This window comes from Argentina anserina, chromosome 7 (assembly GCF_933775445.1).
Source record: "Argentina anserina chromosome 7, drPotAnse1.1, whole genome shotgun sequence".
In the NCBI taxonomy this organism is placed as follows: Eukaryota; Viridiplantae; Streptophyta; class Magnoliopsida; order Rosales; family Rosaceae; genus Argentina; species Argentina anserina.
The window spans coordinates 11,336,247-11,406,389 of NC_065878.1; the positions used below are offsets into that span (position 1 = coordinate 11,336,247).

At 37.3% G+C, this 70,143-nt stretch overlaps 8 protein-coding genes and 1 long non-coding RNA gene across 12 annotated transcripts in view; 6 read left to right on the plus strand and 3 right to left on the minus strand.

Annotated features, from left to right (window-relative positions):
* Positions 1–2,759: 2,759 nt before the first annotated feature.
* On the plus strand, positions 2,760–7,396 carry LOC126803302 (carotenoid cleavage dioxygenase 7, chloroplastic). The gene is made up of 7 exons (XM_050531085.1): positions 2,760–3,563; positions 4,282–4,410; positions 4,582–4,713; positions 6,080–6,349; positions 6,444–6,523; positions 6,685–6,999; positions 7,138–7,396. Exons 1-7 carry the CDS (start codon positions 2,780–2,782, stop codon positions 7,282–7,284), a joined length of 1,857 nt encoding a protein of 618 aa, XP_050387042.1. The 5' UTR covers positions 2,760–2,779; the 3' UTR covers positions 7,285–7,396.
* A 3,772-nt stretch (positions 7,397–11,168) lies between these two features.
* On the minus strand, positions 11,169–14,464 carry LOC126803307 (uncharacterized). 2 transcript variants are annotated; one of them, XR_007673103.1, is made up of 6 exons: positions 13,887–14,464; positions 13,480–13,697; positions 13,202–13,372; positions 12,253–12,378; positions 12,052–12,150; positions 11,169–11,396 (listed from the first exon to the last, which is right to left on the minus strand). It is a non-coding gene; the product is annotated as an uncharacterized LOC126803307 (long non-coding RNA). The 2 variants fall into 2 exon arrangements; XR_007673102.1 differs by having other exon boundaries at positions 13,480–14,464.
* A 13,529-nt stretch (positions 14,465–27,993) lies between these two features.
* LOC126803579 (nuclear pore complex protein NUP62-like) lies at positions 27,994–35,834 on the plus strand. Its single transcript, XM_050531364.1, has 12 exons — positions 27,994–28,722; positions 31,329–31,338; positions 31,427–31,792; positions 32,064–32,172; positions 32,556–32,643; positions 33,099–33,221; positions 33,540–33,617; positions 34,002–34,105; positions 34,358–34,445; positions 34,543–34,641; positions 35,075–35,219; positions 35,690–35,834. The coding sequence occupies exons 1-11, from the start codon at positions 27,994–27,996 to the stop codon at positions 35,165–35,167; spliced, it is 1,887 nt and encodes a 628-aa protein (XP_050387321.1). The 3' UTR covers positions 35,168–35,219; positions 35,690–35,834.
* On the minus strand, positions 35,720–37,137 carry LOC126803303 (uncharacterized). Of its 2 annotated transcripts, none has more exons than XM_050531087.1 (4): positions 36,741–37,137; positions 36,301–36,448; positions 36,061–36,154; positions 35,720–35,958 (listed from the first exon to the last, which is right to left on the minus strand). In XM_050531087.1, the coding sequence occupies exons 1-4, from the start codon at positions 37,046–37,048 to the stop codon at positions 35,720–35,722; spliced, it is 789 nt and encodes a 262-aa protein (XP_050387044.1). In that variant the 5' UTR covers positions 37,049–37,137. The 2 variants fall into 2 exon arrangements, with proteins under 2 accessions (XP_050387044.1, XP_050387043.1); XM_050531086.1 differs by having other exon boundaries at positions 35,720–35,982.
* A 1,198-nt stretch (positions 37,138–38,335) lies between these two features.
* Positions 38,336–40,974, plus strand: LOC126803306 (cell number regulator 6). Its single transcript, XM_050531089.1, has 5 exons — positions 38,336–38,463; positions 38,555–38,665; positions 38,941–39,055; positions 39,403–39,668; positions 40,744–40,974. Exons 2-5 carry the CDS (start codon positions 38,555–38,557, stop codon positions 40,972–40,974), a joined length of 723 nt encoding a protein of 240 aa, XP_050387046.1. The 5' UTR covers positions 38,336–38,463.
* A 771-nt stretch (positions 40,975–41,745) lies between these two features.
* Positions 41,746–48,550, plus strand: LOC126803301 (elongation factor G-1, mitochondrial-like). Its single transcript, XM_050531084.1, has 20 exons — positions 41,746–42,204; positions 43,002–43,223; positions 43,426–43,547; positions 43,629–43,779; positions 44,049–44,120; positions 44,617–44,712; positions 44,804–44,892; positions 44,990–45,056; positions 45,328–45,366; positions 45,604–45,664; positions 46,172–46,281; positions 46,362–46,436; positions 46,530–46,598; positions 46,731–46,852; positions 47,040–47,165; positions 47,301–47,421; positions 47,555–47,655; positions 47,772–47,832; positions 48,060–48,113; positions 48,198–48,550. The coding sequence occupies exons 1-20, from the start codon at positions 41,809–41,811 to the stop codon at positions 48,300–48,302; spliced, it is 2,259 nt and encodes a 752-aa protein (XP_050387041.1). The 5' UTR covers positions 41,746–41,808; the 3' UTR covers positions 48,303–48,550.
* Positions 48,551–49,282: 732 nt separating this feature from the next.
* Positions 49,283–53,517, plus strand: LOC126803300 (disease resistance protein RPV1-like). Of its 2 annotated transcripts, XM_050531081.1 has the most exons (6): positions 49,283–49,837; positions 50,013–51,123; positions 51,217–51,483; positions 51,619–52,494; positions 52,645–53,253; positions 53,345–53,517. In XM_050531081.1, the coding sequence occupies exons 1-6, from the start codon at positions 49,329–49,331 to the stop codon at positions 53,390–53,392; spliced, it is 3,420 nt and encodes a 1,139-aa protein (XP_050387038.1). In that variant the 5' UTR covers positions 49,283–49,328; the 3' UTR covers positions 53,393–53,517. The 2 variants fall into 2 exon arrangements, with proteins under 2 accessions (XP_050387038.1, XP_050387039.1); XM_050531082.1 differs by lacking the exon at positions 53,345–53,517 and having other exon boundaries at positions 52,773–53,004.
* A 10,864-nt stretch (positions 53,518–64,381) lies between these two features.
* Positions 64,382–68,828, plus strand: LOC126802350 (disease resistance protein RPV1-like). The gene is given in 7 exon segments (XM_050529967.1): positions 64,382–64,918; positions 65,094–65,728; positions 65,731–66,188; positions 66,284–66,556; positions 66,667–67,545; positions 67,663–68,299; positions 68,410–68,828. Coding segments are annotated over 7 exon segments (3,675 nt in total). The 5' UTR covers positions 64,382–64,406; the 3' UTR covers positions 68,691–68,828.
* A 999-nt stretch (positions 68,829–69,827) lies between these two features.
* The window catches only part of LOC126802053 (uncharacterized), a 2,795-nt gene continuing 2,479 nt past the window's right edge, over positions 69,828–70,143 (minus strand). Inside the window, exon 9 of the mRNA XM_050529584.1 lies at positions 69,828–70,143. This exon is cut by the window's right edge and continues 384 nt beyond it. Within this exon, the coding sequence (XP_050385541.1) occupies positions 70,025–70,143 (119 nt within the window). The 3' untranslated portion in view covers positions 69,828–70,024.

A 70,143-nucleotide genomic window follows, 5' to 3' on the forward strand; every position in this document is an offset into this window, starting at 1 on the left:
ATAAATTAATAGGTTCTGGACTGACAAAATTTATTATTTTAGTGAGAGATTAATATATATCGATAAATTAATAATCTATTAATATTAATTAATTAATAACTTATTAATTTATCAAGGTATAATAAATATTTTCTTTTATTTTTTTTTGAAAAAAACACAAGTTTTACTTTGTTCATTCACCAAATTGTTTGATTTATCACGGATAATGTTGTTCAAAATATTATGTTGCTCGATGTATTATATTATATTATTTGATTATTATTAAATCAACAAAATCCTTCAATGAAATCTTCATAAATATAAATTCATTATATAAATTAAGTCATATAAATTAATTTACATATTCGATGAGATCTATATAAATTTTAAACTTTTATTATCTTATAAATTTAGCGAATTATTAATTTAGCACGTTAACCATGAGTTAGGACCGTCAAAAAGTATTATTTTAGCGAGATTATTAATTAAACGGGTGTTAATTTAACGAGGTTCTACTGTATTGAATTCAACTTGTGGGTAAGTCTTGTTTGCAAATTTCAAATCACAAACTATGTTGTTTCCGTAGAAAATGTTTTTTTGACTACATTAAAAGATAATGAGCCATATCTTTTCGCTCCGCCTATAGCTCCGAAAATCTCAGGGTCGGCCCTAAGTGGCGGCTTTAATATTTATATGAACACGTACTGAAAAAGAGACTGAAAATGTAGGTGGAGTTACATACATCCTAGAGAACACTTGGACTCTTAGCAGCAGCCCTCTACTTGTCATTTTGTAGGTCGGCCAGCATGGAAATCGATCATGCACATTATTGCTGGTGGCTACATGAAAGTTGGTCACTATCAAACATGAAATATTTTCTTCCCCAGGTGCGTATTTGAATTCATTGAACGATGAATCTGCTTGATGGATGTTGCCAAGTTTTCTTTGCTAATTTGTAAATTTACTATTGGAAAATTTTTTAGCGCCATAATATGGCGCTAGATTTGGCGCCATAATTCTATGTGGTATGCTAAATAATCTTGCTACGTCAGTAATTAAAATAGTCATAAATGTCATTTTTAAATAAAAAGACAATCATATCCATGTTAATTCAACGGCTCTAGATTATTATAAAAATATAAATTTTTTCTTTGTCATTTATTCTTATTTTCTCATTACATTAATGCTTTCAAAATATAATTAATTTTTTTATATTTTTACAGAAATATGCTTATATATGTGTGTGTGTGCGCGCGCGGGGGCGTAAAACTTATTTTCAAAATGAAATTATTTCATTTGCGAAAAATAAAGACGTGTGTGTGCGAAAAAATATATTTTAAAATAAAATTATTTTGTCCTAAATAATTTTGTGTGAGATTTTTAAATCGATAGAGAATATATATTGTCATCTGTATGTGATCATTGTCGGCCAGTATTAATTTTCATGGAAAAATAATTTGTTATCTTACATGTCCCATAAAATCTAATAAATTATCATAAGATTATAATGTTGTTTTCATCACTTACAAGGTAATTTTTTGAACAAATTAATATCGTAAAATAATTTTCGAATAAATGGAAGAAGATAATTAAATTGTTTGGAGTTTAATTTCTATTTACAAAATATGGTATCCGAATTATGTCCATGAAAATATTTCTTTTTTTTTTAATGAAAATATTTCTTAATTTAATAATCATAATGAATAAATATTAAATAAGAATATGATTATCTTTTTGTTTAAAAATAATATTTTATGACTATTTTAATTACTGACGTGACAAGGTTATGTGTCATGCCACATATGATTGTAGTGACATACTATGGTGCGCTAGCAGTGCTCATTTACTATTTTCATTATCTTGATGTTTGTTCAATTTACATTCTCATATTTCCTATGACTTTATTAGATTTCTTTTGGATTTCTTCTAAAAACAAACTTTCTTCCTCGTTAGAGTGATGCTTATTTAGAAGCAAAGATTGGATGCTCGGTCTTCGATAATTCATGTCTCATGGGTTTCTAGCAATTACGTACTAAACACTCGATCAAGAAGATATGGTTTTAGATCGACTTACATAATTGTTCTTGTAACAATTAATTCTGTATTGTACCTGAGTTTAATTGGAGAAACTGTTAACCGTATTGTTTTGGGTAAATTGGAACGAAAATGAGATTTAAGAAACTCGATCTATTAGTAAGTTTCGTCTCTTCACTCTCTTACTCAAAAACTATCATTTATATAATTTTGAATTTTGCTCAATCGCATCCTACATTGAGTACATTCCTACATGATAATAAATCGGGACATCTCATATCATAATTGAAACTTTTGAGTTCGCCACTTTATATTTTTGTTTTCTTTCTTTTTTCCACTTGCAAGCGAAATTAATTTTAATAAATATTATTACAATGTAAGTATCTCTCGACGGATGGAAGATTTTTCTCTATATTAAATACAATTCTTGCCATAAGCAGCCCCATGACAAGATCAAAATAACAAAAAGAGGAGTAAACCAAGGCATTATGTCTGCCATTTGATCTCCAAATTCCAATCTCCATGTTCTCCATAACACAAAACTTATGCCCCACCATGCACATTCAGGCATATTGTTACAAGCAATGCTACATCATCGATGGCAAATCTGCAATTAAACCAAACCCACAATGGCAAATGGCCTGCTCACGACTCGATCACCAGCGAAGCCTCTATGGCATTATATAAGTTTGAACTTTGAAGCATGAATGATGCCATCTCCATTGATATTTGCCACCTAGCTTCCAAAACCTCCAAAACTTCAAATATGCAAACCAACAACCCTTTCCAATCTATAGTTCCGAAACCAATATGCCCCTCTCTGATAAATTCACCGGCAGTGCACCTCCCTCCTTCGTCGAAACCTCTCCTTAAACCACCACATGCAATCTCCATTTCCACACCCAACGGAAGTACAACTCCGACCACCAGAGTTTTAACCCTAGACGTTGTTGATGACTCTGTGGCCGCATTCTGGGATTATCAGTTCCTCTTCGTTTCGCAACGCTCCGAAACAACCGAACCAGTGACACTCCGTGTGGTCAAAGGCGCGGTCCCGCCGGAGTTTCCTTCCGGTACGTACTACTTGACTGGACCGGGGCTCTTCAGCGACGACCATGGCTCGACTGTGCACCCTTTGGACGGTCATGGCTACCTTAGGGCTTTTAGCTTCGAAAAGATCAATGGGGACGAGGCCAAGGTCAAGTTTATGGCCAAGTACGTGAAGACTGAGGCGCAGGTGGAAGAGCATGATCCGGTGACCGGAACCTGGAGGTTCACGCACAGGGGGCCGTTTTCGGTGTTGAAGGGAGGACAGAAAGTTGGGAACACTAAGGTGATGAAGAACGTGGCGAATACGAGTGTGGTGAGTTGGGGTGGGAAGTTGCTGTGTTTGTGGGAAGGTGGGGATCCGTATGAAATTGAACCGAAGACGTTGCATACCGTCGGGAAGGTTAAGCTGATGGAGGGTTGTGATCCAGCGGCAGAGAGTGGTGCCGATGACGGTGGTGTATGGGATGTTGCTGCAAGGTTGCTGAAGCCGATTTTGTACGGTACGAAATACTTGGTTCGTCTAAAATACTCTGAGATATAACATACCTTCAATTACTACTTTTTGAACTAAAATTTTACTTTTATTGAACTAAATTTATAATATTGAGATGTGTTTTTTTTATTTACAAATAACTAAACAAATTTAACACATTAATAACGGTTTGTTCATAATCTTATAAAATGTTATAGGTGAAGTAATTACAACTAATAGAACTAGAATTACCCAAAACATCACCTTATTTACTACAACGACAACAAATTTGTTGTGATATTAGTAAATAAGAGTATTACGTACATAAAGTTACCTGAGAAAATTCCGGTAATACTGCATCATGTACGTTATAATCGTCCAGCTAGAGAGCTAGACAAATGGTGGAGAAAAAGTGGCTAGCCTTAAAAAAAACATATATAGGGACACATGAAAACAAAAGTCTGTTGCAGAATAATGATTGTGAATTTGTGATATGTATGAAGCAGAATAATGGTAGCTGTACAAATATGGACATATGAATCCTTATGAGAAAACATTGTAATTGTATACAGTATTCTTTATTGATTGCCCTCGTCTTAGCAAGGTTATACTGAAAAATAGACTGCTAAGAATTTCTTGGGTTGCTATGAGGTCAAATATGGTGTGTTCTATCACTTCTATGTTGTTTATAGCTTTACATTTTTCGGGACACATTTGAATTTGCTTCATCTAATTTTCTAATGCAGAAGTGTTTAAAATGCCTCCTAAGCGATTATTATCTCATTACAAACTCGACGCCAGCAGAAATAGACTTCTCATGATGTCGTGCAATGCAGAAGATATGCTTTTACCCCGCAGTCATTTTACATTTTATGGTAATAATAGTGGTATACAGAATTTTTTACGTACTATGTTTGTTAATTTGCATATACCGTAATATGATCTAAGTAAAATGATAGGATAAATATACATCTTCATCAGAACTATTTTAAGCAAACAAAGAATAGAAGAGCACTGATGACATTATTCTTTTCTTTGGGTTGCAGAATTTGACTCCAGTTTTAAGGAGGTGGCTAAGCAAGAGTTTACTATCCCAGATCACTTGATGATCCATGACTGGGCTTTCACTGACACTCATTATATCTTATTTGCTAATCGCATCAAGCTCGATATTGTCGGTAATTTAATTCAGAATACAAACACTGGTCTTTATTTTTTTTAAAATGACTTAGTGATATTAGACCACATTTGAATTAGAAGTAAATTTGCCGATCATATTTTTTGACCACCGCCCACCTACCTAGATAAAAGCCATGTGTCTAGATTAATTATGGTATAACCATGGTTATCTATATAAATTAATAACACATAATAAAAATAAATCAGTAATTAATTTAAGAAATTTAATAGTTAACTATGATATAACTATAGTAAATAAAAAAGACACGTGACTTTTATCTAAGTGGGTGGGGATGAGGGTGGTCAAAAAAGCGGTTGGCGAATTTATCTCTCATTTGAATTAATTAAAAACTTACTTTTCATAAGCTCAAATTTAAAGAATAAGTAAAACAAATATGATTAATTAATTAATGCAAAAAAATTCAAAGTACCATTATTTTCGTGAAAATTAACAAATGTCATTCCTAGATCTTATAAATTTCTCTCCTCATTTTTTAGTTTTTTTTCCGGTAAATATAAGTTTTCCGACCAAACCACCGATAATTTGGAGGTGAGCCAATATATAAAGTTGTTCATTATGTCATGGACTTTCATTTAAGTGTCATATTGCATATGTTTTGAGAAATTTTGAAATTTTGAATTTTGCTCATCAAAAACCACAGTAGCCGTTAGTTTCTCAGTTGCCAGTAGCAGCTAGATTTATAGTCGACAGTAGCAGGTATCTTCTAAGTCGATAATAGCAGTTAGATTCATAGTCGACAATAGCATTTACCTTCCAAGTCAACAGTAGCAGGTGTCTTATAAGTCGACAGTAACAACTAATTTTTAAATCGAAAGTAGCAATTAGTTTTTATAATCGACAGTAGCAGATAACCTCTCCATTGATAGTAGCAAACACTATGGGTCAAAATATGGGTTAAAAAGTAAAATATTTTATGACATGTGATAACTTGTTATCATTTGGTTCTTATTTGTAAATTTTGGTCTTTATTTGCTTTATCAAATTAAGTAATGAGTTATTTGTAAACTAAATTGTTGTCTGATACTTTTGAGTAGTTTGTTATTATATTTTAGCAATACTCATGCTCGTCAATATAATATTGATTGATCCCGAAAGTTAAACGTGAATTATTTCTTTTGGATTTAAAAATTATGAACGTGAGATCTAATTGAAATTTAATAATGAGCTGGAATTTAGATTGTGGATATTTTGCATGCTGTCGAAGAAAATGATCGATCAGAGTGATATTCTATACATTATTGGATTGTCGATTGATATGGATCATTATAACTTTATAAGAGGTGATGATACTTCTCTACTAATCGGTCGGTTTAGTTTTTAACCATATTTTTATCTATGTATAGGTGCAATGACTGCAGTTTGTGGGACTACTCCGATGATAACAGCATTAGCAGTAAACCCTAGCAAGGACACTTCTCCGATATACTTGCTGCCTCGCTTTCCCGATGAAGTAAATAGTCGAGATTGGAGAGTGCCAATTGAAGCTCCTTCACAATTTTGGCTTCTACATGTTTGCAATGCCTATGAGAATTTGGATGAGAACGGGAACTCGGAGATCCAAATACGTGGCTCTGCTTGCTCCTACGAGTGGTTCAATTTCCAAAAGTTATTTGGTAATAATTTAGATTGCTAAGCAAATTAGTTTTATTTCTTTCAGAAAAACCAAATTAGATTGCTAAGAAAAGTGTATGGCTTCTGCACGGACAGGATATGATTGGCAGAGCGGTAAACTAGATCCTTCAGTTATGAACATAAATGGAAGTGAATCGTTGCCTCACCTTGTTCAGGTTAGTTTCTCTTTTAGCTATTTATGCTAACTAGAATACACAACTCCATTTTTGGAGTAAGACTAGACTCCTAGAGCTCATCAAGTACAGTCTCTAAGTCTCTATTAGTGTGTTGATACTAATGATGAGTTTCATGCATTTTTCCATTTAAAAAAATCCAGGTTTCGATCAAGTTGGATGCCTATGGGAATTGTCAAAGATGCGATGCGGAACCTTTGAACGAGTGGAACAAGTCATCAGATTTTCCAGTGATCAATCCGGCATTTTCAGGCACCGAAAACAAATACATATATGCAGCAGCTTCTTCAGGTTCTCGCAGTGCATTGCCAAGCTTTCCATTCGATATGGTGGTGAAGCTCAACGCCTCGACTAAATCTGTGCATACATGGTCTGTTGGTAGTAGAAGATTTATCGGCGAACCCACTTTCATTGCCAAAGGTTCTGACGAAGACGAGGGTTACATTCTTGTAGTCGAGGTAACTGATTCAAGTGGCAAATCATCAAAATTGAAAATTCTATTATTTCATATATTTTCTAGAACCAACTTCATTTCTAAATTATCAGCAATCAACTTACATATATATACACGCTGTCTGTGCTTGTCTCAATTGCAGTATGCAGTAGCAGTTCAAAGATGCTATCTGGTTATCTTGGACTCGAAGAAGATTGGAGCAGCTGATGCGCTTGTGGCAAGACTAGAAGTCCCCAAGCATCTAAACTTTCCTCTTGGTTTTCATGGGTTTTGGGCTAGTGACGAGTAATTTTCTTTTGCCTTTTCACAATTTAGGAAGACTAGCTGCACATAATCCAGTAATGAAATGACATCGTTGGACTAGTGCAAAGGACTTGGTGTAAATCCAGTGTATAATTCACTCATATCAGTCATATGCTTTTTGGTACTGGGTGGATGACTGGTTAGATTTCTTGCAAATAGAGAGACAACTACAGTAAAAAGTGGTCAGTGAAATGAGAAGGGACCAAAAATGAACTCGATCACCTTGTGCTCAATTCTTTTAGACCTTGCACACAAAGTAGAATAGTCGTCGATCGTCTCTAAGTATAGTAGCATTTTCATCACCTGTCAGGGCAATGAAGGATGAGAACTCTAGTGAAAACTGTTTAAAACTGATTGATCGAGAGACTAGATTACATTATACAGATGATTATTACATGTTTGTACTAATGATAGAAGGCATTGATTTTGCCATTTTCATGTATTAGTAGATTTTCACATAAATTACCAAACATTGGCATCCATGAATATGATCCAAACTTGTACTTATGTGCAACATCACCAATGATCAACGTATGAGAAAAATTGGTTAAATTAGCTTTACTACAGTTGTGAGGTAGTAAAATGTGGTAAACTGGTAATCACATAAGGATCTCTTATGTCTGTATATTTATTGACATATAAAAGGTCGAAAGAAAAACATCATTAGTGTGCATTCGTTAAAGTAAATAACGGAATGCGCTAATGACGTTTATGATTAACGGACGTATCTGGAAAATAAGCAATTATGTAGCCTTAATTATCATTGTAATTACCACTTATTTATATTGTAATCTTGACCCTTATATAAAGAAAATTATCAATGAAATGAGTATACCATTTTATTTTCCCTACAACACACACCTTGCTTTGACCTTTGAGTTTTCCGGCAAAGAGAAGAAAAATAAGGAGATATGAACCTTAGAAACAGAATTCTGTCAAAAAATGGCAAAAGAAGTAAAAAAAAATTGAAATTCAAAGAGCACCCAAAAATCTTATATGGGCACCCCTTTTTCTCCTCCGATCAGCCATGAACAGAATTCCTCCACCCGACGTCCAGCAACGCCGCCGCTGCCCATGCCAGATCTACCCGAAGGCCACACCACGAATAGACGCCGCCCCAAGTTCGGGACCTCCACCTTGTTTCTGGGTTTCGACCCAGATTATCCTAGCCACCACGACGTCGCCACATCATCGCCGCCGCCCGCACAAAGCCCGGAGGGCGGAAAAACCCATCATTAAGGCCTTGCTCGACCCAGAATCGTGGATCCGGTAGTAGCCCTAGATCGCCGCCGCCTCTCTTTCTTCCAGTTGTGGCAAGAACCCAGCAGCCTTGTGGCATCGAGGGCAATCTGGCGACTAGGGTCCTCGACGCCGTTGTTTGCATTTGAAGATCCTATGGCATGGCTTCATGCGCAAACATCGATGCTACTCGAGCCTCGCAGTTCATCCCAGATTTCGGCGACCACAAGTGATGTCATCGTCGTTGGTTTTGCAAACCTCGACCCGGATCTGACCCGACCAGCTAGGTCTTCCCAAACTTGACTTGGTCTTAGGGATTCTTACTTCTGGTAAAAGACAATTTCTTTTAATTCTTTACTGTTTTAATTTAAATTTACCACTTATTGTTATGGTAAATTAAATATATACGATTAAATGTGACCTAATCATATGATTCTAATTGTTTTGTATGTAACGTATCACTTACCTTGCGACAATTAATGCGAGAATCACGATGATCCAATCGAAAGTGAAAGAACAACTACCTTTACATGCAGTTTATTTGGCAAACTTACAAGTAGGATCAAAATTAGTGTTGCCGTTTTTATCAAATTTCATTCAGATTACATGAAATTATGCAAGTTAATTACGTGAGTAAAGTATTCTCTGAATTTTGAACATGCTATATGCTATGCTATTTTAATTATTATTAAATAAATTTGTGGTTTGTATGTAAATGAATTGTAATGCTACGTTTTGACATTATTTTTATATATCGTATTAAGCATATGTGAGCAAATTATTTTACTTAATCTTGCTAAATATGTTGTACTTGTTACACATGCTATGTCTATATAATTTTTAGAATTATTTTATTTAACATGTTATACGAAAGGAGCATTGTCATGATAATGAAATTTTATGAGCATTTTTATTTTTTACAAAGAGACAAACCTATTAATGTGATTAATTATTACACGAAGCATCGGAAAATATGACCATCACAATTCTTGGTCTTGAAATCCAATTTGTAATTCTTGGAAATTAATTACCTTGTATATCTTTATTGTGATAATGCAACTTCACAAAGCTCCAAAGTTACCCATACGTATCTTGGTATGTTTGATTTTCATGTATGTCTATTTATATTTTTAATTAGACTGCTACACAAATAAGTCTCGTACTCTATCTGTTAAACAAGCACAACATGACTTTCATATATTGAACTCTAAAGAATATGAATACCAACCTCCCCTCCAAGCCAACCCAGGCTCAACATCGGATTATGCAAACATGTTTCCTGCACGTAGCTTGGAAGCATAACTAAAATATATTGAATTACAACGTAAAGTCTTTCAAGATAAAGATATTTTCCTAACACAAAATTTGCATAATATGACAGTTTTAACCCTAAAGAAAAGGGCAATCATTATGGACATGTAGTTTCATACAAACCGATAAGTGACGATTGATAATAATGTACTGTGTAAAAAAGTCTAGGGGATATGACATGAGCAATTAAGCGCCATGTTACAACAAAAATATAGAATAATGAGAGTATGATGATTTGAAAATGCATATTCAATTTCAAACAACATGACTGAAAAAAATCTCAATCAAAACCAGTCATGACAAGAACCTAGCTTAATCAATGAAGTTTCAGGTTTTGATTATAGTCTGCCCTTTAATTTTCTAAGATATTATTGTATATGTTGTTATTCTGTAAATATAATTAGACTTTTGGTCTTAAAGTTTCTGTCTTTGGATAAAACAAGATATCGATGTAACCGTTGACATTTTAAATTTGTGAATTTTTCTCAATGAATTGAGATTATTATACATGGTTCGATTTTCAAAATTTTGGCTTTGCGAAATACTGCATAAAGTAAAGCAACTTCACAAAAGATTAGTATGATATGGATAACTAAATGCAAAGAAATGCATTATGCAATTCCCGAGCAATAGAATGTACTAAAGAATAATCGTACTAAATTCATGGATATTATTGATAATATTAATAACGATCGCTAATTTATAATCCTTCGGAATTCACAATGTACACACCTTATGGAATGGAGATATCGTTTTGTGATTCTATTACTCTAAAGAATTTGGGTTTATATTCTATTTTTATGTCTTAACTATATGTACCTCATTGACACATTACGCTAAAAATCAAGATAGACAATGATTATTGACCATTGTCTGATAAAGGGTTGTGTCATTGTCTATTGAACAATTGTTTGTTACATGATTCAGACAATGCACAAAAAGCATTGTCTAAACTCTAACTCAAACAATGCACGTAGTTAAAAGACTTATTGTCTGAACACCATAACAAACAATGTTTTTTTATGAAACATACATTGTATAAGAGTATCTTTAACAACGGTACTTTTCCAGTTTGTTATAGTTAAGAGTAATATAAGACAATGTTTTTTTCTACTTATCCATTGACCAAAGTATTATATACAATGGTTCGTTTTATGTTTGTCTATTGTATACGGTTGGTCAGACCAACGCTTTTGAATCAATGCGGATAATGAACTTTCTTGTTTTAGCTATTGTATATAATTTCTATTGGACAATGGTTTTGTTTTTCATTTAGTTGTCATTTGTTCCAAAATCAATTTTTTTTTCCAATAATTAAAACCAATTTAACCAAATTGCATTATCTTTATCGACTAATTCATTACAACTAGTTCATTACATCATCTCTATTGTATCAAATGCACTATAATAAGCTATTTCATAACTATGTTGCGCCTTTCTTAAAGAATCTATGTAGATACTCGGTCCCTCAAAGCTCTATCTATCTATCTCTACCTTTAGTTGCATTCTTGGAGAAGAGATTCAACACCTTTCCGGAACCCAAAGAACCTATAGTAAAAGATCAAAAACTAAGATCAAGTCTAATGATACACATTGAGTCAATGCAGCAAAATCAAATATGCAACAAGTGGCTAGGAAGAATCTGGTCAAGTTTCCTCATCATCCAAAATTAAAATCTGGTCAAGGAGAGCCTAATCAGATTTGAACATGATATTTACGATAGCTTCTAAACAATTAATAACCACCATATCAGATTGGATCAAAGAAAGAGAATGACTAATCATAGAAGAAATAATAGCAACACAGACCATGACTTGAGCAAAGAAAATGCATATATGAATGAACGACTTAAGCAAGGAGTAATATTGATGATTGAGAGAATACGCTGCACTCTGACCAAAATCAGTCTTGTAAGCCAACATTAATTCACCAACTAACCTAGCAATTGAATATACATAAGCAATGCCAACACAAGAACCAACATCAATTCAAAGTAGCATTAACATCCAAACCTACAACAATTACATAATCAAAGTACAGTGACAGACTACAACAACTACACAATGACTACTGAAAGAAATAACATTTGTTAAAAAAAAGGGTGAATACGTAGGGAAAAACATATCACAATAATTCCCTTTTAACTGCTAGTTTTACAAGGCCAATACAGACCAGAGAGAAGATAGACCCACGGTTGCGATACCTGCATAATTTGAACAGATACGTACTGCGAGACAACCAACAAAATTGGCAAGACAAGATATGCAAAGGTGTGTGATCACCCAAGGGGTGGCTGACCATCCTGAAAATTACAAGATAACCAAACACGATTACAAATTCCGTTTCACACTCATAAAGCTCATGCAGTATAAGTTACACATAGTTGTCAGGGAACACTACTCACAACAAAGGGGAAAAGCCACGAGACACCACTGCCACTACTTCGAGCAACAATTGTTGTAGGACCGGCCAACGAGGGTATCCAACAAAAACTTGTGGTCACATTCAGTGTTACGAGGCATCCATGTATCTAATGTAAATAAACTCACAAGTCACAGGACATAACAAAGCAAAAGCTTATAAACACTTGATTTGGAAAATAGTCATAATCAGTGTCGTTATATCTTTCATTATGCTTGAATTTTCAGTCTTCAAAAAGTGTGGAGTATTACGTGCTCTATCTAGTATCAAAAAGATAGTTTGAGAAACGAAACTCAAAGAACTCTGTAAATTCATTGCTCTACATTTAAGCACACTCCCTTGGATACTATACAGATAAGCTAATCTCAAATATAATTGTCGCCTAGCTGTCAAATAATCTCAGCAAAAAAAAAAGTACATTATTCACACAAATTAGATGAAAATATCATCACATAACAGCTTGTGGTCACAAATTTCACCCTACAAGATCATTAATCCTTTTGTACAAGGCTACAAGCAAACATGATTGACCAGAACCAGTAATAAGTTGTGGTATCTGCATTACTAGTGTTCATTGATCAAACATTGAAAGTTAGTTGTTTAATTAGAAAAAGTTCATATTATAGAGACAACAAGCAAAATGATTCAATCCCTTGTTCGATTGATAATTGCCACTTACATTGAGATTATAGTACAATGCACCAGATCAACATATATTGGTCAAGTTTTGGACGAAAAATTGTGTAGATAGTGGTTAAGGAAGTTCATAGTACAATGCACTAGATCAATTTCATTTTCCAGATAATTATCTTGGGTTTACAGAAAAGTTTGCTATGGCAAAAAACTATGGCTCCAGCGGTCCAGCTGCTATTTAAAAGAAAATAGTGCAAGATGTTGCTAGAAACTGATATGTGAGAGGCATAAAGACTTACTATTAACTACATAGTAACAAGAAGATGTATGTTAATTAACCAGCCAGTGCTACTGGTTACTTATTTTCTCTGTAGCTTTTGTTGTAGGCACTGTTTTGAAAACATTGTCCCATAAGGAGGAAGCGATCCCAAATCCCTTTGAACGCTGAAGTGATGGTTCAAGTGAGATTTCTGTCAACATAAATGCATATAATTAAATGGAGACATTGAAACAGATGCTATCATGACAAAACGAGTGCACAAGGACAGGATGTGTTTAGTAGTCTCCAAGTTGTTACCTTCAGATTTTAAGTCAATGTACATATCCCAATAAGGTTCCTCCAAGCAAAGCAGGAGCAACTGACGAGGTAATAAAAGCCTAAACATATTCCAAAACTAGCAGACATATACCAAGATATTTCAGGAAAAACATATAGTAGTAAATATAAACAAGATCAATGATAGACCAAAAATAATAGAACACCCTCAAATTGCCCGATGAAGACAAACCAGGATACTACAGGCAGCCAAACACAAATCAATTATAGAAATCTCAATTCACCCAATGAAATTAAAAACGCAATAATCGGGAAACAAGACTACTAAAATGGAAGAAACAATTTATATACAAAAACTAGCAGTAACATACTCAAAATCGTTGTGACACTATGCAAAAATTATCATCACTCAGAGAGAGATACGATACCTAATAGATTACCATCGCTCCTCAAGTCGTTGTACCTCTAAGAAAAATTTAAAATTGAAAGATTACCATCGCTTAGATGCGAAGCCTATCAATCTCAGTCGGAGTCAAAAGAAAGTATGGAGGGAGCTTGCACTTCAGGTTCCACCGAAGAATGGAGGAGGAAGGAAAACGAGGAAGACCTTGAATCTAGGTTGAGAAAGGAGCAGGTTGTGGTTGTGGTTGCGGTTGCAGTTGTGATTGCGCTTGGAGAGAGTAGGAGGTTGTAGTCGGGGTTGTGGTCAGAGGCAGAGGCTGTAGTTGCCGCTCCTTATGTCTCTGTGAGTTCCGGCGAAGGAGTGCCGCAGAGGGAGAGGCGGAGATCTAGGGTTTGGGGGATTGACAGATTTGGCGAGATCTTGGATTTGGGTGTTGGTTTTCAGGGTGTGCGAGGAGAAAGCTGCCTGCGGCGGCGTCGACGATGAAGGCTCCGATCGCAACTACCTTCTCATGACGACTGGATTTTTCCAGTGTGAGCGTGATTGAGAGAGAGGTTGATTGGGTTTTTGTGAGGGTTTTTGAGTTTTTTACGAGCCAAGTGTTTGAAAGGTAGTGTATTTTTGCTTGGGAGAGCTGACTTTGTTTGGGAGTTAATGTTTTCAGATCTGGTTAGCTAGGGTTAAGTGTTAGTGAGGGGGAAAATTGAATGGGAAAAATTAAAAGAAATCTAAACTAAGGGTGGGCATAAAAAACTGAAATTTTGATCCCGTCCTGAAATTCATAAGGACGGGACGGGATGAAGGTCTAAAAACGTTCGTCCCGTCCCAATCTCGTTCCGTTTCATAATAGTGGAACGAGACGTGGGACGAATAATTTCTATCCCGCTTCGTCCCGTCTCGTCCCACCTTTTATAAAAACTTAAAAATTCTTATATATTTGTATTAAAATGAAACTAATTTATGTTCTTAATAACTCCAAAATTATTTCAACTCAAATAATAATGCTAAATTCTAATATTTTGAACATAATATGCATTTTTTTGTTAAAATTTCATTATTAAATGTTACTTTGTTAATGGAAAAAGTAAAAATATAGGTTTTTATTTAACTTCATAGGAAGTTGGGATTTGTCCCGTCCCGATCCCGTCCCGTCCCAACCAGGAATAATCCCGAGTGGGATGCATTCTTAAAAACCCTTGTCCCGTCCCGATCCCGTCCCGATTCAAAAGAGTGGGACGGGACGTGGGATGAGCCCCGTCCCGTCTCATCCCGTCCCGTGCCCACCCCTAATCTAAACCGGAGGGAAAAATTAGGATTTCTAAGACAATGAATTTATTTTTAAAAAAAAACACATTGTTAATGATCTATGTAAACAATGAATTTAAAGACCACAACTAAATATTGTTAAACACATATTGTCCGAGACCATTAAGACAATACTCAATAAAATAAGAAAGATTATTGTCTACAATAAGCATACAGACAATAGACAGTTTTAAAAACATTGTCTTAAACAAAACTCAGAACAATGTCTTGTGCCAAGATATAAACCATTGTCTTAAACATTAAGACAATGATACTTAAAAAATCATTATCCGGCGCATTTCTTCAGACAATGGTATTTTTTTGTGCATCGTCTATCAACCATTGTCTATTCAACATTTTGGTGTAGTGACATTTTATGTAACAAGAGACAACCGAACCCTCATACGTTTTAAATATTTATGTCAATGACTTTTCATGTGAAAAGAATAAGTTAAATTACAATTAACATCATTTGCATTATCTCTAATGACTATGGATGTAACCGAGTGTTAGAGAAATTTATATGTCCATTTAGCAAGTATATATGTAACTACAACATTGAATCCCACAACGTTAAAAGAAAATGAATTTCGGAATTCAGACATATATGGACTTTCTCACGAATCATTGGGACCCTAGGTTGTGATATGTGTATCCGTATATTCAAGAAAATATATACAAACACTCATGTTTTGGATAAATAGAAGCAAGAAAAAAGAAAGAAACAAAGACCTGTAAAAATCCTTAAAATGGAATCAAAGATGTGATGTCATCCCCTATTTCATAGCCCCCCTAGGCTGAACCATGAAATATTTGATGCACAAATATATGCATTAACTCTATATTATGTTTCTTTTGTCCATTGTGATTAAGTGTTTAAAGCTTTTTTTTATCACTTAAAGAAATTAGGTTTGAGACCATCCTATGCAAAGGACTTGTAAATGTATTCTCATTGAATCCAACAAAAATTATCTGGATTAATTCAACTAACTTGCGGACATCTAAAATACTTTATGGTATTGGTTGATGTGTCAACACGCTGGTCACGTGTTATCACATCATTCACAACTAAAACTAATGATGCCTATGTTAGTTACAAACCCACTTTGGTCTCAAGAAAAAATGACTACAATAATAGTCTTAATAATGGTAATACGTACTAATATTTCTATTTAGGGTAATGTAATTTTTCCATACACAACATCTTATTCACTACTGCTCGGCCATCACCATCATCATTGTAAAATGAGTTACAATTTATGACATCGAAGGATTGAAATACTTAAGCTCGCTAGGATTGATACGAATATACAATCCTTGAGCTCAACCAGATTAACCTACGTGTCAAATTGCTATGCAACATCACATAATGGTGAAGCCAATTAATGTGAATAAGTAAAGATGAGCATCCAGATGGTCCGCTATATTGTTACCTTGACAAGCGATCTATTTTCCCTCTAGATATGCGGAATATCACTTTGATGAGACAATCTTCCCGTCGTTAAGGAGAGATAAGAAAAAAGAATGTTCAAGTGAAGACATGAATTGTCGTGGTTTGTCCCCATGGTGTCTCATCTAGATCCTCACTATTGTACAAAGTGATGAGATCAGAGATATTAACTACAAATATGCTTGCAAAGTTCAATGTCCTAAGAAGAGGACATGAGCCACCATAGAGGATGGCATGGTGACGCCATAAAGTGGCATAAATGGTGTCACATGTCGTGGCTCTCCAAGGAAAAGTGGGAGACCACCTTATGTTCGATATATACTCGATAAAAGGAAAAAAACGAGTTTGGCATAATTGGATGCATTGATCCATAGTCTCAAATCTAGCTCATGAGAATTTCTTGGGTTTTGGTTATTACTAGGGGACGCCTTAGATGTTATAACAAATCCTTGAATATATAAAGATCTCTACAAATATAAACCACATGAGGATGTAGGATATTGAGTCTTGATATCGAACAATACTTCGTTGAGAAATACCAACGTAGTAATTTTAGCCTAATGGAAAGAAGCAATCGAGCATGAACTAAGGTTCACTAATACAGAGATATGTATTTGGGCATGTGAAGCCGATACCGCAAGTGTAAACCCTATCATATATCTTTGTTAGGATGCGTATGAGAAATAAGAGTTTAAACTCACCTTATGGCGCAAGGTCTCTCATTAATGCACTAGAATCAACTACGAGGGGATATTTCTTTGTAATAGACCACAATGATGCATTATCGTAATGGATACCATTGCATTCCACTACATTAACAGTTTGGTAGTTTTCGAAAAGCTGAACTCGCAGCTTATGAATATAGTAATAGAATATATCTATGAGGATTGAAATTAAGAGATATACATGAAAGTCTTAGAATAGACTTCATTCAAGAAGTGGCTCTAGACCATGTGGCACTACAAAAGGAATTGAAACGTTCACAAAGTAAATACTTGTTTTAGAATAGGGATAAGATAAATTATGTCCTTGTGTATTTAATATAAATTTGCATAGACTTTTGATGAACTAAAAAGATGTTGCTATTGCAAATCCTAAGTCGAGAATGAAAAAGATCTTTGGGAAGACACAGTCTCAAAATGGATCTCAAGGACTGTAATATTGATGATTAACCATCAATCAGCTTTAGACACTCTAAAGATTAAAACTAAGGCTTTTATTACTCCCATGATTAATCAAAGTAAATAGATCCATCTTCGTCTAAATGGAAAATGACGAGTAAGTGTTGGGAAATGAGACTCCATATACAAGTACAAAGACATATTATTACACTTGACACAATATGCAAGACTTGACATCTCATTCGTTGTATAGCTATGCGCCAACGCAACAACAATACCTAAAGATTTAGGCTGATTTAGTCCCTATACATAAAAGAGAGAACGACATGGTGAGAATAAACACTATTCTCATCGTCGCCAAATATGCTTAAAGTAAATATGCATAAGTTATCAAAACCCTCATGATTAATGTAAAGGTCAGGAGGGGGTGCAGACATTAGAGGGAGTTTAGTACATATATGTTAATCTCAAATGTAACAGGTGTGTTGTTCTATTTTCCCCTTCGACCAAGGTTTTATTTTCTCCCATTGGGTTTTGTTACTTGGCATGGTTTTTAATGAGGCAACACCATATGCACCATTATATCTTTAACTCGGCACAAGGGGGAGTGTTGAAGGAAAAACATCATTAGTGTGCATTCGTTAAAGTAACTAACGGAATGACTCAATGACGTTTATGATCAACGAACGTAACGGACAAATCAACAATTATGTAGCCTTAATTATCATTGTAATTACCATGTACTTCTATTGTAATCTTGACCCTATATAAATTATCAATGAAATGAGTAGACAATTCCATTTTCCCTACAACAAGATCAAATTAATAGTAATGGTAGAGATATAAATAAAAGAATTGAGTGCAACAAATGCATCTCTCAAAATTTTCTGATTAATTGTTTTTCCTTACCATGTTTTCAATTCATAAGAGATTTTTGGCTTCATCCCCCTCATCTTCATTCAACTTAGAATTATCGCAGTCATTGTTTGCAAGCAATTATGTTCATTATTACATGTATATACTACCGATTAGTCCCGTTTTCACGGTCAGTAGCTGACCGTGTAATTCATGATCAACCATCATTAGATGTAAATCCAAGGGTTGAAAAGATTATGCTCACCCTTGAATTTACATCCAATGGTGGTTGAGCATGAATTCAATAGTCAGCTAATGACTGTGTGAACGAGATTGTACTACCGATACCATAACTCAAGAACTTCAAGTTGAAAGACTAATGTCACTTTACCAAATTACAAATAAGGACCACATTTTAGTTTACAAAAAACTCACTTCCCAAAAATTACAAATAAGGACCACATTAGGGCTCGTCAACGGGCCAGGCCGGGCCGGGTATTTTCACAAATCCGAAGATCCAAGCCCGCCCACCTAAGGATGGCTTTTGCGGGCCGGGCCTTGCAGGCTTTTACGGGCTGGGGCTTACGGGCTTGTAGTAGACAAATATATATAATACTCTAATTTAAGGGTTTGAAAAAATAAAAAAAAATTATTAGGAAACATCCTAAAAAAGTCACAAATAAATTATAATTTCGAAATATTGTCGATCGACACCAATAGATGTCATACATACATATATTTAGGGACATTATAACAATTTCATCCGTTTTAAACATGATTTGACCGATGTACATACGATCAACCAAAAAAGAGGCGTTTTCATATAATAAAACTTCATTGACGGGACTTTGCCAAATAGATTTCTTCAATGCGACCGCGCATGATAGGTAACAAAAATTAGGTGATTTCAGATATGCAAACGGCTTTCGGCGTTCACATATTTGTAATAGGTCATCCCTTAGGGCATATTAGTTGTGTTTTCGATTTACCAGAAATTCCAACAGTCAAACGAGGTCCGAATTGGATGAAATTTTTACAGGGTCACTAAATATATATACCGATCACAACGGCTGGTGTCCATCGATTCTGAGAAATTTCCTTCATATAGTCGCTTCATAATGTGATAGTTTTATTATAAACGTAATATAAAGGTTATGATACATTAGTGGATACTTCGGCGATCGACAACTCCAGTTCGAAATATGGTCGATCGACACCAGTAGATGTGATCGGTATATATATTTAGGGAACTCGTAAAAATTTCATCCGTTTTTGGACATGGTTTGACCGTTCGTACCAACGGTCAACTAAAAAAGAGGCGTTGTGACATATTGAAACCCCATTGACCGAGACTTTGCTAAATAGGTTTCCTCTGTGTGACCATGCACGATAGGTAACAAAAATTAGGTGATTTCAGATATGCAAACGGCTTTTGGCGTTCACATATTTGTAATCGATCCTTCCTTAAGACATATTAGTGGTGTTTTCGGTTTACCAGAAATTTCGACGGTCAAACGAGGTCCGAATTGGATGAAATTTTTACATGGTCACTAAATATATATACCGATCACATCGACTGGTGTCGATCGATCTCAAGAAGTTTCCTTCATATAGTCGCTTCATAATGCGATAGTTTTATTATAAACCTAATATAAAGGTTATGATACATTAGTGGACACTTCGGCGATCGATAACTCCAGTTCGAAATATGGTCGATCGACACCAGCAGATGTGATCAATATATATATTAGGGAACTCGTAAAAATTTCGTTCGTTTTGGATATTGTTTGACCGTCCGTACCTACGGTCAACAAAAAAACATTTTGACATCTTAAAATCCTCATTGACCGGGGCTTTGCCAAATGAGTTTTTTTGGTGCGACCGCACACAATCGGTGATAAAAATTAGGTGATTTCAGATATGCAAACGACTTTTGGTGTTCGCATTTTGGTAATGGGTCTTCCCTTATGACATATTAGTCTTGTTTTCGGTTTACCAGAAATTATGACGGTTAAACGAGGTCCGAATTGGATGAAATTTTTACATGGTCACTAAATATATATACCGATTATATCGACTGGTGTCGATCGATCCCAAGAAGTTTCCTTCATATCGTTGCTTCAAAATACGATAGTTTTATTCTAAACCTAATAAAATATGTATGTATGATATTTTATTATTTGGCGGGTTTTTACGGGCTGGGCCGGGTTTCACACCTCTAATCTAAGCCCAGCCCTCTACCCACAGAAGCGGGGTTTGGTGGGCTTTCTCGCGGACCGGGCCGGGTAAAGCCCATCGGACTTGCGGGCCTCCGCGGGCTTTTATGATCCACGGGCTAAATGATGAGGCCTAGACCACATAACGGCAAGCCACCATATGTGATATGATATTTTATTTTATTTTACCTTGTTTAGCATATCACATTTAAGAGAATTCAAATATCATTCTCATTATCACATATCACATCTACATGTATACCTACTACTGTTGACTGAGAAATTAGCTGCTATTGTCGAATGAGAAACTAGCTGGTACTGTCGACTGAGAAACTAGCTGGTATTGTCGACTAAAAAGCTACCTACTACTGTCGACTGAGACACTAGCTGCTATTGTCGATTACGAAATTAATATCTACTATCTAATTAAGCAACCTGCTACTATCGAGTATGAAACTAGCTGCTACTGCCAACTATGAATCTAGCTGCTACTGTGATTTTTGGTAAGTAAAATTCGAAATTTGAAAGTTTTTTAAAAAAATATGCAATATGATACTTAAATGAAAGCTCATGATGTAAGAAACCATTTTATATATTGGCTCACCTCCAAATTGCCGATGGTTTGGCCGCAAAAATTTTAAATTACTGGAAAAAATTTAAAAAATGAGGAGATATAAATTTGTTAAATCTGAGAGTGACAGTTTGGTAATTTTCACGAAAATAATGGTAATTCGGACATTTCAACATTAATTAATTAGTCACACACAATGGTAAAAATTTTAAATTACTGGAAAATGGTAAAAAAAATGAGAAGATATAAATTTGTTAAATCTGAGAGTGATAGTTTGGTAATTTTCACGAAAATAATGGTAGTTTGGACATTTCAACACCTAATCTATTACAGATATGCGAATCTATCTCTAACAGGAAACATAATAAGGGTAAGACACACACAATGGTAGAATAATAATTCTCATGTAACACTCCCCCTTGTGTCGCATGCCTAGGTTGCATGGTGCACATTACATTGACTCGATAAAAACCTTGTCATTCAAAATAAAAACCTCTTGGGTGAAAAACAAAAGCTTGATCGAAGAAGAAAAATAGCACAACGCACCGTCTACATTCCCGGACATGCTCTGTCGAAGTTGACTGACATGCAAATTTCCAGACAAAACTGTCATACTTTGCTAAAAGGGCCATAACTCACTCAGTACGATATCTATGAACAAATGGTTGGTGTCCTTGGAAAGAAGACACATAGACCTTTCCAACGGTACCCAATTCACCATATTTAATTGAATAAGCTGTCATGTAGCTCTTATTGAAGTTGACTTATGAAACTGGACAGATTTTGATTTGTCACATTCAATGTGTCTTTAATAAAGGAATAGAGAATGGACCAATGAAAGACTGATTTTGGTCCGAGACGGAACCGTACGCCTCTTCTACGCTGCCAGTGTCGACAGCTACACCAAGGCATACGTTGATGTTGCTGCAGCTGCTGGTAGTGTTGGTGTGGATAGGATTTGTGTTGGTACACTAAGTGTAGAACTAAACCCATGTCAAAGGAGTGATGCAAATCCAATGACGATGCATAGACACATAGTTTAATCATATCATAATGAAAGCAATAGTGTCCCAACAACACTTACATATATGAATCTATAACTCATTGAAACTCATCATCATCTTTACTTAGATGGAATAGAGAATCCAAAATTGGATTTCATATAAACACATATGGATATAAGTTTTTGCAACCGATTGTACTATGTTCTTTCAAACGTCGCATAAATATGACTACATAAGCTCTCCGTGGTCTGGAGGCATTTAATTGAGCAATTAAGGTCACTCGGACACTTTCATATATGTGTTAAGATTCCTTATAGATATGATATGACCACTATCATATGTTGCAAATCAGTTTTTATGGACACTACTACTGATCAAGTAGCTGAAAACAATTATGTCCATAACGAGAGAATATAACTCATCGTGGCCAATATTAGGATAATGAGACAATCTTTGCGCTATAAGTCTTGCAAATATCGCATGACTTCATCTTTCTCATTACGCTTACGAACAATGACTAACATAACAAGTTTAGTTCAACATGTATTGATTCTTTTCACTTCGGTCAAGTTGCTCATTGTTGATACTTTAAAACGGAATAAGAGCATAAGTGAATACATCATCAATCATGGGAGATCAATCCATTAACATAGGCGCGCACTTATACGATCAATTGAGAGATTTCTTTTATTCTCGAACATCAATAAAATGAGTCTATAGTGTTCCACAGAAACTTAGTTGATAGACATATTCAGAGAATATCTCTTGATAATGGGTGAAATACTTGTCTATGCACCTCGCTTCTTTCTGGTTTCAATTGCAGAGAATTTGATGGTCTCCCCCTCATCTAGGCAGGAGCCAAGACCGAAGCTATGACCCTTATTAGTCAATCTTTGTGTTTCCCGCCCTTGTTCTGTGGTGCAATACCACGGGCGCCGACAACACCACAACATACGATGGTGTCATCGTCAGCTTCCTTCCCACTGTCAGGGATGGTGCCAACGGTGCTAGGACCAGGTCATTTGAAATTTTCCCATATTTCGGGAGTTCAAACCTTACCGGCACATCACAACATTTATGTGCGATCTCGTCACTTTCGCAATATCGGTAAAGTCATTAAGCATCGAATTTTTGACTTTATAGAGGTCGATAATGCTTGCACTTCTTGCTTACTCAGACCAGTGCGGAATCTTAATGAGACATAGTGCCACACCACGTGAATTCCTGGTGTTAAAACCGGAATGTGAGCATTCAATATCTCCCCCTAACGACGGGAAGTATGTCTCATCCAAGTGACCATCTGCGAATATCGCAGGATAGAAATCCACGGTTGTAGATTGAAAATAGCAGACAAGTGTTGGTGATTCATAAATCATAACAACCAAAATACTTAAGCATTTCAAGTAGACCAATTGAGATTACGATAATAGAGGCACATAAACAACTTAACCAAATAGGCGTTAGTGAAAAGAACGTTTGGATCGTATCCAGTAACCATCTGATACGCACTAAACGCTTGGCAAGTTGTGGGTTTGAAACGAAATCATCAAAAGTCTTGGAGGTGAACTCCATAACGGTATCCAATCGAATAGATTTGAGTGATGGGAATGGTGGTGAGCCCTTAGTATGATGATCATAGCTAAAAACTTAGCAAATGCAGCGTTCATTGTGGAAAGTAAAGCGACTTGTGACCAAAGCGTCGATGCTCTTAACCTATACCATAAAAATACCGAAAAATGTCTGCATTCGGTTAAATATGGTCCACTAATGTCACCTTAAATACTTTGTAAGAATGGAATATGCTCAATTTGAGTCTTCACATGAGAAGATTGACAATAAGAGTCATCAATTAAGCACGTTTTGTCAGGAGGCCGTGCAGGAGGGCTTGCGGGGCAGCTGTAGGGGCTGCAGGGCAGTGCAAAGCAGCTGCAGGGTTGCGTACAACCAATTTTTAGAATTTCTGATAAAAATACTCATCTCCATTCTCAACATAAGTATTCAGATGAAAATAATTGGCATGTATGGCCTTTAAATTTAGCAAGACACGAAGGTATAAAACACAATCTTCAGCACGAGATCCGTAAAAGAACTACATGCGCCGTAGGACAATGTATGTGGTTTCGCAATAAGCAAGATACTCGATTACACTACGGGACATGCTAAAAATAAAATTAAGAGAGTCAACGACGTGGTGAACTTCTCTAGACAATATGTCATAAGATATTGTAAGAGGGGGATCGGGACAAAGTGCAATCACATCGAGTGTATCACATGACAATAATACTATATTCTTCAACTTAAAAGTTGGAAAAACAGTGTATTGGAGCAATTGAATACCAAACAACTAGGGTGGTAAAAACAATCCAATTGGTGCAGGTGGTCACCAATAATAATAAAATATTTTGATCTATGAAATAACTTGGAGAAAACCGGACAAGATAACCGGAAAATCATGTCCAAATAACTCAAAACCGAATGAAACTTTAGCAGGAAAACGGTTCAACAAAAAATGTTAGAAATATGCCGGAAAGACGAAGAGAAAATGACGAAGAATCGCCAGAAAACTTGCTAAAAACCAGTGGCACCTGTGACCGGAAAATCCGCCGCTGCTGGCCAGAATTTGGCCAGTTAGGAGGCCGGACTTCATATCTGATAGGAATCCCCGGCAGGAACCGGGCAGTGGTGCCGAAAACGCAGAAATAGGCCGAAAGGCGGCCAAAACGGCCGGAAACGTCGGTAAAACGTTCCGGAAACGTGCCGTACACATCATATATCATAACGATGTCAAATTTTGATATTCCGAGGTTCGTTTTCCAAATGTTAAGTGCCAAATTCACAATGTAGTACTATTGGGGTCCCATGTAACCCAAAAGCGGTCAATTTAAGAACCACAACGAGTTGTAAACGTTGATCATTCATGCTAGGTTCAAGAAAAATAAAATTCTCACGAGATCATCTTGTAAACAAGAAATATGAGAAATTTTATTGAATATGCCAATCTTTAATACAACAGAAACAAGCTTATAATTCCAATAGACCATTTAAGCTAAAGTCGAGTAAGAAACATGGCAATGTCAATGTCATACTTGAAAAATAGTAAGCAGAAAATATAGTCAAAATAGATTGACTAATCAAAAGTTCGTAGCAACAAAATCTTGCATATCGGATAGGGTGTAGCCTTAGCATGAGGCTCAAAATTTGCTAACTTGAGAATGTAAAAATGTTACGTTTCCAACTCAAATGTTCCCTCAATATAAATAGATACGGGTGCCAAAAAATGGTTTGTGTTTCTTGGATATGGAGCATGCATCAAGGTCAACTCTTTTAAAACAATGTCATAGACGGTTATTGAATCACTTTAAATATGTCCCATATAATTTGCTATTTTTGGGATTTATTGTCAGCAAACAATGCTGTTTCAGAGTAGTGAATTTCAACTCAAATAAATGAGTACGTAGACCTTGAAATTATCGTTTATAGACATGAGTTTTAAAAGCTCATAAATTCAAGGAACAATCGCGATGACGACGCATCCACAAGAAACGAGGGTTGTATTAGTTTCGAATAAACGAAACAATTCAAGTATGTAACCGGAATTAGAAAGGTTGTGATGTATATGGTCATAAATTAATCGATGCATATCGGCGGTTCTAATGATCACACCCAAAACAGCGATGCACTCACGCGACCACACGAAATCGATGTCTTCCATTTAAATAATAACATGACTCCCCAGGACCGTCACATGAAAAACGTCGACCAAGAGGGGAATCATATCCGTCTTTGGTCTCATTGGCGCTGTAAGAAAGGCAGGAAAAGAGACATGAAGAAGGCTAATAACGCCCGATAATTTATATATATATATATGTTCAAAAGCAACAACTTTAAGAAAAACATACTTGCTGGTCTGCCAAATGGACCACATTAAATTAAATTGTTCTGCAAATCGATCTTCATGCATAAAAGCTGCTTGATGAATTTCCTTTTCGATCTTCGTATGGATGTCATAACTTGCTCTTGAGGAATGTCCATCTCTGGCATGCGTGTCATCACAATAGTATGACGGTTGATCAATCATTTTTCCTATACGAGCATGTGAAAAAAAGTTTGAGACTAAAACATGCAAATAAATAATTAAATAATGAAATAGGAAAAAAAAACATAAAAGAAGTAGAGCCAATAAGGCTATTGTGCTCGGAAGGCCCGAGGCCCAAAATGCTATTGAGCTGGGTCGGGTTCATTCTCGGGTCTGATCCAAAAAATCTGATTAGAGGAAACGATCCGAATCAGGGTAGCGCAGACGCAGGTCTGCAGTCCCTAGGTACAGAGGTCGTCGCTTGCGTTGTCTGGTGCAATTTGATGTTGAGAAGACTAGTCAACGTCGGGGCAGAAAATTCTGAGGTGGCGCGATCGCCGATGACTTGTGATGTCGTTCTGGGTTCGGCGTCGGAGGAAACCAGATCGGTGGTTTATGGGAAATAAGGCGTTGTCTATGTCGGAGAGGCCGAGAAGAGAATCACAGCATTGGGGCTGGGCTGGGCTTCACAACAATGCAACGATGATGCTAGATGGGGTGACGAAGTCCAGCTTGTGCGCGCTTGGAGAGCGGCCAAGAAGGTGCGGGGTGACGCTGGTTGCCGGTGACGTAGGCGGAAGAAGAAGATGGGTGCCCAGATCAAAAAATCTGGGTGTCCATAGTAGATCAACAAATTGTCGGTTTTTCCGGCAATTCCAAGAAGAAAACGCTGCCGGGGGATTAGGATTGTAGGGTTATTTAATTTTCCTAGTGGTGGCCTCGTCGCTCAGACACATTAGAACAAAGTGCAGATAACACATTTGAGGATGAACAAAACGAGAATAATAACAACGAAATGAAATAGAACGTAACCCTTTATTGATTCATAATGAGGCCTATATATAGGCATTACATAACCACAATCTCGTAGGATTCAGTCATAATCTATTACAGAGATGCTAATCTATCTCTAACAGGAAATCTAATAAGGCTAAGACACACACAATAGTAGAATAGTAATATTTCCGGAAAAAGTGAGTTTTTAATTAATTCAAATATTGTCTATTACTACTAAGTAATTATTTTAATTACCTCTCTTTGCGTAAAAGAAAACAACGAAAACCCTTTTTAACCCCCAAAACCCCAAATTTGAAAAACCGAGCGACTAAGAGGGGAAAAACTTATGTACAAACTAGTATGTACGCGTGCGTCTGAACTCTCATTTATTTGCACATTTTGGAAATATAAATACATGATTTTAACCGTTCAAAAGTTTAGTTTATTACTAAAGATCATTTATGTAAAAGATCAACATAAACAAAAATCGTTTGCTTTGTCGATTGCATCAAACAAATGAACGGTTATGGTGAAAGTTAGTAGTCTCATGATCAACCGTCAATTTGTTTGATGCAATCGACTATGACGATTTTTGTCATCAATTTTTTGCAAACATGATATTTAATAATAAACTAAACTTTTGAACGGTTAAAATTATCTATTTATATTCTCAAAATGTGCAAATAAATGAGAGTTCGGACGCACGCGTACATACTAGTTTGTACGCAAGTTTTTTCCGACCGAGAGTGAGAGCGAAAATGTCGGGTTTCAATTTCGGAACCTCCTCCTCTACCGCCGCTTCACATTCCACTTCCACTTTCTCATTCGCCACCTCCCCTTTCGGATCCTCCGCCTCCGCCTCCGCCTCCGGACCCGGATCCTCCCCTTTCAGCTTCGCCTCCTCTCCCGCTTTAGGTACCTCAAACCCTAGCCCCGCCCCGAACCCGAACCCGAACCCGAGTCCTTTCCCCTCGTTCGCATCCTCCACTGCCTCTACAACCACCGCCCCCGCCTCTCCCTTCGGTTTCAACCCATCCAACGCCGCTTCAGGTTCTACTCCGGTCACATTCGGCTCGACTCTTTTTGGCGCATCCTCATCGGCACAGGCTTCGGGTTCCGCCACGCCAACATTCGGGTCAACTGCATCCGCCTCTGCTTCTTCTTCACCGTTTAGCACTACTACTGCTTTCGCTCCTCCCAGCACAGGCTTTTCTCTCTTCGGCTCATCCACTTCCTCGGCGGCGCCGCCTTCTTCCACCACTTCGAACTTGTTCGGCGGCTCCGCTCCGTCGTCTGCGGCTCCCGCCACTCCCTCATTCTCCAGCTTTCCTAGCTCTTCTTCCGCCGCAGCCTCAACCACTCCGGCTTTCGCCGCCTTTTCCAACGCTTCATCCGCAGCTCCGGTCACTTCTTCATCAAGCGGCGGCTTCAGCCTCTCATTTGGAACAACAACCTCCTCGGCTTCTCAACCTTCTTTTGCATTCACTGTAATAACCCGAATTTTTAGAAACTAAATGTCGAGTATTTTCAAAGTGTTAAACTTGTGAAATTAATTCAAGACGAAAATTGGAGGTTTGCGACATTTCGAAACGAAAACGGAAACGTTCTCGGATCGTTTAATTAGAAAACGTAACGTTACCGTAACGTATAGATCGACTTTTATTCCGTCGCTCGGTTGCGAAAACTTCCTTCACGAAAGTCGTAGAGCTCATCGATACGAGTTCGTGGACACGTCACGCGTTCGAATCGGACGTTGGACGCGAAAGTTATTAACGTTGGAAGTTCGTTTCCGATTTTGGAAATAGTATAAAAGGAAGGAAAGAAGATTAAAAATCAGATTTTTTCTAAAAATCAGCTCGGGTACTGTTCACCCGACCTAAAAACCTTCTCCAACCGATTTCTCCACCATCCGACGTCGCCTCGTGTCGTGCCACCTATCAAACTGACGGGCTCGACGATCTCCATCTTTTGGGCTACGCCTTGCACTCCGGCGACAACCACACACGGTGTAGCAACCGCCGGAAGTTACTGCTGTGTCGGCGCCGCCTCCTCCGGCCACCATAGCTCGAGATTCTTGGGGGGTTTTGCTTGTCTCAGTCCCAGCAACATTCCCACAAAAGAAATCGAGCCAAATCGAAGTGTAAGTACCCGAATCAAAATTTCGTTTTCTAGGGTTTGTGAATAGTGCCGAATTTATGTTCTTCGTTATTTGGACTGTTTAGGCTCGGATTTAGACCTTGGTGTCAACTAGAAAGTTGTTGGAAATGTTGTTTAGGTTCTGGTGGTGAAATTTGGTAATGATTGGTGGCGGTCGGTGAACAGTAACGCCGAATGAATATTAACTGTGAATAGTAACGCCGCATGAATAGTAACTGTGAATAATAACACCACATGAATAGTAACTGTGAATAGTGATCTGTAACAGTAACTGTGAATAGTGAACTGTAACAGTAAATGTGAACAGTTTCATGGTAAAACAGTGACTGTGAACAGTGTTTTGGCAAAACTGTAACTATGAACAGTGATTTAGTAAAAACAATGATTAGTAAACATGAACAGTGTTCCGTGAACAATGTTTTATGAACAACATTTAGCTGTGCTGAACTCGTCACCTGATATTTTAAGTATCATTTTCTAAGCATTTATCGTGCTATTAGGTGACTGACGAAACGAGTGAGGAAATTACTTTCAGGGTCGTGGAAGTTGCACGCAGGAAAAAAGGTGAGTAAAATCTCACATATTTACGAATCTACCCTTGCGGAGATTCAAGATTTTACAAGAGTTTTTAATATTGAATTACGACATGTATACGATATAGTGGATTACATATATATTGTATAAATGGTAATAAGTACATATATATAGTTTGCTATATTATATACTGTTATAAATTCATTGGAATTGGTCATTTCGATGACGAGAATTAAATATTGAGCATGTGATTTAATTTGTACAATATGAGGTGTGATTATTGTATGTGGTTTTAACATGGTGTTTGTTAAAACGTTTTGTCTTCGGACGAGTTTTGTTTTCGAATGAGTTTTGTCTTCGGACGAGTTTTGTCTTCGGACGTGTTTATGAAATATGACATGTATATGATATAATGGATTATATATATATTGTATAAATGGTAAATATGTACATATATATATAGTTTGCTATATAATATACTGTTATGATTTTATCGTGATTTATGTCATTTTGATGACGAGATTTATATATCGAGCATGTGATTTTGATTTGTACAATATGATGTGAGATTATTGTACGTGATTTTAACATGGAGATTGTTAAAATGTTGATTTGTCTTCGGACTTGATTTTTTGTACAATATGATGTGAGATTATTGTACGTGATTTTAACATTGAGATTGTTAAAATGTTGATTTGTCTTCGGACTTGATTTGGTACAATATGATGTGAGATTATTGTACGTGTTTGGCAAGTCGGAACCTAGCCTTTGGCCGGGCGAAAGTTACGATACAGTTAGAGTTCTAGTCTGTCTGCCAGAGTCCTGCATGTGAGGTAACGGGTGGTTATCTGCTCATGAGTACTCATATTTTTGGATATTGGGTAGCGGGTGGTTGCCCAATATCGGCGGTGTATTACGAGAGGGGTAACAGATGTGTACCAGCGTTCTTGGTATCCGTATTATAAATGCATTTGGGTAACCAGAAGGGTTACTTAATTTCTCATGAGCGCTTCTTTTCATATTTCTTTGGGACAACCAGATGGGCCGTCCATTGACTCATGAGTGCATTTATATTTGTTTGATTTGTGGATTTTCGTATATATATTAATATGCGAGTTATATTTTCATTTTACTCATACGAGCTGTAAAGCTTACCGGGTTTGTGTTTACAATCCCGGTGCACCAATTCGATGGTGTAGTGGATAACTCCGCAGGTGTGGATTAGCGGGAATTGACGGACCGCTCAGAGGACTTGAAGTTATTTATCTCCAGCTTGTGTGAGGATTTTGTGTGACTATCTTGTGAGTTTATTGTGAGGATTACGCAATTCCATTGTTATAATATTGAATTATAATTTGGGTTGTAATAATCGGTTTGACTGAGTTGTATTTTGAACTCATAGATGATCTGCTGTGGCATTTTAAATGATTTTGATTCGTTGAGATTGTTTGGTGTTTAACGATTTTGAAATTTTGAGTTTTTATACTCGAAATTTTGGAGTCGTTACATTCACCAACAGCAATGCAGCCTCATCAGCTGTGCCGGCTTCCACCTCGTTGTCATTTTCCAAGCCTTCATCGCCGTTGTTTTCGGCTGCCACCACCACAACCACCACAACTGCTTATTCAACTCTGGCGGAAAATAGCACTACACAAGCTCCTGCATTCAGCGTGACTCCTAGTGCTCCTCCTGCTGCGAGCCCCACTGCGCCACCGACTTCAGCTGCCAGTTCCTTTACCGGTTTTTCTTCAAGGCCTGCTTCTTCAGCGGCTACTGCTTCCTCTTCTGGCGCTTCATTGTTTTCCGGTGTCTCTGCGCCAGCCTTGTCATCACAAGCGCAACCAAGCACTACTGTGCCTGCATTTGGTTAATTATCTCAACCTGTTATTGCTTTGAAAATTTAATGGATTATGTAGTGATAGGCTGAATTTCATTTCTGGATTAAGTTGTGGCGGGTATTTAAGTTGGAGTACACACTTGTTTGGAGCAATTTGAGCTCCTTTGAGTAGACAAGCCAGATGAAATAAACGATGATATAACTAAAATCCATTTTGTACAATGTTTATGTGCCTAGCGCTAGTATCTTTTATTTATTAGAAAGGCTCTGACAGTGTGTGCATATAAATGTACTGTGTAGGTCTCACTACTTCAGCAGCTGCAACTACCAATGCAACTGCGGTGACAACTGGTACCAGTACCCCTGCAGCTCAGACATCAACATCACTTGCTGTGGCTTCTACTAGTGGGCGAGTGTACTTTTTGTTGATTCTGCCTATATCTTAATACTGCATCAAAGTTTTTTCTTTAGTGTTTTGCCCAACTGTTAACCACTTATGCTTTCAACTTGCTTTTGCTTTACCAATTTCGTTATTACTGTTTCAATTGCTCTTCATGTTGTGAAGATTTATGGTTGCATAAGAGTGAGCAAGGAACTTGGAAATTGCAATATGTTTTGTTATTTGTAGTTCATGTTACGGAAAGAACTTCGTACAGATGCTCAAATCTCTACTGCTTAGGGACCAGGACTACTATTTCGCATAATTAGGTGGATACACTGCACGAAAATAAAGGAAGCACTATTACATATCCTGATGAATCTCATTTGTATTCTGTTGTGCTTATGTTTTAGGACAACCTCAAATGTCAATGGCAGCACTACAGCATCTACGACAACCCCAAAATTACCTTCGGAGATCACTGGGAAGACTGTTGACGAGGTACTTCATATTTCTTTTTATATTTTGTAGTATTATTTTCAATGCTGCTTTATGACTGAGTAAGTGAATATTACCAAATTTAGTTCAAAAATGAAAGAGTATTTTAGGTAATTTTTCCATTGAGTTTTATGTGTGGTGAAGCTAGAATATGACGAGAACCTTAATTATTATAAGAAACTTTTGATTCCCCATGGTGATGATATTCATCTGAATTTGAAATACCTTCTAGAAATATGAGAATCAATTGCTTCCTTCATGCAATAGCACGTTATTTCCATTGTACTTTTGGACACACTTCTATATTCTTAATTACTTGTTTCAGAATGCCAACTGTCTATTCTACTCTTCATTATCTGTGCATCTTTTTCTGTGTTACATCTATAGTGTACTCCCTGTTTTCGTATTACGTATCCACTCTTCCTTATCAAGAAATTATTCTTTTGCTATAATTGTAGATTATCAAGGAGTGGAATGCTGAGCTTCAAGAGCGTACTGGAAAGTTCCGAAAGCAGGCTAATGCAATGGCAGACTGGGACAGGAGGATTTTGCAGAACCGTGATGTTCTTCTTATGCTTGAGGTGATCTATTTCCTAATATATCTATAATGCTGGCTGTGAAATTGTTGATGCTACTTTTTCATGTGCAAGTTCTATGATATTATGTTATGATAAGGTAGTTATCATATATTTGATCAATGAATTGTGCATATCCTTGTAACTTGGTAAGTACTGTGGGATAATCAGTTTGCATTTGTTAATTTTCTGTGTTGCAATGACGACTCATTTAAAACACTTTTGTTCAAAAGTTGTTTCCACTGAGAATATTCCATTTGTTTTGGTGTAAGCTACTTGTGGTTTCTGTTTGGACTCTAATAGATATCTCTATTAATCATTTAGATAGAAGTGGCAAATGTGGTGGATACCCAAGCTAAGGTGGAGCGGCAACTAGAGTTGATCGAGACTCATCAGCAAGAGGTAGTTGCATAAGTTTATGTTTACTGCAAGGTTACCATTGATGTCTTTTTTCTCCTATACTTAAAGCTGCTTCAATTGTTGTTTCTTTAATACATAATTTGATAAAAGTGCTTTATAGCTCTTCAGGTATTTTTTTCCTTCTCCCAAGAGGTCCTCTATTTCCCTTTAGATTGCACTTCCAGGACCATAATAATGATAAGATCAATAAGCATTGGTTGGTCATTATAAGTGAGAAAGATCGTTCTTTTACTTTTCTGTTTAGTGCTTGACTCTCTGAAGCTGATACTCAGAAATTCATTTTGGAATTGAACTGGAGCCTTCCTATTTGTTTGTAAAACCATTGCAAATGTATGTGCAGTAAGACTCTTTGGTTTCTCTTCTCAGGTCGATAAGGCTTTAGACAGCATGGAACAAGAAGCTGAGCGCATATACAACGATGAGCGTGGATTGCTTCTTGACGATGAGGCTGCATCAACAAGAGATGCAATGTGAGCTTTTGCAGTGTTCCTTAGTTTAGTTTGTAAATTTAAGCAGTGTGTTTTATGCTATCATTAGACCAAATTCACATATTAAAATTATGTTCTTGGAGCACACTCATCTGATCATATACATAGGGATACACATCTGCATGAGTGAATTGATTTAATAATGATTTATCTCTATCTCTTTCCCACATCTGCATTCAGACTCACTAAAGCCCCAATAGATTTTTTGTTAATCATATGGTGGTTTATATGCAGGTATGAGCAGGCTGAGTATATAGAGAGGGAGCTAGAGCAGGTGACTGAACAAATCAAATCAATTATTGAGACTGTAAATGCTAACCAGGTAAAGCTTTGAACTTTAGTGTTTGTACTTCTAAAATAGCTATTTCCAACATATACCAACGATGGCAATGGCGCTAATGACTTTTCATGTCATTTAGGGTGGAGAATTGGATGTAAATGATGGGACGGCTCCGCTAGATGTTGTTTTAAGAATCTTAAACAATCAGCTAAGCTCTTTGATGTGGATTGATGAAAAGGTTAGTATTCTGTTGCATAAACTTGACTTGCAGTTTGTTGTATTCATTTGTAACATGCAGCTAAGTGTAAGTGAGCTGTTCTCACCCATGTCTGGAGAATCTCAAAACCTGTGTGATATAATATAGTGTTTTCTCAATCGGAAAAAAAATATAATGGTTTCTTTTTAAATTAGAAAGTTTTGGGGTGGGGAAAAATGCACATATGATCTCAATAAAATCACAGTTCAGTCTCCAGTTTTCTGGAATCTTGTATTGGCTTTCATATCAAGAGTCCAAGACCAGTGGACTTCTCCTGTTCCAAGTGAGAAACAGCAAGATGATTAAAACAATCGAATTGGGTGGATGAACGTGTTCAAATAAAATTTGGCGCTTTCCTCGAATGTTTAGATGTGCTTTCCTTTTAAACGATACTAATCTTTGTCGATGTTTTCAGGCAGAAGAGTTCTCTTTGCGAATTCAGACTCTTGGGAATCAAGGTCCTGCTGCATATCGTGAATTGATGGCTCCAAGATACTGGATGTCATGATCTCTGGAATTGAACCATCGTTTTCTCTCCAGTTTCAAACCATATGAAAGAAGTAAATGCTCTAACCATATGTAATACATGCATTGGGTACACAAGTTGAACTTGGCTGGATCATGTGATTAGCATGTTTTTGGGAAATTTACTACTAGCCATCAATGTGTTTTGCCTTCTGTTTAATTGATTGATGTAAGAATCCGATGGCATGGGATGTCAATCTTTCTTTTTCCCCATGGTTGAATCATATTTTAACTAATATATAAGTTATCCGAGTAGTGTTGGGCCTCCATTTCGCTCACCTGTGATTATCGTGCATCTCATGTTCTTACTCTTAACTTCAGTGGAAATATGCCCCAAGTTTTCCAAATGGTTTTATAATCATAAGAAATTGTTCTGTTTGTTGCAACATTGTGATTTGCTACTGTTCAAATGCACAATTAGTTAACTGTAGTAGTCTACTAGGCCGAAATTTTTATGAACAAATGGTTGCAGTTGATCTTATTACTTAACCAATATAATGTTCAGGACAAACACTTTCAAGAATTTGTCTGCTGATCACGCCCTTTGGAGTCGAGCAACAACCACAATCAAGAGTGTCACAATTGAAAGAAGCAGCGAAGATCTAACCTTTTCTTCAAACTCATTCGTGCTCCGAACCTTTTGATCCTCCCCCTTTGTTTCTCGAGGTAGAAACACATCATACACAAGTGATTGGAAATTCTCAATGAGTTCCATAACCTTAGCTTTTGTCATCTCCATAATCCACCTGATGATGCAGGCAGTGAAGTCCGGCTCTGTGTTTGAATTATGAGGCAGGCCTTCATTTTCGACGAGTACATCAATTGGTATATTGCAAACAAACACAGCAGAAGATATCAGATGAGTTTAATACACACCTGAACCGGGAGGCTCTTGAAGCTTCTTGACCACCTCGTTGTTGGTAATAGCATCCCATAAGGCCTTATCAGAGGATAGGGAAAGCACCAATCTCTGCATTTCAATTTCCAAGCTAGATCTGTCAACTCATATTTTCGAAGAACGCTTGCTATGAAAGTTATCATTTCACTATAAATTGTTTTTAATGCAATTAACCATTTCATTTAAACTGCAGGGGTAAGATTAGCTTCTGAAGGCACCTGAATAGAAGGATCAGCTTGCAGCAACTGGAAAGCGTCATAAACTTTTCTGTGTCCATAGGACAGTAACTTTTTGGTAACACAAGAATCCAGCAATTTCTGAAGCCACTGTAACTCTGATTGAGGTGAATTTACGCCAAGTATAAAACTGGTCAAATTTGGAATATGATTAGAAACATTCAGATCTTAACAAACCAATATCAGAAAACATTTCTTGGTTGATCACTTCTAATTGAAATTCAAGTAAGTTGAAGGAAAACAATCCTAGAGATGTTGGTCGGTTTACCGATAAAATTTATTTTAGGTAGAGAAACCTTAAACATTAGAAAATTACTCAGACAAAGAAGTGAATTAAGCTAGTTACTTTGCTCTTTAATCTTTACAGTTGCATAAAAGAAAATAACTACACCAGTGGCCAGTTTTGTGGATTCAATACTTACTTCAGAAGTGAAGCAATTGCAGATTGGACTTCAAATTGGGAAGGCACAGACCCAAAAACAGAGCTGCTAATCAAAGACCCACTTGGTCTTTTCTCTTCATGTCCATAAACAAGCTCGAACTTCTTCCTGCAAATCTCATTCCCACAGTAGCACTGTGAAGCAGAACAAGAGGGTTTAACAGCTCCAACATAACTGCTTGAAACCGGAAAATTAAGATGATTAGTAATAACTTTATTATTATCAGTATTAGAAGAAGAGGATTTGATGGGGATGATGGGAAAATCAATATGCATGGTTCCTCCTCCCATGGCTCTTAGTTCTTTAGTCTCTGGCTCTCTGCTGAGCAGATTCTTTCTATCAGTTGAAACTGTAAACTCGAAAACAAAAATGGCCTTCATTATCAATGGTTACCATTTCTACACGTCAAAGCTCCGCAGCTGAAGAAGCATCTTTAGTTATAGTTAAATTTTAATTAAAATAGTTTAAAAGTTATTTTAACTAACAAATTTAAAATATTTATACATCAGTTTTCTTTATTTTAAAATTATTTAAATTCAAAATATTCATTACATGCTTAATAATTATTTAAACTTATTTATAAATTATATATAATTTCATTCAAAGAATGTTTTAAATGTAAAAGTTTTAATTTTAAACTATCTTGTTAGACAAATCTGTCAAGTGAGATAACTCAAAGTTAAAGTAAAGTTATAATAGAGAGTCTGATGCAACTACCAATTTTCATAAAAAATTAAACATATTCTCTAAAATAGTTAAAAAATTATATATAATAGAAAATCTGTTGAAAATGCTATAATAATCCAAACAAATGTTTTTTTACCAAAAAAGTTCCTGATAGATTAAAAACGTTGTAAACAAATAAAATCATAGGGACAATTCAAACAATTACAAAATATTTGTTAATTAGGAAAATAAAATAAATCATCACATAAACCCTTATTTTCTCTCTCATTATACTCTTTATAACCAACTTCTTTCTGCAACGGGCTGGTCTCTTAATGAAGTTTCTTTCATTACCAAAAAAAAACCTTTTTCTGCAAAATCAACAGTATGTTTTTCTTTAACTCTCTAAAAACAAATAATTTGCCTATGTAGAGCATGTGTGATTGGCTAGTATTTAGGAAAGGTTTGACCAAAAAGGACAAAAAAATAAGGTTGTACATGCCAAAAGATCTTCACCTTTCCAAACAAGCCCAAGTCAGTCTTTCATTGTTTTCGTTAGATCAATAGGTGCGGGGAGTCGATTGTATGTGTAATCTTATGTGTTTTTGTTACATCAATAGGTTACAGGTATGTAGGAGTTGATGGTAATCGTGTGATTCTATTTAGTTATAGATCAGTTGAACATTATACACTATGATCACCTTGATTTGAGATTAGGCGATAAATAAGTATTATTGCATTTCATTTTATAAAGAAGAAGTACTTTTGCTATTTTGGAAAGATATTATATGGAGATTGTGTCCATAATAATTATATACGCATAAACGTGTCAACCTGCTAATTTTGTTAGGATCAATGTAACATTCAATGCTGCTACTAGAGAATGTGGCGTTTGTGCCTCAATGAAGAGCCGAAGACGACGCATTACGTTGAGAAACAAAGCCACACAAAATAGTCTGTAGATTTGGAGAAGACCCTTTTTCCCAGATCGAAAATTCATCTACAATCCCACTAGCCTGAGGGTCTTTTCAATATCAAGGTATTTTTTGTCTCTGTTATTTTGATTTTGGTTCCCTTATTTTTGCTTAAAGAAAATTGTGTAATGTGGGTTTGTGTTTGTGTTGAAGCAGATGGCCGATGGGAGTGCGCAATCTAAGTACGTGAAGCTGACCAGGGAACAAGAGGCGCCAGCAGAGGATATTAACCCTGGAGAGCTCAACCAGCCCATTGAAATTCCTCAGGTCCTTCTTTCACTGCCTATTAGAATTTTGATGTTTTTGTTTTTGGGGTCCCAAATCTGAATTTTATGTGCTTCTTATATTGAGGAGATGATAATGTTAAACCGTGGTGTGCTTTGGGTGTCTTTAGATCATGAAAAGGATGGAGATTCTGATCAGTTGATGAGTTTAGTTTTTGGTGGTTAAGCATTCACCAATTTTCGATTATTTTTCATTGTGAGAGCATTGAAATGTATCTGCTTTTTTAATTAGTGTTTGTAATTATTGGTAAATCACAGTTAATTGTTGAGAGGTGTCTGGAATGTGGGCAACCTCTGCCTGAAAGATACCAGCCCCCAGCTGATGAAGATTGGACAACTGGGATATGTGGCTGCACTCAAGATCCTGAAAGTTGTAAGAGTTCATCGACTTATCCATGGATTTTAAAGTGTAATTTGGTAAATTAGGATACTGAAAGAGGTGAAGAGATAAATGCTCTATGTGGTCTAATGTTTTTGTTTTAAGAATCCATGTTTTTCATATCCTAATTATTAACTTAAGACAGTCAAGGAGATTTGTTATGGTCAAGCCAATTTACTCATCTATACTATCTGAGAAACTGTTACATGGATCATAATTTTATTCTATTACAAATTCTGTAGTCTAGTAGGATATAGACTCCTTACTTAAGGGATTTATTACCTGTTTATTGCACCATTCTTATCTTTTATAATTCCTTTGATTTTGTGTTTATGTTGTAGGCTGGACAGGACTTTTTTGCCCATGTGTGTTGTTTGGGCGTAACGTTGAAACAATACGAGAAGAAATTCCATGGAATAATGCCTGTGTTTGCCATGCCTTGTGTGTTGAAGGGGGTATTGCAGTTGCAGCTGCAACAGCATTCTTTCATGGTGTTGATCCTAAGACGTCAGTTCTCATCTGTGAGACATTGCTTTTTGCCTGGTGGATGTGTGCAATCTACACCGGTCTGTTTAGGCAGTCATTGCAAAAGAAATATCATCTCAAGGTGAATTTCAGTTTCTATTCTTCTTTACTGAAATTGGTTTACATGCAAATTACACGAGACAATGTTAACGAATAGAATGGGAAAAAAAAAACTAAAGTTTCTGAAATGTGAAAACGCATGTGTCCATTCATCTTAGATAAGCTAGAACTCATCTCTCTTCCAATCTCTTTGCAATTTTTGTCCTAGGTATTTGGTAATCTATTCCCCACCCCCCTATGAATCACCTTGTGTATACCAACGGTTTTTGGTCACTCCATTATGAAATTGAAATTTATTTTGCTTGACATATAATTTAAACCTCATCATGGAAAACTATGACGAATGTTATTTCACACAGTGGACAGTTACTCTATAGATGAAGAGTTTGATTTTTGTTTAGTTCTCTGTGTGCACTTAACTTGCTCGAGTATTTTGTGTCTCCAGTTGAAGCAGATTAACGTTCTTTGCTGTCTGCAGGTGTTCAGTAACTTTAGTTTTATTTTTTGCCTTGAGGTGATCCTGATTTCTTGATATTAGTTCGGATGTGAAACCCTGACCGCATCAATTTTGCCACATTGTTTTTTTGGTTTCCAGTAGCGTAGATCAGACTGCAGTTTCATATTGTGAAACTAGATGATTACACTGTATAATTACTATATAACTATATCCAACCAAATATATACTCAAGACTTCACTTCACCCTTTTCCCAAATCTTGGTTATCGACTTAGCATGATATGTTAGAAAGGTGCAAGTTTTCTCAAGTCTATAAGCTGTTAACTGAAAACAGATGAAATGGTTAAGACTCTAATTTTCAGATCTAATATATGATTTCCAGAAGACATAGTATGCTGTTAAAACATGTACGTAGATGCACTCTTTCCATGGCAGATGCATGTGTGTGTTTACATAAATTATTATATTGAGCTGGCCACAACTTGCTTTGAAAAACTCCAGATATTTTGAGCTTAATTTGAGTTTGTAGATTATATTTTTGTTCAACATTTGCTTTCAATAAACGCAAGTTATAGTGTTAATCTTCATTTCAGAACAATACCTATGTAACGGAACGATCCTGATGTCTTACTTCTGTGCAGGATTCACCATGTGATCCATGCATGGTGCACTGCTGCCTGCACTGGTGTGCTTTGTGTCAAGAGCACAGGGAGATGAAGGGTCACTTGTCTGATTCTTCAAGCATGGCAATGACTGTTGTTAACCCGCCTCCAGTTCAAGAGATGAACTCTGGTGAGAAGAAGGACGACACTGCTGCAGAGTCTTCCAGTGAAGAAAACACCAGTAAGGAGCTGGCGCTGCAGCCTGTGTAGGTTTAGCAATTCTGCTATGTACTAGAGCAGGACCCCTTTTTCATACAACTGGAGTTTTCAGAAGATCAACCTCTACAGAATTATGAGGAGATCTAAATCTGTTACTTTCAACACAGAACGAAACATGCAATGTGTCTTATCATTGGCATCAACTCCATTTTTCAGGAGTTTACACACCAGTTTCCTCAACCCCTGGTTTTGCCTTATAGTATAGTTGCTGTAGTAGGCTAGTAGCTATGGCAACAACAATTGGTGTTGTCACATGACTCACATCTCCACATACCCTTTATAATATCTTCTTCGACATCATATTATACTACATTCTGGATCATAAATTAAGTATTTTTTTCTTTTTCCAGTTTTCACATGGGAAACCATTTCTCATTTTAAAGGAAACCCTTTGCGTTGGAATTGATCCATATTTTCTAATCAATATATTTTCGTCTTATATTTTGTAATGCGTCTTTTTTTTTAATCGAACAAAGAACTAGAACGAGTGAAATAAACCTTTAATTCGAAAGCATATGTAGTATTTCATATGGACATTTGGATACATTATTGTAGTTGTCAAGACAGATTGATTCCTGTTATTGGGAACGTCCTCTTGAGCTGTACATTGTTTCAAAATGACCCATTTCCTCAATTTCGGTACCCAAAACCATATCCGAACCCGGCTCCTGTCAACCCGACTCATTTTTACTGCAAATTCATAAGAGCTATTTAACCTATTTTTGACTCCCAAAACCAATCAATATAGAAGAAAGAGTGTGTTCTGTGTTGTAAAGGGTTCAGGGTTTAAACCTGAGCACCACCACCACCGCCGCCGCCGCCTCCATGCCGCGCTTCCCCCGCTTCTCCACCCCGCGCCTCCTCTACTCCCTCCACACCTCCAAGTCTCCGCCGTCCCCTTCCTCCTCCCTCCTCCTCGGCTCCTCCCTCCTCCGCCACTTCTCCGCCGGGGGCAACCTCGCGCGCGCCAAGGACGACAAGGAGGTATGGTGGGCGGAGGTGATGGCCAGGCTCCGCAACATCGGAATCTCGGCACATATCGACTCCGGCAAGACGACTCTCACCGAGAGGATCCTATACTACACCGGAAAGATCCACGAGATTCACGAGGTCCGCGGCCGCGACGGCGTCGGCGCTAAAATGGACTCCATGGATTTGGAGCGGGAGAAGGGAATTACCATTCAGTCCGCCGCCACTTACTGCACTTGGAATGGTTTTCAGGTATAATCGTCATTTCACACTGCCCCTTTAGCTATTGCATTGCTCAAGTTTTGAACGAGTTCATAATGATATGGTGACCGGTTATCGAAATTCGTAGCTCATTTGATTAAGTTTAATCTCGGCGTCGAATTGGTGAGTTTAGAAGTGCCCTTTAGCTTCAGTACTGGCGATGGTTTGGTTGGCTTGTTAAAGTTTTGAACTTGTTGGAAATGAAGTGGTGGTCGCTTTGATGAATTTGTACTTATTGGGGGATAGATCATCATTTGTTTTATGTGAAAATATGGTACTGAAAAAGGCTCAGCTGTACTTGGAATTTTTGAGAGGTTTCGTTTTATATTAAATATAAAACCTATGGAATGGACTTGAATTTTGTTTTTGTGCAATTGTATTCTGAGTTGCAACGTGGGGCTATGGAAGGAGGGAGGAGCTAAGTTAGATCGTGACATGACAGTAGTTTGGGAGAGAACAGAACTGTAGTAATAGTTATGAAGTTTGAATGTGAAAGATAGTTGGTGCAGTGACTTCTGTTTATAATAAAAGAGATGTCGTTGGCAGTCACCTAAGTAAATTAAGGCTCTGTTGCTTGCTCTTCATTACTGCCTTCTCTTTTTGTATTTTTTCTTTTAATAAAAAGATAAAGCGAGATCGCTGTAGTTACTTTTACCCTGTGTTTGCACTGATAAAGTAAACTTTAGATTCTCTTTAAGGTTGAGGGGTTCCAGAATGTAAGTGAAAATATTCTTGCAGGCCTTTCATATCATGAGATACCTCTTATTCGATAAAGTTTGCTTTTGCAGATTAACATAATCGACACCCCTGGTCACGTTGATTTCACCATTGAGGTTGAGAGAGCTTTGCGTGTTCTTGATGGAGCCATCCTTGTCCTTTGTAGCGTTGGTGGTGTACAGAGTCAGTCAATTACTGTTGATCGGCAGATGAAAAGATACGAGGTCCCAAGAATAGCATTTATAAACAAACTTGATCGAATGGGAGCGGATCCCTGGAAAGTTTTGAATCAGGTGTGTTATGTCAATTTTTATTAGCTTATTTTCAAATACTAATGAATGCAGTAACTGTTACAATGAAGCATGAAACTTTCTTACTTAATTTTTTTTAAGCTAGAATGCCCTATTCAGTTAAATTGATACCCCTTTCTAAGGAATTACTGATGTATTGAACCTCCAATCGTTCTGTGACAGTATGTTTTTGGTTCTCTTGTAGATGAGGTCTAAGCTCCGGCATCATGCTGCTGCATTGCAACTTCCTATTGGGTTGGAAGATGATTTTAAGGGTCTTATTGATCTTGTGCATTTAAAAGCTATGTACTTTCATGGTTCTAGTGGGTACGTTTTTGACGCTGGTGAATTTGATGTCTCCTTTACAGTATATATTGTATTTAAGTATTTTATTTTCGCACATTTTAGTCAGGAAATTGTCATTGAAGATATTCCATCTGATATGGAGGCGTTAGTTGCAGAAAAAAGGCGTGAGCTGATTGAAATTGTTTCCGAAGTTGATGACCAACTTGCTGAAGCATTTCTCGAAGATGTGCCCATTACATCTACTGATCTAGAGGTGCATTAGACTCTGTCTCTCGTGTTTGTCGTATTTTTTCCCCAAGCATCTGTGAAAGTTAGGAGAAGAAAAGAAAAAGTATTTTGTGTTGACTTGTTGTTTGTAATTTGAGCTAAAATATTTGATTTTCTTTTCAGTTTTGATCCATTGTGTTTAATTTTGGGGTCAGACGTTAGCTGAAAGGTCAAAAAGTTATTGTTATATTTGAAGATCAGAGTTGTTCAAGAGAGCTAATTTGGGCATTTAAACTTCTATGTTTGTGTGTGTAGGAAGCTGTGCGAAGAGCTACCATTGCAAGGAAATTTATACCTGTGTTCATGGGTAGTGCATTTAAAAATAAGGTACAATTATTATTTGTCAAATTTTTGTTCATTTGGATGATAGGTGTATGATTGTCTGTTTGTTATCTTGCTCTTCAACCTTTAAATTTCTTTCATGCTCATGCATCAAATTCTCGTAAACTATGCTTATTCCTAACCAAAATATATGGTCATGTAGTTGAAACATATTGCTACCTGGAACATTTTGTACACAGGCAAATGATTAACTCTTCAGTGGGTGTACACATATTTAACCTGCACATAATATAAACTATATACTTTAGAAACTTTTTATTCTCTGTTTGATTTTGTTTATGTACAGGGCTGAGGTTTCCTTTAGCTTATTGTCTTGTGTGTTTCAGATATACTCTTTTGGCAATTCTTGTAGTTTCATATTTTCAGTTATACAGAGTAATTGCCTCCTTTATAGAAAAGATGATTTCGCATATGCTACTTGCTGTTTTTTTTAACACTGATGTCAAAAATTTCTTTATCTTCTCCCATTTATGGAGTACAGGGTGTACAACCACTTTTGAATGGCGTACTTGGTTATTTGCCTTGTCCAACTGAAGTCAGTAACTATGCTCTTGACCAGACTAAGGATGAAGAGAAGGTATTGAGCCGAGGAAATGCATCCTATATTCTATCTCTTGTTTTATTCTCCATATCCATATGGACATTTACAAACTTCAGTAATGTTACAGGTTATACTAGGTGGAACTCCTGATGGACCTCTTGTAGCACTGGCCTTTAAATTGGAGGAAGGGCATTTTGGTCAGTTAACCTTTCTAAGGTATGCTCATGTTTCCATTTTAACCTAGTGTGGCTTAATTAATTGCCTTTTATATATTATTTTATCATAACTCTGCTAACAATGTTTGTTCATGAAGAATCTATGAAGGTGTGATACGGAAGGGTGATTTCATTTTTAACATTAACACCGGCAAGAAGCTTAAGGTAAGTACGAGGAGGAATTTTATGTTTCTGTTCCAGGTTTTCAATTCAAGTTGAGTGTTGATGGCTTTATGCGTTACAAGACTTGTCCTGCAATATTAATTCAATGTTGTCAGTTCTTCGATCTAGTATTCTCAAAATTTAATTATCTTGAGCAAGTAAGCAGTGCCTTATAATTATGTGTAATGATCTAATTTTCAATCAGAATGTCCTATTTCGTAGCAATGATGAGGCTTAGATTATATTACTGAATCTTCTACCTTCTTGGAAACAGGTTCCTCGCTTGGTCCGGATGCATTCCGATGAGATGGAGGTCAGTTGTTGACTTAAATTTTGCTAATTACATTAGTGATCAATAAACACGTGAAAATAATTACTAGAATAAATTATTTTCTACAATTATATGATGGTAGTGTTGTTGTCTCTGGTAAGGGATCTGTGGAATGGTGTTTGTTTGGTCTAGATGTATGTAAAAGATTTTGGCTTTAGTAGCTAAAGCTGTGTTTACCAATACTTTACTTTTCTATTCTGTGTGGGCATTCCTTCACAGGATATTCAAGAGGCGCATGCTGGGCAAATAGTTGCTGTATTTGGTGTGGATTGTGCATCAGGTTTGGCTCCTATTTTTTGTTGTATGCTGTTTGTGCGCACATTCATAGACCAAGAGTACATGTAAATTTGTATTACCGACTTATGTTTTCCTTGTTCTACGGGCATGGAGAATAAATAAGAAGTTTGAGATTGTTGGAGTATATGAAAAGGCAAGATATACGTCAAACGATGATTGCTAGACAGTCACCGAGAGAAGTTGATATTTGTTTTCTTAGTTTTGGGCATAATAACCGGTTGGAATTATTCTCACTAGCCTCAGACCCGTGCAATGCATGTGATTGGCACTGTTCAATTACCACCCACGTCTTTACATTTTTTAAGCATGTATGTGTTATTACTGTTTTTGTTTCACTAAAGTAGCTATTTTAATTATTCATTATCAATTTTTATGTTGTAGAATAAAGAATATTTTGGGCAATTCATAATTTGTTGAAGTCTGATCACTTAATAGTGTAGTGAGATAGATAGATAGATAGATTACCTGATGAGTTTTGAGCTTTCTTCAGGAGATACATTTACTGATGGTTCAGTTAAGTATACCATGACTTCTATGAATGTCCCTGAGCCGGTGATGTCATTAGCAGTTCAGCCAGTTTCAAAAGATTCGGGTGGACAAGTAAGCATGCTGCATTTGATTTGATTTTGCAGATGTGCAGTAGCTTCCAACGGTATTGAATGTTATTTTTCGATTTGTAGTTTTCGAAGGCTTTGAATCGATTTCAGAAAGAAGATCCTACCTTCCGTGTTGGCTTGGATCCTGAGAGTGGACAGGTCTGATTAACAAATTGATCTCCTGTGTATGGTCTTTCTACATGTTGAGAAGTATTCATCTTACCGGAACATTGTTATTGTCTTCTTGACCAGACAATCATATCGGGAATGGGAGAACTACATTTGGAAGTGTATGTTGAACGCATTCGGAGAGAATATAAGGTGTCTACTCCTTCCTTCCTCCCTCTCTCTCTCTCTCTCTCTCTCTCTCTCTGTATGTGATAATTGATTGATAAGATCAGGATTTCACTGTTTATCACTATTTTACTTTATTATCACATTTTGATGCAACAGGTTGATGCAACTGTTGGGAAACCTCGCGTAAACTTCAGGGAGACAGTTACTCAACGTGCTGACTTTGATTATCTACATAAAAAGCAATCTGGAGGGCAGGGTCAGTATGGGCGTGTAACTGGGTAAGTGCAGATAATATGTATGATGCTCATATCTTCTTGTGATTGTCAGTACCCTACTTTCCTGAGTGCAGCACTTGCAGTACATCACTCTTTACAGTTACTTAGGTTGCTTGGTAATCCTCTAGGTTTTGTGAATGCAACCATGTGTTCTCTTATCTGTAATTTATTCTCTATTTGTACATTGCAGATTTATCGAGCCACTGCCTGAAGGATCAACAACAAAATTTGAATTTGAGAACAGTATTGTGGGACAAGCTATACCATCAAATTTTATCCCAGCCATTGAGAAGGGTTTCAAAGAAGCAGCGAATTCGTGAGTTCCAGTGTCCTGTTTTGAGACATGGAGATATAATGTTTTTATTGGTTTCTTATACTAAGATTTTTTTCCAACTTTGATGTCATGGTTCCCCCTGCCATTGAGTTTGATGGTAATGCTATTACTGTACAGGGGCTCATTAATTGGCCATCCAGTTGAAAATGTTCGCATTGTTTTAACTGATGGTGCTTCCCATGCTGTAGATTCTAGTGAACTTGCCTTCAAATTAGCTGCGATATATGCCTTCAGAAAGGTCTGTCCTTATCCTGGTTTGGAGTGAATACATGTAACTTGATCATAACCATCTCCTGGAACTTTCTCTGTCCTTATCTCTCATATTTGGGACTCAAAATATTGAAGTTTTTTGCTATACATTTTTTAAACAGTGTTATGCGATGGCAAAGCCGGTGATATTGGAGCCTGTTATGTTGGTGGAGTTAAAAGTACCTACAGAATTTCAGGGTACTGTTGCCGGTGATATTAACAAGTTAGTGGTTTCCCTGGTTTTTGGCAAAGTTTTATAAAAGGAAAATTTTCCTAATTGAAGAATAAGGTTTTATTACCAATAATTTAACCGAAAATACCTCTGCTCTCATTTGTTAGGAGGAAAGGTGTCATTATTGGAAATGACCAGGAGGGGGATGACTCTGTTATCACGGCCCAAGTAAGTATCATTTCTTTCATGTAATTGCACTTCATATACATCCTTGCTTAGTAAAATAATTAAGAATACTATTGAATTTTTAATGCTAAATTGATTTTGTAATATATTCCTTGGCTAGAACTGTGTTTGCGATACCCAACTTAAAATAATGTCATTTTTTTTGTTTTAGTTATATTTGTTTTGATGACAAGTCTTTGGAATGAAACTTATATGACCGACTGTTTTAGGTCCCTCTGAACAACATGTTTGGCTATTCGACGTCTCTTCGATCAATGACACAGGTAATGAGCCTGAGCCTTCCTATTAAGTGTCATTTGCTTCTCTGTAAGTTGTCTTAACGATACTTCCTCTATCTGTGTTTGCAGGGAAAAGGTGAATTCACAATGGAGTACAAAGAGCACTCTCCTGTTTCCCATGATGTACAGGCGCAGTTAGTTAACAATTACAAGGGACCCAATGCCACTGAATAGTAACTTGCAATGCTGCTTCAAAAGCATTGCTCTTATTTCTCGCCGGAGTCAAAAAGTAGTTGTCATATCATATTCTTCTGTACTCCAAAGTTATATTCTTTATAGGAAGAACAGATCATTTATGTTGCATGATCTATAATTTTTTTAAGAGCCAATAAAAGTCTAATTTACCCTTTTGGGCTGAGATGAAAGTGTATAAACTGTAACTGTATATCATATTTTTGAACTGAAAGTACACCAATACTGTAGCAAAAAAGTAAATTCTCTTGGATGGTGTAACCTTCGTGTGCAGTGTACAGAATTGCGTAGCAAAAGTTATGTTCGTTTTGTCTCGGCCCCTAAGATCAAAAGTAAGCATACTTTGGTACCGGCAAACTGCTATGTATTAATGTATGCGTATCATTCATCTGATACCAATGGCACCAAGTACACTACTAATGAGTTTCTTTCTAGCATTACTTTGTTTTACTGCCAAAGCTGTCTATCATACTCAAGTGAAGCAAATGCTACAAAGCAGTTGCTACCAATTGCATTTTTGCTTTATACAGAAGTCATTGTTTCGTTTCATTGGACGTAAATATAGGAGACGCATGTTTAGAGAATTCCCTGTTTGCATGCCAAGTCATTAGGATAATCATCAAGACCCTTTGTTGTTGCAACAGCACTTAAAGTACCACTTCCCTTTGACCCTTTGGATGACAATCCATGCATCTTCGTAAAAACAACTGCAACTGCAGCACTTGCTTAAGGGCTTTATCAAACGCGGCCTAGCCTGGTGCCTTGGCCAGTACTGCCATCTATAACAAATAGTCAAATACTGAAGGGAAGTGATGCACGTCTTATTACGCAAAAATATACTGAATAATATTGTCAACTCTTACCAGTAATTACCAGCTGTCGTGACCTATATATTCATCTTGATCTTGAAAGAGTCATAAGTTGACCAAAGAAGGTCTTCAGTATACGTTGAGATATGGGGATGCATATATGGCAATTTAATTTTGAAGCCTCGATTTCTTACGTCTAATGGATCTTGTTAAAGCTGATCAAGAAGCCTCCTCTTCCAAAGCATATCAATCTCGACGTAGTTACCACGTTTTCTTGAGCTTCCGAGGTGAAGAAACTCGCAACACTTTCACCGATCACCTCTATTCAGCCTTGGTCAACGCAGGATTTCACACTTTCCGAGATGAAGATGAACTGGAGAGAGGAGAAGGAATCCGGCCGGAACTGGAGAAAGCAATCCAACAGTCACGAAGTTCTGTTATTGTGTTTTCTAAAGACTACGCATCTTCTACATGGTGCCTCGACGAGCTTGTCATGATTCTTGAACATAAGAGGACCTCCGATCATGTAGTTTTACCAGTATTCTACGATGTTGATCCATCAGATGTGAGGAAACAGAGTGGAAGCGTTGCAATGGCATTTGCTAGACATGAGACAAAACAATCTCCGGAGAAGTTGATTCAGTGGAGGGCAGCACTTACAGAAGTCTCAAATCTGGCAGGCATGGTGCTACAAGATCAAGCTGATAGGTATGTCCATTGTAGGCAGTTCATTCCAAATAGCTTTTCATAATTTATTTTAGAGCAATTATTTCAATTCTTTGTCATGGTTAATTTGTTTCTCATTTCTACTGCAATTTCTTTGACATGCTTGTAAGATCGATCGACATGTCATTATGCCCTTACTCGTGTTGTGATTTTCTAGGCACGAGTCAAATTTTATCAAAAAAATTGTTAACGTGATTGAAGCCAAGCTAATTAATCCCACGCCCTTCAGTGTTACTCCCTACCTGATTGGATTTGATCATCAAGTCAACACCATTAACTTATGGCTACAAGATAAATACTCAGATGTTGGCCAATGCCGTATATTGGTACTGAAGGGGGTTGGTGGAGTAGGAAAGACAACCATTGCAAAAGTTGTTTATAATTCCAATTTTATAAGATTTGAAGCAAGCAGTTTTCTTGAAAGTATAAGAGAAATTTCAGAACAACCCAATGGCTTAGTTCAGCTTCAAAGACAATTTCTTTCTAACATTTTGAATGGGAGAAAATTGAAAATTCACAGCGTCAGTGAGGGCCTCAAAAAGATTCAAGATCACGTTAGCTCTAAAAGTGTTCTTCTTGTTCTTGATGATGTGGATCATACGGACCAATTAGATGCACTACTTGGGATGGAAGGCTACTTCTGTTCAAGAAGTAAAATCATTATAACAACAAGACGTGCAGGGTTGCTCAAGCTTTATAACAATGTTAAGGAGTATCCTATTGAAACTTTAAACCCTCCTCAGTCACTGGAACTCTTTTCTTGGCATGCGTTTGGCTGGATCTGTCCATGGTATAGTTACACGGAACTTTCGAAAAGGGTAGTTGAACACACAGAAGGACTTCCATTAGCTCTGCAAATTTTGGGTTCTTCTCTAAGAGGACAAATGGTCGATGTTTGGGAAAGTCAATTACAGAAATTGGAAGCTATTCCCAGCAATGAAATCCTAAATAGGCTGAGAATAAGCTACGACTCCTTAGAAGATGACCACGACAAAAATTTATTTCTCCATATTGCATGTTTCTTTATTGGAAAGAGCAAGGATGTCATCATCAGGCTATTAGATGAATGCGGGTTCTACACAATTGTTGGCATTCAAAATCTCATTGATAGGTGTCTAGTGACCATTGATCGAGATAACAAGGTGATGATGCATAAAATGATCCGAGACATGGGCAGAGGAATTGTTCACCTGGAATCAAGGTATCCTGAGAAACGTAGTAGAATATGGCACCATAAGGATTCTCTGAGTGTATTGAGAAAAAAGAATGTAAGAAACATTTCCTCTTATATACTGTATGTTGTTGATGCTTCATATTTTCTTTTCTTATTACCAATTGCCTTCTTTTCCGTTTCTTATTAGGGTTCGGAAACAATTGAAGGTCTAATCTTGGATACACACAAGTTGGCCTTGGAAACCAATGCATTTACTAGGATGCGCGGATTAATATTCCTCCAACTTAGTGGTGTAGATGTCATTGGTTCTTACGAAGCATTTCCTGAAAGATTGAGATGGTTGTGCTGGCTTGAATTTCCTTCGAGTTTCATACCGATCAGTTTTCCTCTGAGGAGCCTGGTTGTTCTTGAAATGCAATACAGCAAATTGAGACAATTCTCAAAGGGTTCAAAAGTATGTTTTTCTCCTATCACTTTTATTTTTTTTCTTATTGTCTTTTCAGTCGATCTTCTACTTAAGACTTAAGAGTTAAGATTATTACACTTTCTAAGCATCCGTACCCTTTTTTCTTTTTCCATCTTTTGGCAGTCATTTCCATCACTAAAATACCTTGATCTCAGTCATTCCAAAGACCTTACTGAAATAGGTGATTTCTTGATGCTCCCTAATTTAGAGAAATTGATCATTGAAGATTGTGCAAATTTGCTCAAAGTCCACAAATCCATCGTAAACCTAGAGAAGCTAGATTACTTGAATATGAGAGATTGCAAAAAAATCAGGAAGCTTCCAAAGAACATTAACAAGCTGAAATTACTGGAAGTGCTTATCATATCTGGCTGCTCAAGTCTTAGCAAATTTCCAGTTGAGATCGGGATGATGGAATCTCTTAAAGCGTTGGAAGCCAATAACATTTCAATAGGTCGGTTACTAGCTCCCATTGGGAAGGTCAAATTATGGCCAGGAAAGAGTGTAAATAACTTTTGGTTTCCCTCCGGTATAGTTCAGTTGAGACTCAGAAACTGCAATCTGTGTGATGATATCTTTCCCAGAGACTTCGGTAACCTAGCCTCACTGAGATATATGGATCTAGGGGGTAATGCAATCTCTAGCTTACCAGATTGCATCAGGAACCTTAGCGGGCTTGATTGTCTTGATTTCGGGTTTTGTAAAAATCTCAAATCGCTTGAAGGGTTACCAGGAGTGAGTGAAGCCATAGATGCGACCTTTTGCGAGTCGTTGGAAAAAATTACATTTCAATCAATCTCGTGCATGCCAAAGAAAATTGAAATGTTCAACTTCAGGTCCAAACTACGTGAGATCCAGTTCTGGTTCAAGATAGTATCCATTGAAGATGAAAAAGAAATGATTAAGATTTTGGGCTTGTGTAACTTGGAATGCAAGGAAAAGATTAGGATGTGTACCCCTGATTTGTCTGATGGGTGGAATACAGATCGTCCCATCCAGGTGCATATTCATAACTGTCTCTCTCTCTCTCTCTCTCTCAAACACGTAATGAGACACACACACATTCATATGTTCTGCGAGAAGTACGTACTACTTGGCTGGTAAATGACTATTAGTACTGATATTTGGCATATTATGCAATTTGTATAGGGACTCTATGAATATGGTATATTTAGCACATTTGTTCCTGAAAACAGACCGGAGTTTGTACGACAATTCAGCTACAGTAATGATGTATTCCAACAATCTATAACTGTCCCTGTGCACCCTAATCTCAGGATTCGAGGTGTCAACATATACGTGAATTTTATGATCGGACTGACGCCTCTTTTAATTACTACCAGTCCAATAGTTGTAATGGTCGCTAATGCTACTAAGAATCTGACCTGGATCTATGTACCTTCATGCTACGGCAAGTCCCGCAACAGCATTGCGTGGTTAAGCCACTGGAAGTTTGGGGATCAATTGGAAGGTGGCGATGAGGTGATTGTTTACGTATTTTCGCCGGATAATTGGGTGGAGGTAAAAGAGCTTGGCGTCCAGATTGTGCATGAGGAAGAGAAGCTGAGTGCCGAAGACAACTTCGCTGAAAATGGTCATGATCGAGATAGTGTTAATGATGTGATTGGTGGAGATTTGTCCGAACTATATCAGGTGTGGCCAGGAGTGTATTTTTTTTGTGGCGGACCTATATTACATCGAAGACAACTATATGTTGATTGGCTAATGCAATGGCCAGCAATCATGGATAGACAACATGTAAGTTACTTTGATGTGTAAGTTGTTTCGATTGTGTTATTTTGATGATTATTTGTTATGTTTCCTCTGATTGATTTTCTGTGCATATCAGAAGGGCGGCAATCTTACAAGGGGTCCATGGGTTGATGCATTCCCCTAATCAGTTTATTTTGTGGGACTTAACTCCTCATTTCATTGTCTTTAGTTGTAACGTTGTGTTCATAGCATGACTAATAGTAACCGAGCCACCGATCGATGTCTTCATCAATTCTCGTTTCAGTAGCTACTTTCTTCATGTACGTGGATATGTTGCGTCCATAATATATGTTTTTATTAATATCATGGAGTGGTAGGATCGTGGTTGCTGGTACTCTCATCCCTTGTCTTCGAGCAAATAGAAAAAAGAAAACATCTGGTAGCCTGGTACGTACGTTCATGCGTAAAAAATTATCTTAGTAATCATCAAGACCTTTTGTTGCAGCAACAGCACTAGAAGTACCACTTCCCGTTGCATGACAATCCATCTTGGTAAAAATAACAGATCCAACTGCAGCACTTGATCAACTCGATGCAAATCACATTTAACAGTGAGGACTGAGGAACTGATGTGCAGATTGCTGCTTGGACCAATAAAGTTGAGAATTTGAAGGAAAAAGAATTGGGAGAAAGAAACCAAATCATATTTAAAAAGGATTAAATTCAGTTTGACCTCCTGAGGTTTGGGGGTAACTTCATGTTGATATTCAAACTTTTAAAACACAAGACTAGAGACAATAGAATCACTCGGAATGCAATGCATTTTGAGAAAATTTTAAGAATGGTACGTGAACTTTAGTCCATGAGAATTATATTAGGACACGAACTATCAAATCTGACCAATTTTTGTACATGCCATTATCAGATTAATGAAGGGTACAAATGTATTTGCTGCCCAACACATTCTTATTTCTTCACAGTCTCTCTGTTTACCATGGCTCATCCTGGAGTCAAGGATTAACCCAAAAAAAAAAAAAAACCCAGGAGTTAAGGAGTGTTCTCCAAGACCGGTCACTTTGAACTCCGAAGAGATGGGATTGTTTAGCGAGCCCAGAAATTGTCACGACTCCAAAATTTCGAGTATGAAACTCAAATTTTGTAGTCATGAAAAACTCTAAAACAATCTCAATAAAATCGAAATCATTTTAAGGTCACAGCGGATCATTATTGAGTTCAAAATACGACTCAGTCCAATCGATTATTACAAACCAAATTTATAATTCGACATTATATCAAATAGAAATATAAACATCCTCACAAAATCCTCACATAAATCCACACAAATCCTCACCACAAGATAGGATAAAAACAACTTCGAGTCCTCAGAGTGGTCCGTCGATTTCCGCTAATCCACACCTGCGGAATTATCCCCTACACCATCGAATAGGTGCGCCGGGATTGTAAACACAAACCCGGTAAGCTTTGCAGCTTGTATGAGTAAAACAACAAATACAACTCGCATAAAAATATATACGAAAATCCACAAAACATCAATTATAAATGCACTCATGACTCATTAGACGGCCCATCTGGTTGTCTAATAATGTGAAAATATATATGCTCATGAGAAGTTGGACAACCCCTCTGTTTACCCAAATGCATTTATAATACGGGTACTCATGAGCGCTGGTACACCTCTGTTACCCCTCATGTAATACGCCGCCGACTTTGGACAAGCACCTGCTACCCAATATCAAAAATATGGGTACTCATAAGCCGATAACCCATCTGTTACCTCTTATGCAGTACCCCGACAGACAGACTAGAGCTCTAACTGTATCGTAACTTTCGCCCGGCCAAAGGCTAGGTTCCGACATGCCAACACGTCCGAAGACTGGTCCGAAGACTGGTCCGAAGACAGGAAAACACGTCTGAAGACATAAACACGTCCGAAGACAAAAACATGTCCGAAAACATAAACATGTCCGAAGACAAAAACGTTTTAACAAACTCCATGTTAAAACCACATACAATAATCATCACATTATATTATACAAATCGAATCAACATGCTCAATATATAAATCTCAACACCAAAATGAACTTATTCACAACGGAAATTACGATAGTATATAATATAGCAAACCATATATATGTACCTATTTACCATTTATATACATATACAATCCATTATATCAAATACATTTCATAGTTCATTCTTTAAACTTTAGCATATTCCTGAATCTCCGCAAGGGTAGATTCGTCATTGTGAGATTTTACTCACCTTGTAATCTCGAGCGTAATTTCTACGATTCCGAAAGTGAATCTTTTACTTGAAGTATCGATCACCTTGAAAAGATAAGAAGTGGATTTTGAATCGTTACGTAAAACTATAAATGCCGAAACAGTAATAATATTTTACTATCCAGCAAATTTCTGGTTTTTACGAAATTACTGTTCACAAGTACTATTCATGTATTACTGTACAAATACACATTAAATACGCATTCTTGTACGAGTACATACTATTTACGTATTTATGTACGTCCAAGTACTATTCAATTGTACATACTGTCTCAATAAATAATAATTACCGAATTACCCTTCTGAAATTACTTTTACAATTACTGTACGTAATTTACATTTACCATTACCGTACGTAAAAGAAATTTACATTTACTGTACGTAAATTATTTTTTACATTCATCGTACGTAAAAATAATTTTTTACAAAATTTCTGTTTCAAAAACACTGTTCACGCGCTACCTCCAGAGACGCTCACGCGCCACTCACTGTGGCAGCGCGTGGCTCACTACCGCCGCCTCTAAACCACTCCTTTCCTTCTCCTCCACCACTACACGGCCCAAGGCCGCCTCCAAACCTCCTCACGCACTCACATGCGCCGCCTAAGACGGCGGTATTCCACCCTCCTCCGATCTCCACAAAAATAAATCCAAAACCAACAATTTTAATCACACAATCTCAATTATTTAATCCCTTACCTCAATCGTGCCTCGAAACCACCGTGACGTCTCCGGAGGAGCTAGAACCAGGCGGTGGTGGAGGTTGAGCCGAGAGTGCGACGTTGACCCGATCTGAGCCTCGATTGGTCGCAGGTGGCGCCAAGGAGGAGAAGTGGCGACGACAAGCTGGTCCCCGTGCCCTAGCCTCGCCGGCGAAGACGCGTGGAACGGAGGAGGTAGTGTCCGAGCTTCGGGTTGTCTCAAGGAAGCTTACGGCCGCGAGGCGCGGTGCGTTGAGCTCGGGGTCGCGTGCGGTGGTCCGTGCGAAGCTTCCTGGACCGGCGGTGAGAGACACGGACGGCCGGAGGGACAGATCGCCGACAGTGATTTCAAGAGAGGGAGAGAGAGCTCGGGGAGGGAGAGAGAGAAAGGAGGGAGGCAGATGAAGGGTTTTCAAAAATGGAAACTCTAATCCCTAAAATTTTCTATTTATACACCCTTCTAAAATCGGAAACAACTTCCGTCATTAATAACTTTCACGTACGATGTCCGATTAGAACGCGTGACGTGTCCACGAACTCGTATCAACGAGTTCTATGACTTTCATGAAGGAAGTTTTCACAAACGAGCGACGGAGTAAAAGTCGATTCTCACGTCGCGGAAACATAACGTTTTTCTAAATAAAAGTTCCGATAACGTTTCCGTTTTCGAATTACAACATCTCAAGGCAACCAAATGTCGTTTAATAAATTTTACAAACTATAAAAATTTCTAAAATTTCAAATTACTTGACTCCGAAAAATCGGGTCATTATAGAAATAGCTCCACATCTCTTTGTGCCATAAAGACATGACATGCCCCTATGGCCTTATATATCAATCTCCACCCTAACAGAACAAACCCTTTCTCTCTCCACCTTAGTTTTCTTTGCCACCAACTTACCTATTCCTCGTTCAGTCCCTCTCTACCAGTCTACTATGACCTCAATGAAACAATAAAAGGCTACCTTAGAGTCTGTGACGGAGCAGATGTGGTCTTCTTTTGAGGATGAAGAAAGCATAGCAGACTAAAGCGAACTCAGTCTCCCCAAAAAAGTTAAACTGACTCATTTGTCCTTTAAAATATGACACTTAACAGCATTGGCGGATCTAGGATTTACAATTCGGATGGACTTAAATTTTTTCTTCAACGGCCGAAGTGATAAAAATTTGTAGCCCATAAAATATTCAACTATAATATATTACATGTATACCTTGTTGATGTGAAAATAGCAATCCATTCAAAATTATCATAAATTTAGTCAATTGTAAAAGGAAATTTTTGGAATTGATCAAAGACCTTAATCAAAATTAATGCACAATGAAAATAAAATAGAATTACATGTTGAAGAAATCAAGAAAGATTGGAAGTAAATGGAAAAATAGACACACAAATATGCATTTATTGGGATTTGATCTTGGGTGGGCTTGATATTAACAAAACTTCAAAACCAAGCATGCAAAACTACACCATATGAATATATGGCATGCACTTAGGTAAATATTTCCCAAATACTTAGAGGGACTTGAGTCCCCACACCAATGCCCTAGATCCGCACCTACTCAACAAACCACTTAACAAAAAAGTTGACAGCATGTACAAAAACGATGCCGAGTTTGATATTTCATGTACTAATATGTTATTTTAGAAAGTTGAGACACCTCAATTATCAATGGCCCAAAATTGATGTATCATTCTTAAAATTTTCCCTATTACAAAGTTTCTATTTGAAAAAAAAAAACTGGAAACAGTGAAGACTTTTTTTTTGAAGACATGAAATTTCAGATTTATTGAAAAAAGAAGCGGCTCATTTTATGTACTTGAATTCTACGTCAGTGTTGTCTCCACTGTACGTTTTGACGACTGGACTAGGTCGCCAGCTCTATTTTGTGTGTCTATTTTTCAATTTACTTCCAATCTTCCTTGATTTCTTCAACATGTAATTAATTGTAATAACCCTATTTTTTAAAACAATATTGGTTTGATTTGAATTCCATAAAGTTGTGAAATTCAATTAAAATGAATTTTATTGTTTGCGACTTTACGAAACGGAAACGGAAACGTTCTCGGAACGTTTACTTAGAAAAAAACGTTACGTTTCCGAACGATTATATCGACTTTTATTCCGTCGCTCGGTTGCGAAAACTTCCTTCACGAAAATTGTAGAGCTCGTCGATACGAGTTCGTGAACACTTCACGCGTTCGAATCAGAGGTCGTACGTGAAAGTTATTAGCATCGGAAGTTAGTTTCCGATTTTGGAAACGAGTATAAAAATGGCATTTTTGTGATTAGGGTTTCCATTTCTGGAAACCACACTCTCTCACCTCTCACCCGCCTCCCACAGCTCTCTCTCTCCCCGATTCTACTTCTCTCTTCCTCCGAAAATTCCTCTCGTCGATCTGCCACCCTCCGGGCCGCCGTGACGTGCACCGCCCAGCTCAACGTCGACGCAAGAACTCCCACAGCCACCCTCCAGCTCGCCAGCCCGTGCCCCGCCGTCGCGAAGTCGCTAGGACGTCGCCAAGTTTCTGCATATTTCCTCCGCCGTACCCGAGCCATCTCCGGTGGTTTTAAAGCGCGATTGAGGTGAGGGTTAGCTTAATTAGGTTGTTGTGATGCCTTGTTGTTGTTTTGTGGTTGCTTGGTTTCGATTTGGAGGAGATTGGAGGAGAATGGATTTGGGGGAAATGCCGCCGCCTCAGGCGGCGCGTGGGGGAGCGTGGGAGGAGTAGGAGGTGGTCTGAGACCTTAGGAAGGAGAAGGAGGAGATGAGGAAGAGTTTTGGGGCGGAGGTGGGATGGTACGCTCCGGTGCCGGAGTAGGTGCGTGGGCCCCACGCGCCGTCGCCAGCGAATGGCGCGTGAACAGTGTTTCTGAAAATGGTAATTTTATAATTTATTTTTACTAACGGTAAATGTAAAAAGGTGATTTACATACGGTAAATGTAAAAAGATGATTTACGTACGGTAAATGTAAATGTAAATTATTTTTGATAAATGTAAAAAGTAATTTAGAAGGGTAATTCAGTAATTATTATTTACTGAGACAGTACGTACATTTGAATGGTATTTATACGTACAAAAATACGCAAACAGTATGTACTCGTACATAAATACGTATTGGATTTGTATTTGTACAGTAATACATGAATAGTAAATACGTGAATAGTATACATTGAATAGTACTCAGTGAACAGTAAATTCGTAAACCCGAAAATTGCTGAACAGTAACCGATTATTACTGTTTCGGCATTTAAAGGTTTACGAAACGTTTCTAAATTATTTTCTTATCTTTTCAAGGTGATCGATAAATCAAGGAAATGAATTATCTTCGGAAATTGTGGAATTACGCCCGAGTCGATAAGATGAGTAAAATCTCACATATTTACGAATCTACCCTTGCGGTGAATTCAAGATTTTTGCAAGAGTTTTAAATATTGAAATACGACATGTATATGATATAGTGGAATATATATATTCGTATAAATGGTAAATAAGCACTTATATATATAGTTTGCTATATTATATATTGTTATGAATTCATTGGAATTAGTCATTTCGATGACGAGAATTATATGACGAGCATGTGAATTAATTTGTACAATATGGGGTGTGATTATTGTGTGTGATTTTAATATGTGTTTGTTAAATGTTTTGTCTTCGGACGTGTTTATGAATTATGACACGTATATGATATAGTGAATTATATATATATTGTATAAATGGTAAATAAGTACATATATATATAGTTTGCTATATAATGTACTGTTATGATTTTATCGTGATGATGTCATTTCGATGACAACATTTTATCGAGCATGTGATTTTGATTTGTATGATGTGAGATTATTGTACGTGAATTTTAACATGGAGATTGTTAAAATGTTGATTTGTCTTCGGACTTGATTTTTGTACAATATGATGTGAGATTATTGTACGTGTTTGGCAAGTCGGAACCTAGCTTTTGGCCGGGCTGTAACGACCCCGAAATTCTGAGCATAAAAACTCAAAATTTCAAAGTCGTTAAACACCAAACAATCTCGATGAAATCGAAATCATTTAAAATGCCACAGCGGATCATCTCTGAGTTCAAAATACAACTCAGTCAAACCGATTATTACAAACCAAATTATAATTCAACATTATAACAAATGGAAATGTATGATCCTCACAACAACCTCACAAGATAGTCACACAAAATCCTCACACAAGCTGGATATAAATAACTTCAAGTCCTCTGAGCGGTCCGTCAATTCCTGCTAATCCACACCTGCGGAGTTATCCACTACACCATCGAATTGGTGCACCGGGATTGTAAACACAAACCCGGTAAGCTTTACAGCTCGTATGAATAAAATGAAAATATAACTCGCATATTAATATATATACGAAATTCCACAAATCAAACAAATATAAATGCACTCACGAGTCAATGGACGGCCCATCTGGTTGTCCCAAAGAAATATGAAAAGAAGTGCTCATGAGAAATTAAGTAACCCTTCTGGTTACCCAAATGCATTTATAATACGGGTACCAAGAACGCTGGTACACATCTGTTACCCCTCTCGTAATACACCGCCGATATTGGATAGCCACCCGCTACCCAACATCCAAAACAATCTGAGTACCCATGAGCAGATAACCACCCGTTACCTCACATGCAGTACTATGGCAGACAGACTATAGCTCTAACTGTATCGTAACTTTCGCCCGGCCAAAGGCTAGGTTCCGACTTGCCAAACACGTACAATAATCTCACATCATATTGTACCAATCACGTCCGAAGACAAATCAACATTTTAACAATCTCAATGTTAAAAATCACGTACAATAATCTCACATCATATTGTACCAAAAATCATGTCCGAAGACAAATCAACATTTTAACAATCTCAATGTTAAAATCACGTACAATAATCTCACATCATATTGTACCAAAAATCATGTCCGAAGACAAATCAACATTTTAACAAACTCAATGTTAAAATCACGTACAATAATCTCACATCATATTGTACAAATCAAAATCACATGCTCGATATTTAAATCTCGTCATCGAAATGACATAAATCACGATAAAATCATAACAGTATATTATATAGCAAACTATATATATATGTACATATTTACCATTTATACAATATATATATATATAATCCATTATATCGTATACATGTCATATTTCATAAACACGTCCGAAGACAAAAACTCGTCCGAAGACAAAATATTTTAACAAACTCATGTTAAAACCACGTACAATAATCACCTCATATTGTACAAAAATCACATCACATGCTCAACATTTAATTCTCGTCATCGAAATGACAAATCCCAATGAATTTATAACAGTATATAATATAGCAAACTATATATATATGTACTTATTACCATTTATACAATATATATATAATCCAATATATCGTATACATGTCGTAATTCAATATTAAAAACTCTTGTAAAATCTTGAATCTCCGCAAGGGTAGATTCGTAAATATGTGAGATTTTACTCACCTTCTTTCCTGCGTGCAACTTCCACGACCCTGAAAGTAATTTCCTCACTCGTTTCGTCAGTCACCTAATAGCACGATAAATGCTTCGAAAATGATACTTAAAATATCAGGTGACGAGTTCAGCACAGCTAAATGTTGTTCATAAAACATTGTTCACGGAACACTGTTCATGTTTACTCATCACTGTTTTTACTAAACCACTGTTCACAGGTACTGTTTTTACCAAAACACTGTTCAAAGTTACTGTTTTAGCATGACACTGTTCACATTTACTGTTACAGATCACTATTCACAGTTACTGTTACAGATCACTATTCATGCGGAGTTACTATGCACAGTTACTATTCATTCGGCGTTACTGTTCACCGACCGCCACCAATCATCACCAAATTTCACCACAACAACCTAAACAACATTTCCAACAACTTCCTAGTTGACACCAAGGTCTAAATCCGAGTCTAAACAGTCCAAACAACGAAAAACATGAAATCGGCACTATTCACAAACCCTAGAAATTGAAATTTTGATTCGGGTACTTACACTTCGATTTGGCTCGATTCCTTTTGTGGGAATGTTGCTGGGACTGAGACAAGCAAAACCCCCCAAGAATTTTGAGCCATGGTGGCCGGAGGAGGCGGCGCCGCCACAGCAGTAACTTCCGGCGGTTGCTACACCGTGTGTGGTTGTCGCCGGAGTGCAAGGCGTAGCCCAAAAGATAGAGCTCGTCGAGCCCGTCAGTTTGATAGGTGGCACGACACGAGGCGAAGTCGGATGGTGGAGAAATCGGCCGGAGAAGGTTTTTGGGTCGGGTGAACAGTGCCCGAGCTCGGGTGAACAGTGCTTGAGCTCGGGTGAACAGTACCCGAGCTGATTTTTAATCTCCTCTCCTTCCTTTTATACTATTTCCAAAATCGGAAACGAACTTCCGACGTTAATATCTTTCGCGTCCGACGTCCGATTCGAACGCATGACGTGTCCACGAAGTCGTATCGATGAGCTCTACGACTGTCGTGAAGGAAGTTTTCGCAACCGAGCGACGAAATAAAAGTCGATCTATACGTTGCGGTAACGTTACGTTTTCTAATTAAACGATCCGAGAACGTTTCCGTTTTCGTTTCGAAATGTCGCAAACCTCCAATTGTCGTCTTGAATTAATTTCACAAGTTTAACACTTTGAAAATACTCGACATTTAGTTTCTAAAAAATCGGGTTATTACACGGGCGAAAGTTACGATACAGTTAGAGCTCTAGTCTGTCTGCCGGAGTACTGCATGTGAGGTAACGGGTGGTTATCGGCTCATGAGTACTCAGATTGTTTTGGATGTTGGGTAGCGGGTGGTTACCCAATATCAGCGGTGTACTACGTGAGGGGTAACGGATGTGTACCAGCGTTCATTAGTACCCGTATTATAAATGTTTTGGGGTAACCAGAAGGGTTGCCCGATTTCTCATGAGCACTTTCATTTCATATTTTTTTGGGACAACCAGATGGGCCGTCCATTGACTCATGAGAGCATTTATATTTGTTGATTTGTGATTTTTCGTATATATTGATATGCGAATTATATTTTCATTTTACTCATACGAGCTATAAGCTTACCGAGTTTGTGTTTACAATCCCGGTGCACCAATTCGATGGTGTAGGGGACAATTCCGCAGGTGTTGATTAGTGGAGATTGAGTGACGACTCCGGAGACTCGAAGTCGTTCGTATCCTGCTTGTGGTGAGGTTTCTAGAGTGGATTTGTGTGTGAGAATTGGTGTGGATTTATTTGTGAGTTTTGTGAGAGATTGTGAGGATTATTACATTTCCATCTTATGTAATGTTGAATTATAAATTTGGGTTGTAATAATTGGTTTTCTGAGTTGTATTGAGAACTCAGTAATGATCCGCTGTGCATTTTAAATGATTTCGATTTCATTGAAATTGTTTAGTGTTTAACGACTTTGAAATTTTGAGTTTTTAAGCTTGAAATTTTAGGGTCGTTACATTAATCTATTTTATTTTCAGTGTGCATTAATTTTGATTAAGGTCTTTGATTAATTCCAAAAATTTCTTTTTACAATTGACTAAACTTATGATAATTTTGAATGGATTGCTATTTTACATTAACAAGGTATACATTTAATATATTATAGTTGAATATTTTATGCACTATAAATTTTTATCACTTCGGCTGTCAAGAAAAAAATTCAAGTTCCCTGAGTTGTGAATCTTGGATCTGCCACTGTCCGTACTCACTATTGTTGTTAGAATTGGAGATAAATCGACTTACATTCGATCAGCTTATAACTTTATAAGTATTTCCCTCGAAACATGTTTTTTTTAATCAGAATTGCTGAGTGGTATAACCAGGCTATGCAAAAACAAGAAAGAGTTCATATTGATGTTTGTTTTATTTACTGGGCATAACCCATGCAATCTGGTTATTCATTTTCTTCAGAGTTTAGACGAGTATATATTGTAGTTGACACATGAGGATGTCTCATTTACGCAAAAATGTTGAATAATATTGTCAATTTAGACCTTACCAGCTCTCATGCATTATTGCTCACGAGTAAAAGTCAGAAGTTGACTAGAGAAAGTCTCACCTGAAGATAAGGGGATGCATAGCTATGCAAGTTGGTTTTATAGCCTAGTTTTCCAGTTCAATAAGAAACCAGCTATTTTGTTATTTCTGACATCAAATGTCTCTTGTTAGAGCTCATCAAGAAGCCTCCTCTTCCAATGCATCTCATGCTCGATGTAGTTACCATGTTTTCTTGAGTTTTAGAGGTGAAGAAACTCGGAACACTTTCACCGATCACCTCTATTCGGCCTTGGTCAACGCAGGATTTCACACTTTCCGAGATGAAGATGAACTCGAGAGAGGCCAAGATATCAAGCCAGAACTAGAGAAAGCAATCCAACAGTCACGAAGTTCTGTCATTGTGTTTTCGAAAGACTACGCATCTTCCAAATGGTGCCTGGACGAGCTTGCCATGATACTTGAACAAAAAAGGAGGGCATCTGATCATGTAGTTTTACCAGTGTTCTACAATATTGATCCATCAGATGTGAGGAAACAGAGTGGAAGTGTTGCAATAGCATTGGCTAGACATGAGAAGAATCAATCCCTGGAGAAGTTAAATAGGTGGAGGGCAGCACTTACAGAAGTTGCAGATCTTGCAGGCATGGTGCTACAAAATGAAGCTGATAGGTATTTATTTATATTTTATAGTATAAGCAGTTCATCTTCATGAAGCTCTCTTTGATAATTATATCCATCTTTATTGTGAAAACGTTATCTTTCGTATCTTATAACATAAATTAATTTCTCGTTCTCAAGCCTTGATTTTCATGGTTGATATCTCATTTTTCATTGCAATTTCTAGGCATGAGACGAAGTTTATAGAGAAAATTGTCAAAGTGATTGAGGGAAAACTATGTCGCAGCCCCTTAAGTGTTGGCCCTTACCTGGTAGGAATGCAATATCAGGTTGAAAACATCAGTAAATGGTTGCAGGATGGATCCTCTGATGTTAGCATGTTTGGAATTTGTGGGATTGGTGGTATTGGAAAGACTACCATTGCTCGAGTAGTTTATAACTCATTTTTCACCAGTTTTGTGGGAAGCAGTTTCCTTGAAAACATCAGAGAAGTTACAGAACAACACAATGGCTTAGTTCGACTACAGAAGCAACTTCTTGCTGATATATCAAGGGGGAGAAAAGTGAGAGTACACAGTGTCAGTGAGGGAATAATTAAGATCAGAGATGTCCTAAGCACCAAGAAAGTACTTCTTGTCCTCGATGACGTTGATCATCTAGAACAATTAGATGCAGTAGTTGGCATGAAAGATTACTTTTGTCCGGGAAGTAAAATTATCATAACTACTAGGCATTCTAGGTTGTTAAAGGCTAGTCAAGTTGTTAAGGTGCAAGAGGTGGGAAGCTTAAATGATGCTGAATCGTTAGAGCTTTTTAGTTGGCATTCTTTTGGACAGGATCAACCAGTTGCAGGTTATGTTGAGAAAGGGTAGTGAACCATTGTGGAGGACTGCCTTTAGCTCTTCAAACTTTGGGGTCTTCTCTGTCAGGGAAACCAGTACATGTATGGGAAAGTGCATTAAAGAAACTGAATGCTATTCCAAGCAGTGAAGTTTTGAGACGGCTAAGAATAAGCTATGATACTCTCGAAGATGACCATGATCAAAATTTGTTCCTCCATATTGCATGTTTCTTTATTGGAAAGGACAAGGATGTTGTAGTTAAAACATTAGATGAATGCGATTTTCACACAATTATTGGTCTTGAAAATCTTGTCGATAGATGTCTAATAAGCATTGATCTAAGTAATGTGGTGAGAATGCATCAAATGATTCGTGATATGGGAAGAGAAATTGTTCGACAAGAATCAAAGGAGCCGGAGAAGCGCAGTCGATTATGGCATTCCAAAGATTCCTTGAATGTATTGATGAGTGGAAACAAAGTAAGAAATATGATCCTCTTATGTATGACGCCAATTAACTTTGTTGTCGGTACTTATCCAAATGCTTCTCTTCCTTTCTTTTTTTTTTGATACAGGGTTCAAACACAATTGAAGGTCTGGCACTGAACATGTACCTGAAACCTGTCATCATGGAAATCAATGCATTTGCAAGGATGCACAAACTGAAATTACTCCAACTTGGTCATGTACAACTGTCCGGAAGTAGTCAAGAACTTCCTGAAGGGTTGAGATGGTTGTGCTGGCTTCAGTTTCCTTTGGATTCTATACGCATTGGTTTTCCTGTGGAGAGCCTGGTCGTTCTAGAATTGCCAGGTAGTAGCTTGAGGAAAGTGTGGAAGGGAATGAAGGTATGACACTACAGAGACTTTCCTCTTTTTTGTTTTCGTTTTTCCTTTTTGGGGTGGGGAAGTGTGTTGCATCAATTAAGTAATAACTTACCACATTGCTTGATTTACAGCATCTTCCATCATTGAAGATCCTTGATCTTCGTCATTCCCATGATCTTATGGAAACTGGTGACTTCTCATTGGTCCCTAATCTAGAGAGACTGATTTTTGAAGATTGTTCAAGATTGGTTAATGTCCATGAATCTGTTGGAAGATTAGAGAAACTTGTATACTTGAACATCAAAGATTGCAGAAGTATTAGGAAGCTTCCAAAAAACATTTGTATGTTGAAAGTACTAGATACACTTATTATATCTGGTTGCTCAAATCTTAATGAGTTTCCAATGGAAGTTGGGAGGATGAATTGCCTGAAAGTTCTTGAAGCTGACGGAATTCCAATTAATCGATTAGTCACAACTGTTGAAGAAGACAAATCACGGCCAAGAAAAAGTGTGGATAATTTGTGGGCTTGTCTGTCCTGCACTCTAGTCAGTTTAAGTCTGACGCATTGCAATCTTTCTGATGATGCTTTTCCTCGTGATGCTGTTAACTTATACTCATTGAAGAGTTTGAATCTCAGCTTTAATCCAATTTGTAGCTTACCAGATTTCGTCAGAGATCTTAGAGGGCTCGAGTTTATTTATTTTATGGGGTGTACAGGCCTCAAATCACTTGTAAGGTTACCAAGGGTAAGAACTTTGGATGTCCACTTATGTGAATCCTTGGAGAAGGTAACATTTCTGTCGAAATCATGCATACCAGAGTCAATAGGCTTGCTTGCTCACAAGTCCCAACTAGTGGAGATTGAGTACTGGTTCAAATTAGAAGCCATTTCAGAAGTGGATACAGAAATGATCAAGCTTTTGTGTTTGAGCAACCTGGATTTTATGGAACACATTTGGATGCACACCCCCTATAACGACGCTGAAGTGACGATGCTTCCCATCCAGGTCTCTCTCTCTCTCTCTCTCTCTCTCTCTCTCTCTCTCTCTCTCTCTCTCTCTCTCAACCATATAGGTATTGATAGTTGCATACACAATTATTCTCATAAGGCACATTCTGTGCAGGGACTTTATGAATATGGTATATTTAGCACATTTTTTCCTACAAAGGGAAACCATGTTCCCGGGCAGTTCAGTCATACAAGTAAAGGGTCATCACATTCAATGTCCTTTACTGTGCCTGCACCTATACTTTCCCATCACAAAATCCAAGGCTTAAAAATCTTCTGTGTATATGCAAACTACGATGTTGATGTCAGGTGCATTGATGCAATAATGATCAGAGTCAATAACAAGAGCAAGGGTCTGAAGTGGATCTATGGACCAACCTGTTACGGCATTCCAAGAGATAGCGAAAAAGATGTGGTATGGTTAAGCCATTGGAAGTTGGGGAATCGGTTGGAAGCTGGCGATGAAGTTACTGTTGCAGTGTTTCCATTTGAACCATTCTATATAACAGAATGGGGCTTCCAGGTTGTGCACGAGAAAGAAGGCAATATAAGTAACCAACAGAACACCTCGTGTTCAGATGATAATGATGTTATCGGTACTTACTGTAGAGATTTTTCCGAACTATACCAGGTGATGCCGGGAACATACTTCTTCTGCGGAGGACCTATGACATATGATAGACGGTCACATGCTATACGAGAAGGGTCAGCTTTGTTCAATCACATTATTGGAGATGCTGATCAAAGTGCAGGTGTGCTGTTACTTGCATGTTAATGATAAATTGGCTAATACAATTACCTTATTTTGTTGATACTGATATTTCTTTCCTCTCACCAAATTCATGTGGACGCCTTTATGCAGCAACAAGAGAAGAAATGAAAGACCGGAAAATTTTCTACGGTAGGAAAGGGGTTGTTACCCTTATTGATGCTGTGTCTTTGCTCGTGAGTCCAGGCCGCGATAGAATAAAACGAAGGAAACTCCAGCCAAAAATAGAGCGTTCTAGTTTAGCCCAGCCAAATGCCATACCATTACTAGGAAAACTAGCTCGCATTCTCTTTTGGGTTTTCCTTTATTTGGTTCAACATTTTGCAGTTGATTTCTTGGTAAAGAAGTTTATTTTAACTCCTTCCAAAATTTAATCCGAGTAACTGGGTTTCTCAGAAATGGCAGGAACAACACATCCTTGAAGGGATCTGTATAATTAGGCCGTGACCACTATTTTTGCTTGATGGTTGTACTATATGCCATTATACATCTGTGACCATTGTTCATCGTCGCATCTTTCCTTAATTTGTGATATTGAAAAGTTGACTCATAGGATGAATTTCTTTTGTTCTTTTTCACTATTTTTGCACACTTGTTAAGCACAGCCTGGATATGCAAGCAGTGAGGTAATTTGCCAATACGCCTTCAGATTTTGTGGCTCTTCAGCAAACAGCATCACTCTTATTTTGGTAAGGGACAAGCAATTCCAAATTTCCAATCCAATATCCTACCATCATACTTATCCTTTATTCCTTTAATATGGTGACAAAATAGGTAGTCCAAACCGAACCAAGAGCACAGGGAATATACATCTTAGTTGCCAAGAGCAGAAAATTGTTGACCCTATTTGATATCAGAGCATATCAGCAAACACATACGAGCCTGCAGTTTGTTATGTGGCGTTGTTTTTAAATGCAAGAGCTTTGCAGCCCAGTAGTCTATGGTTGTAATGATTCTCTTAATGCACAATTGATTTAAATGGAAGAACCTTATAGTCTAGTTTTTCCGTATGGTATATTTAAAGATTGAAATTGGGTTTCCTGGACTATACAGAAAGACCCTCCATCCTAATCTTCTTTGAGTTACCATGAACTTTGTTTTCGTTAGCTGGAGTAATTCAAGTATGAAGTTTAAACTAAAATTTCCTTTCTGGAAAACCCCATTGTAGAGACAAAAAGACCTGCCTCTAGCCAGTAATCGCTTAGACATGAACTAATCTAGATGCTACTATGAGGAAACTGAAACAACAAGCATCAAACACCATTGGTATCCGCTCTAGTTCAGGTCATTCAACTCATAGGAGATGGAGGTAGGGGTGGGTCGTTTATGGTGGCATCGATGCATGTCGCATGTTAGGGTGACTCGGAGCATAATTTGTATGCAAGTTGTGCTATTGTGATTTTTATGTACTAGTTATGGTATTCATACAACCGCGGTTTCCTTGGTTTGAAGAAAACCCTGAAACCAAATCTTGTTAGTAGCTTCATGAATTAACAGAGACCAGGTTGGAGTCTGAATTCAAATAGGAGTTTTAACTAGAATTTATATTCTTGAAACCCCCATTGTCGAGATTGACAAAGAAACTGCATCAAGTGGGTCATCATTCAGCATGTTTAACTAGTTTAGACATTAAATATCTATAAAAGAGGCAAAAAATATGAAACAACAAGCATCTCGTACCATTGTTATCCGCAGTAATTCAGGTCATTCAACTCATTGGAGGTGGTAGGGGTGGGTTGTTAAGTGGGGGAGGTGGCGGCATCAACGCGTGTTGCATGTTAGGAGGCCTTATTTGAGGGGGAGGTGGTGGCCGCCACATCTGTTGTT

What these genes read in the sequence shown, in the direction of transcription:
- LOC126803303 (XM_050531086.1), bottom strand. Translation starts at nt 37,048, where the DNA reads ATGGGAGGAGGAACCATGCATATTGATTTTCCCATCATCCCCATCAAA. An exon ending in AAGCTGATCCTTCTATTCAG is followed by an intron (nt 36,155 to 36,300) that starts GTGCCTTCAGAA and finishes ATTGAAATGCAG; the next exon opens with AGATTGGTGCTTTCCCTATC. An exon ending in TCAAGAGCCTCCCGGTTCAG is followed by an intron (nt 35,983 to 36,060) that starts GTGTGTATTAAA and finishes TCGAAAATGAAG; the next exon opens with GCCTGCCTCATAATTCAAAC.
- LOC126803300 (XM_050531081.1), top strand. Translation starts at nt 49,329, where the DNA reads ATGGATCTTGTTAAAGCTGATCAAGAAGCCTCCTCTTCCAAAGCATAT. An exon ending in GTGTATTGAGAAAAAAGAAT is followed by an intron (nt 51,124 to 51,216) that starts GTAAGAAACATT and finishes GTTTCTTATTAG; the next exon opens with GGTTCGGAAACAATTGAAGG. An exon ending in AATTCTCAAAGGGTTCAAAA is followed by an intron (nt 51,484 to 51,618) that starts GTATGTTTTTCT and finishes ATCTTTTGGCAG; the next exon opens with TCATTTCCATCACTAAAATA.
- LOC126803306 (XM_050531089.1), top strand. Translation starts at nt 38,555, where the DNA reads ATGGCCGATGGGAGTGCGCAATCTAAGTACGTGAAGCTGACCAGGGAA. An exon ending in CACTCAAGATCCTGAAAGTT is followed by an intron (nt 39,056 to 39,402) that starts GTAAGAGTTCAT and finishes TTTATGTTGTAG; the next exon opens with GCTGGACAGGACTTTTTTGC. An exon ending in AAAAGAAATATCATCTCAAG is followed by an intron (nt 39,669 to 40,743) that starts GTGAATTTCAGT and finishes ACTTCTGTGCAG; the next exon opens with GATTCACCATGTGATCCATG.
- LOC126803302 (XM_050531085.1), top strand. Translation starts at nt 2,780, where the DNA reads ATGCAAACCAACAACCCTTTCCAATCTATAGTTCCGAAACCAATATGC. An exon ending in GCTGAAGCCGATTTTGTACG is followed by an intron (nt 3,564 to 4,281) that starts GTACGAAATACT and finishes TTTCTAATGCAG; the next exon opens with AAGTGTTTAAAATGCCTCCT. An exon ending in CATCAAGCTCGATATTGTCG is followed by an intron (nt 4,714 to 6,079) that starts GTAATTTAATTC and finishes ATCTATGTATAG; the next exon opens with GTGCAATGACTGCAGTTTGT.
- LOC126803301 (XM_050531084.1), top strand. Translation starts at nt 41,809, where the DNA reads ATGCCGCGCTTCCCCCGCTTCTCCACCCCGCGCCTCCTCTACTCCCTC. An exon ending in CCTGGAAAGTTTTGAATCAG is followed by an intron (nt 43,224 to 43,425) that starts GTGTGTTATGTC and finishes GTTCTCTTGTAG; the next exon opens with ATGAGGTCTAAGCTCCGGCA. An exon ending in ACTCTGTTATCACGGCCCAA is followed by an intron (nt 47,833 to 48,059) that starts GTAAGTATCATT and finishes CGACTGTTTTAG; the next exon opens with GTCCCTCTGAACAACATGTT.
- LOC126803579 (XM_050531364.1), top strand. Translation starts at nt 27,994, where the DNA reads ATGTCGGGTTTCAATTTCGGAACCTCCTCCTCTACCGCCGCTTCACAT. An exon ending in ATGTTCTTCTTATGCTTGAG is followed by an intron (nt 33,222 to 33,539) that starts GTGATCTATTTC and finishes TTAATCATTTAG; the next exon opens with ATAGAAGTGGCAAATGTGGT. An exon ending in TGATGTGGATTGATGAAAAG is followed by an intron (nt 34,642 to 35,074) that starts GTTAGTATTCTG and finishes CGATGTTTTCAG; the next exon opens with GCAGAAGAGTTCTCTTTGCG.